Source organism: Melampsora larici-populina (assembly GCF_000204055.1).
Source record: "Melampsora larici-populina 98AG31 unplaced genomic scaffold MELLAscaffold_11, whole genome shotgun sequence".
In the NCBI taxonomy this organism is placed as follows: domain Eukaryota; kingdom Fungi; phylum Basidiomycota; class Pucciniomycetes; order Pucciniales; family Melampsoraceae; genus Melampsora; species Melampsora laricis-populina.
In genome coordinates this window covers 854,367-918,518 of record NW_006768775.1, presented here as the reverse complement: position 1 = coordinate 918,518, position 64,152 = coordinate 854,367, and the positions used below count along the sequence as shown (strand labels likewise).

The window sequence follows — 64,152 nt, the reverse complement described above, 5'->3', positions numbered from 1 at the left end:
ACTATTAACTAATCTCAATAGTTAAAGATTTCTTACTTTTAGTTTTTTCGCACCACCCACCCTCCCGAATAACTGGTAACACATTCAATTGTAGTAAAATACTTTGGTATTTGCTGAGGTCAAGAGGAAAGAAAAGGGCGATCAGGTGAGAACATCTCTCTAGCAAAGCCTAGAGAGACTCACCTGTCACCCTTTATCTGAAACTAACTTTTCGTGAGAGACTCTCCCTAGGAAAGCTCCACGAGAGGTTTTATGCCCGTACTCTTTGAAACAGCAATTACCTTGATAGCTAATAGCTGTAAGGTATACACTATGCAAGAAAGTAACTAAAGAAGAAATCACTCTAAACGAAATGGATACCAGTGTAGATGGTGTAAGAATGTATATCTCAAACAACCGACCACCTACTTCGCTCCATGGGGTCATCGTGATGGAAACAAATATCAACCTCACTGCAAGGAGCGACACAAAGCTATTGCAGCTGGCATTGAACTGCCTCCCACCTACACTGAGCGGCTTGAGGCAACTAAGAAGGAAGAGTCACAGGCAACCCTAGACTCTTTTGTCAACGTACCTGTCTTCACAGTGGAATTATTAAACATGATCCTTGTCTTATGGATCATACGCCACGCTCTCCCTTGGACACGCTTTGAAGACGTAGCTCTTCGTGCTGCCTTCAATACATCAAATTGCAGTGCTGTGGTCCAATCAAAAACGTGGGCTGCCAAACAATCTGTTCAGCTTTTTTCGGAACTGCACAACCAGGCTATTGGTGCACTACAAGTAAGTTTCTTCCTGTCTATATCACTATTGATTCATTCTGCTTTCCTTCTAAAGTTGTGTTATATTCATTTCCTTATAGAAAAACGACGGTTGATTCAGCCTGGTTCATGACGTGTGGACAACAAAGGGCAACCGATACGCCTTTGTTGGAGCCACTGCAAATTACATTGACGACAATTGGGAATACCAATCAACACATCTGACTTTGAAGATGGTCGGTTGGCGACACTTTGGGGTCCTGCTAGCTCAACCAATTGGTAGGTTCTTGATCAAACATGGGCTTCATAATAAGATAAGTTTCTCTTTTTATTTCTTCTCTTTTCTGTTCTTTTCACTTATGTATATCTTGTTTTGTTATACTTACATGGTTGCCCAGACTACAGACAGTGGAGGCAACAATTGGCCCATGGTAGCCGAGCTTGAGAGAATGTTCTCAGAAGCTGATGATCCGGCGGCCTGGGATTCCTCTTCTCATCACATCTGATGCTACGCCCATAAGCTCAACCTCACAGTTGGGCATGGGTTGAAGGCTTTGGTTCAAACCGTAGGACACATCAAGCCCTCCACTCCACATGGCATTGCACTCCCCATACCTGGTCTAGAAGTTAACAATGGCAAGGATCCGATTGAGTGTAATTCGGATTTGGATGACAAGAGCGAGGTGGGTCCTTCAGATGAGGCCAACGGGGTGGATGACAAAGATGACAAGCAAGATGAAGACTTGGTACGAGAAGCTACAGGAGATGTAGCTTGTGAGGAGGAAGACATAGTTGCAGTGGCACTGAAAAAGGCAAGTTACAAATTTAATTATCTAATGATTCCTCATTTCTTACAAGTGGATCCATTTATCAAATAACTATACAGGTGGATTCAGTTTCTGGTCTCATTGCTAGTAGTGCAGCACATAGAAATGACTTCAAGACTCGTGCTACCCGTTGTGGTGATCAATTTATGGGATCAATTAAAAAATTCACAATTACCAGTTTACCAGTTTATTAGCAGGATTCAGCAGGAAAGAAAATTCGAAATGGAGGTTTTTGATCAATTGAAGCTCTTGTAGGCTTATGTATTGGTCATTAGGTCAAAATTACATCATTTTATTTCACATTATATATTAAGATCATTATAGTTTACTTACAAATTTATTACAAAAAGAAAGAAAGAAAAACATAAGAAAAATTCGAAATTATAGGTATAAAGGTTGGAAAATGGTTTTTAGGTTAGTAAAAATAAAGTTATGGGTATTATGAGGTTAGAATATGAAAGAACAACATTATATGATACTATGACAATTTTAATCTTCAAGGTTGATAAGTAGAAACAGAAGTTATTAAGGAAATGGGAAAAAGTCGAAATTGGTAAACAAGGGTTTACAGGTAGTTTTACATATGTAACAGTAGTATTAGTAATGAATAAAGTTGCCAAGGGTGTTTTTAGGGATTTTCACGGTTGGAGATTACTGTTTAATGTTACAGAAGGCAAGAAAGGCTTAGTAAAAGGTGTGAAAAGTGAAGAAAATGGGTGAAATTCGTGGAAAATGGAGGTTTTCAGCTAATTACATATGTCAAATGACGTCAGAATAGGTTGGTAGATGGCTCATTCAACGCAGAAGAGTGGATTACATAATGTACAAACTTTAAAACATTAGTAACGGAGGTGTGTGTAAAAAGTTATAAGGCAAATAAAGAATTGGTGTGAATCTCGAATTTACAGTCACAAGTCATATGTAACACTAAAAACCTTAACTTCACAACTCAATATCTTACTCATCACTCATCAGAAGTAGGTCATGTAGGTGTCAGAAATGATCAGTAACACGCGGACTACAAGATGCACTTTAGTAATCAAAAATTGGAGCACATCTGAAAAAATTCGTAATCTCAAAAATTGGTTTTCAGCTAGTTTACAAGGAAAAAATCACCTGTATTCATCATAAGAAGTGCTGTACATCATATTATTGCGTCATTGATCACTTTTAGCTGTGAAAATTACATCATTTATTAGTAACAAAACCATTACATTGCGTCATCATAGGGTTTTTAGGGAATTTTGGGCGGATTTGATTGGTTTTGAGGCTGTTGACCATTGTAAAAGTTCTAGTACATTGTTATATATACTTTGAGAGGGTTTTGGGACTGTTGTTCCCCTTTTTTTTCTTTATCATTTACGCCATTATTATTTTGTTTATCATCATAAACTTATTTTAATAGTACCTGTTCACTTAAATACGCCCTTTATTACAGTTATAAAGAGAAATTTACTTTAGTTTTATAGTCATAAAGACTTATTGGGAATAATATCAATCAGATATTGCTTATTTTTTTTCAGTTATCAATTGGGAATAACACTATAGCAGTGTTGATAGTAATACAAAGTGTGCTTTTGAAGTTAAAATTATGTGTGAAGTTATATTTCTCTGGTGCCTTATCAGTACTCAATACAACAGAGCTCTTTCTGATTGTGTTGTTTTAGAAGAGCAGTCCTTAGACAACTTCTACTAGTCATTTTATTAGTAGATTATCCTCTTCCAGCTCTGTATAACCCTTGTTGGGTTATAAGTTCTACACCGTATGGGGTACAATGGACAGATGCTCAAGCGACCATGTAAGACTCGTTGGAATAGTCATTACGAGAGTTGTAAGTTGGGTGGGAGGCTCAGGAGGTTGGCTTTTTTGATCTTTTTATCTCAAGTCATCGGCTCAGCATTTCTAATATTTTCCTATAGGTAATCAACTCCATGATCACGGCGGATCGCAAGGCGTGTTTCTTCAAAGGTGTTACAATATCACCCTCCAAATGGCATGCTGTTGAGTTAGTCAATAAAGTGTTAAAGGTGAGTGCTTCTATTATATTTCAAATCATTTTATTCAAACTTTCATGTACTAATCAATTGGTTTTCTTCAGACGTTTGTGGATGCAACAGCTAGAGTCAAGGGAAACAGTCCCACTTGTTGCATCCTGCTGGCTGAATACAAGAGATTCATTAACAACCTCAAAGGTCATCAAGCGGACTGTTCAACTTTTCCAAGTATCGACCATGCCATTGATGTCATGATCAAATGGCTCAACAAGTACAAGGATGAGGCTGCTGAATGTGATGCAATTATCCTTGCCACAGTCCTCAACCCCCGTTTCCAAGGGAAATTTTTTGTACATTATCCTGTACAAGATTACACAGCACGACAGTTGATCGAGGGTGCATATCAAGACCTTTTGGATGATTCTGTAGTTCCAGACTCAACTGCTTCACCGACTTATGACGATGATGCTGAGGAACCTGATGCGTTTGACGTCTTTGGTCAAGCTAATACCCACTCGATCCAATCTTCAACCGAGCTGGACAACTACTTGCTAGGTTCACATCCAATTAAGGAAGATCAGACTCCGCTTGGGTGGTGGAAGGTATGTATTTGGCTCTTTTCCCCTTTTTTCTAAAGATTTAGACTGACCTATTCCTACCTTTCTTGACAGGAACATCATCACCAATACCCTACTCTTGCTAAACTAGCAAGAGATTATCTTTCAATCTCGGCGACGTCTTGCGCCTGTGAGTGTATCTTCTCGGCGGCCGCTGATATCTGTACACCGTCACGCGGTAGCATGCTCCCTAAGACCATGGAACGGTTGGTTGGGTGTCAAGCATGGTTGAAGGAGGGAATATTACCTCAAGGAGTGTTTGCAGAAGCTGCGAAATCCCTGCAAAACTATATCGACAGAATGGCAAAGAAAAAGAAAAAGTAGTCTTCTATTTCAATTATTAAAGTGATTCATCTATGCTTCCCTTATCATTTATGCAAGTTATTTCCCCCTATCGAGTATGCAAAGAATTTGAGTGAGTTACAAGCTTTGTGTGAATTTGCCTCCCCCTTTCCGCTATATTTTGCTATATATCGTGCCATGTCAAAGGCCAATATAGCGCGAAATATAGCGGTATTATAGCGGTCTCTGCGCTGCAAAATTGTGAGATAATTTTTTGTCCAAAAAAAAGCGACTTGATGTGCAGTCATATCAGAGCCTGCGCACCAATATGAAAGAATGTCATGATTTGGAGCTTTTTGAAGCAATTCCGGTATTGATCAGACAAAGGCCAAAAGAAGGGAAAATTGGCGGATAAGTGATGTGTCACAGCCAACAAAGATGCCTCGGATTGAAAAATCCGAGGTATCATCGGACTCAAATCCTCGGACAAAATCTTTCCGAGGTTTTGATCCGAGGTATTATTTTGCATCAAAAAATACCTCGGATCAAATCCTCGGACAAGACCTGTCCGAGGGTTTCCATCCAATGATGCCTCAGATTTTTCAATCCGAGGCATCTATGTTGGCGGTGTGTATGATGGTGTGGTGTTGATCGAGTCCATGTAAAAGTGGGAAGAGATGTGAGAAGGGTTGGTTGGTTATGCACATTCATATGGGAAGATGCTTCTGGGGCCCAGAAACTCCAAAAACCAAGAGACATCTTGGAAGTGTCCAAGAAGTTCCTAGATGCCACTTCTTGACACTTCTCAGACCTGTTTCTTGAGTTTTGAATACCATTAATGCCTATGGTATGGAGTAGGGTTGTGTAGTGGTAGAGTGAGCTTGTAGAGGGAATTAGAGCTGTAGAGGCTTTTAACATCAAAGACTATATCTAAGGGAATTGGATTGAGATTTAAGGTAGTGTATTTTTATTTTGCATTGCACAAAGTGTCATTAGAGCCGTGAGGCTATCAGACACGGCATCTTTCCCAGAACCGGTAAAACCCCTCTGGCTGTGTCAGGGAAAAGGTTGCAGTTGGCTGTTTCATCTAGTGTACATGTTTACAGTGATAAAGATGTGGATGTGCTAAAGGATGGGGGTGTTAAAGATGGTAAAATGTGATTATGTGTCTGATGGGATTTGAACACACACTGCAGGGAAAACGCTGACATGGGCCACGCTCACGCCAATGTGACGTGCACCACGGGTTGGCCCTGATCTGAAGCCAACCAAATTTCACACCCAAGTCTGATGTACGCCACCAATTTGTTGAAGCCAACCATGAAGTCAACCATATGAAAGCTATGTACATCCCCCGATTTGAAATTCTATCACTCACATCAATACAAAAACCTAACTTAACTAAGTCCCTCTTGGATGAGCGAGTAATCAAGAGAGGGACTTATGGCTTGTACACAAATTTTGACATGTGAGCCAAAAATCTTTGGCTGGTGACTTTTTCAAACCCCCATATCTCCGTCCCCTACAAATAAATATCCTCTGGACCAAAGAGAAGTCCTGTACACCTGCTTGACCTACACACCTGAATGTGTCTCACTCCTTATCTGGCCAATTTATTGCAGATTAATGAGAGGGTAGAGACTGGAAAAATCACTACAATACCTGAGAAAGCTGTTCAACGTGTCAAAACCTCACACCAGGCAAGCTGGATTGTTACACAAAAATCAATTTTTCAAGTCTGATTTTCAGCACTTTCTGAAACCCAAGTAATAAATTTAAAAGACCCAATATGTGTAGGTTGAGCAGGAGCACAAGGCCTTTCTTAGCTCCAGAGGATATCTATTTGCAGGGGACAGAGCTATTCAGGGTCGAAAAAGTCCCCAGCCAAAAAATTTTGGCTCACACACCAAATTTCATATATAAGCCATAAGTCCCTCTCTTGACTACTCGCTCATCCAAGAGGGACTTAGTTAAGTTAGTACAAAAACCACAATCCACCACTGGCACCATCATATGAGGTTCTGAAACAATAAGTTATCTTAAAGTGACTCAAATGGAAAGTAAATGAATGAGATAGGTTGAGTTGCAAGTTGAATAAGATCGTGAAGATTGATTGTGTGAGTTGATAGATTTGGAAAGCCATATGAAAGAACTTCAATGAGCCACACTTGATAGCAATGAGTGTCACGATCAGAATTCAAGAAGCTTTGGAATGGTCTGGACAATTTCACAAGGTTTTGAGCTCCAACCACAAAATTATCCGTGGCAGCCCTGGAACCGGCCCCGGTCCGAAATGTTGAGGGATGTGAATAGCTATGTGAGGTGTTGTTTTTGTCATAATCGGCCAAAATTGAGCCTCCCAAGAGCCATAATCACTCCTTAAAGCCATACTTCTGACCCATAAGTATAGCCTAAAGCCATAATTATAACCCATAAGTACAGCCTATAGCCATACTGCTAACCCATACAGTCCACTATAAACCCATGGGTCCAAAATATATGGGAATAAACTTAAAAAACAGTTGTTGAAACAAAAACCACTGGCCACATCAACTTGAAAAGTCTATCTACGGCATCAACCCCCTTCAATAATGCCATGAATTTTCAGCCCTTGCTAACCCCTCCGGGCAAATGAGATGGCTTGGGTCGGCAAATTTCAAGTTTTGTGGGCGTGCGTGTGGTTGGGACTAGGTACAGTGGCTCTAAAGTGCCACTTGAGTCACATTGTCAAAAATGACAAAAATGCCCTTCCAGACCCCAAGAAGAGGTCCGCTGATCTAGTGCCGACCCTGGCCAACCCCGTTTGGCCACATCATCTCATTCTCCATCACGTTATCATCACCGATCTTTCATCACCAACTTCAGCGGAGGAAAGAAAAAAGAGTTAGACTTGTTCAAGTATGATGACTCTGATGAGCTCTAAAATTGAGACATTAATGAAGCCCTTACAACTTACATCATTTGAGTGATGCATTTTATTTGACAATTTTATCGCAGGGATCCTTCTTTTCTGTGTTCTTTCTCTTTAGAACTGCTGGTCTTCCTAGAAATTGAAGGCACTTCATCTCTTTCAGCTCATACATGTAGCGTACCCTTACTGGAATTCACCAATTGAGATACATTTTGCTGGATGCCCGGCTAGAGATTGAAAATTCACTGCATTTTTGTCAATGTCCAACTTATTGAAACAAGGTGTCCAGATCCTTGAAGGATTAGTTCTTCTTTCATTTTCATTGCTCAATCCTTATGAAACACCGCCAAGAAATTCACGTCGGAATGCCCCTTCCGATGTCACATCGTGGACGGTGTTCCGAAGCAGGGTCGGGGCCAAATTGTGCGATAGAATTGTTGTGCGATGTGTAATCACATCTTCACTGTCCGATGGGATCCGCAGTCCAATTGAGGATCGCTTTGGCACAACCGATGAAACTGAGCGCCGATCCCAAACCGCATTGGTGGCCGCCGACTGAACCTCAGTCTGATCAGGTCCGATGGCTACTCGTATAGCGCTCATCCGACTAAAACAAATGTGCGATACAATCATCGCATCGCATCCCCTCTGAGCAACTAAATGTCGGGCCTTTTGTCCCGATTCAATCATTTTTTCGATTTCATGTCGGTGTTTGAATCGCGATTCAATCCCCTGAATGCCCGATTCAATCTCGCTGGCGAGGCAACTTTGGTTGCATCTTAGCGACGCATTCCAAAAGCAGCCGATGCAATCGGCGTAGGACCGATTTGGTCTCGAATCGACACAAAAATTGCAGAAAAATTTTCTGTCTTGCTTATTTCTTTGACACGAAAAACAAAAAGTGTGGGCTTTTCTGTACAAGGCCCATTTGAACTTGGTCTTGAGCTCTTTGAACTTCGAATCTGAGCTCTTCGAACTTCGAACTTCGAATCTCAAGCTCGAGTGTCAGAGGTCTGGGCTTCGAGCCTCAAGAGACCTTAACATATAAAGCTTCGAAGTTCGAACTTGACTTTGAAGTTCGAACTTGCCCTTGGAGACTCAGCACATAGCCACTCTTGGGATTAAGTGCTTCCATGTAGTCAGGGTGATGTGGAGAGTTTTTCACACCACTCAGCATGTTCCAAATCTTACGCTTAAAACTGGATATGGCTGCGTCCACAACACATTACCGGAGTCATTGTCTTCTTGGTGGGTAACTCTTTGTCCGTACGGCACAGACTTAACCTTGTACATACTCCAGAAAAATACGGCCCTATCCAGCCTCCAGATAACCCACATGATACAATAGAAAGAGCAACTCCCAGCGTCGCCCAGAAATACACAAGAAATAACAGGCATAGATACATACATCCAGTTTGAAAGTTTGACATCATAGTATCTCCGGAAACCCATCAATAACTCCCAGCGTCGCCCAGAGATACACAAGAGATAACAGGCATAGATACATACATCCAGTTTGAAAGTTTGACATCATAGTATCTCCGGAAACCCATCAATAAAGAAACCATTTCATATCTTGACATACACAACGAATAAGAGATCGTGAAGGATAGGTGAGAAGGTGTTGAAACATCATAGAAAGCATAGGCTAGACCGCTTCGAATCGATCTGCACATGGGACAAATGACCGTTTCGAACCTTTACGCATGAACTCGGAAAATCGACCTACTTCCTAAACCGATGAAGCCCAGGGAAGTGTAAACATGAGGTATTTGGTTAGTTTTGTCGACATTTCCTTTTTACAAGCTGGTCTGGATTACTGACATTGAATATCTTCTGATTCTCTCAAAGACCATGAAATGGGCCATATTTACGTAGCACTTGTGTTCTGAATACACGGATCAACTTGGCTTTGAGAATATTGCGGGGTACGCGGTGACTCGGTACGAAGTGGTGGATTAGTTCTTGAAGGGCACCCTTCGTCACTGATCGAGCTTGAAGTTTAACGTTGGGTGAGAGGATTTCAATCAATTCCGTCGGTACGCTAAAGATTTTCTTCCAGAACAGAGGGTCTTCGTGGGGCGTGGACGGACGGACTGCTCGGCGGTTTGATGGTTATGAGAAGGTACAGCCATTCTACATGCTCGGATAGGAGCTGAGCGTCTACGTATAGGTCTTGAAGGTGAAGTAATATTCCCTGTGATTGATATGTTTCCAGAAATGATCATGGCTAGTAAGATGAAGATGAGATAGCTAGATTAAGGATGAATTCGACTATTAGAGAAATATTCTTCGAAGCGATGACTAGGTGAGAATGTGGACGAGTGATGTCAAAGATAACCGGTATATATTTGAGGTGAGTAGATAATTTGTTTTGATAGGTGAGATCGAATATCGTGAATGGGTGAGTGCCAGCTCCTAAGTTGAGATCATAGCAATTTATAACCGTGTCACCCATCTGGTTTTCGAATCTCTTTGTTTTGCAAAGGTAGCAAAAGAAGACTCACCTTGAGCCCTTTGTCCCCAAAGATATTCGTAAGATGCTCTCTGCTTAACGCCACATGTTAGTATTGCCATTGATAACGTACCCGAGAACGCGTCATTGACCAAAACACGCGTAGTATGCCATTCATTCAAGCCACGTGCTGAATCCGGCCTGCTAACACCTCAGAGTAAGCCCCATTGACAACTACACCCCGCTCAGCACACCTGGCTCAGCACTCAGTCACAGAACACAGGACTCCCGTTAATTTTGGATGGAAGCTCATCATTACGTTTGTGTTCAGGTCAGCTTCCTTTGAACACTCAACAGTCACCTCCTAGACACTCACGTCCTGGGTTCGAATCAAACGCTTTCGACTGAGGTAGTGATCCGATCAACATTACACTTTTGAACCAAACGCTTGCGACTGAGGAATTGATCAGATTAACATTACGACCTTCACATCCTTGAAGTAGTATCTATATAACCCTGACCTCTAAGACACTTCCTTTTCCAGTCCATCTCTTCACGGGACGGGTATCTTGAGTTAAATTGTATAATTGAGACATGCATGAGTTTTCATCCAATTACATGACTGGATATTTTGACTTGTGCAGGGCTGCAAGTTGATGAACACAAAAAGTGACTGGAAGAGCCCACATCAGAATTCAGAAAAACACCAAAAGAAATGAGGAGCAGATCGCATGATACTTTTGTATGAGGGGAGCGATCAGGGGTAACACAAACAACGAGAGTTCTTCAAAAAAAGCAAGTACACCCCCTGGGTCCATAGACACATTTGAAGGCTTATCAGACCTACGACTGGACATCCTCAAGAAATACATGTATCACAAAACAATTCTTTAGCTCCAAAAAATATGAAAGGGTTGCTCTTGAGACCATAATGAAAGAGTATGTAGCATGAGCATTTCAGGGTAAACATGAGTGCGTATCCTATTCAAGCGATTCAATATATTTCATAAGGACTCTAGATGAGACTTAATATGCATGAGCATATTCATCCCACCATGCCCGGATGAACCAGAAGAAATGTACCGAGGATACCACCAAGAGTGCCCCAAACTTCCAATCAAAGTGGAAAGGTTTCTCATGACAGATATTCGTTGCCGGGGCGGCAGGATCTAAAATAAGGAAGTCGCACATCAACGGTTCTGCCTCTTGCGAGCTTTGAGAATTGATCAACGCATGGAGCTGGTTGGCCACACCTGGGTTTGGAGCCGAGATACTTTCCAATTGGGTATGATGAGGACCAGCAAAGGCAGTTGACATGTCCCCGATTAAGTTTTTCGATCTAGAATTTCCGGGCACATTGCTGGAATTTCGATTTGTTTCTCGAGTAAAGGAAGAGGCTTTCGGAGAGGAATGATGAGGTTCTTGAAGGGTAAACTTTTCCGGATTGATGCTCATTCCAGAGAATTTATCCTGTACAGGATTGCATGCAGAGGTGCTCCGAACACTGTTTCGTCGAAAACTTGGCTCGCCGCTGACGCCCTGGTTGGTAGATACTGCTCCCTCATGTGTGCCTTCTCTTTGTCGAATTCGTGGAGTCTTTCCTGTGCGAAGAGAGGGTGAAGGAGATCGCTCGGTTGAAGAAGTACGAGTTTGAGTGACATTGGATGAACCGGGCAAATCGGTTGTTGTCGAACATTTCTTCCTCTTGAATTCGATTTGACTCAGATCGGTCACTACAAGCAATCGGAATCATCAGTCTTGATGAGGATACGAAGTAAATTTTTACAAGAACTTACATTTATAGACCGGGCACCCAGGGGCACAAAACGCATGTTGCCTGGTGGTGAGAGTATGGTTGCGAACACCGGTCAGGTTCAAACCATTGCAATCTTGGCAAGGTTTGCCTTTGCTACTGGGATCATAACACGTAGGAAGATGGGGACACTCGTAAGCTACATTGGTTCCCCCTTTACGAGTCGACATGAGTCTGGTAAGAATTGATGTTGATACGGTTTGAGACTGATAGGCCAGTAATTCAAGTGAGGATTGAAGTGTCGTTGGATTGATCGAACTTCGAGGTTGAGGATGACCAGTTATCTGGGTTGAGATGGTGGTTGTACGAGTTAAAGCGACATCACCCAACTTTTGTTGCTTGAAAAAACCTAAAAGGGACTTGAGCTTTTGGGTTTTATGCGGGCTATAGACAACAACCCCCTTTGTTGTTGATCAACGTAATTTGGTTGGACTATAGTTCTGTATGATTCTATCAATACATAATCCCAATCTTGAATACATTATCCTTCCTGCAGATATATTGTATATCAACAGAGAAGGCGGGATTTGAGAGTGGCAGGAGATTAGTGCTTGGGCATGGCCACAACCTTTACAAACGATCAACTGATATGACTGGTAATGTTGCACAAAGTTAAAATCCTCCCTTCTAGCTTCTGAGTTCTGCGTCGCGATGATCTTAGGGTCCAAAGCAGACAAGGGAAGTTTTTTAGAGTGAGACAAATTACAGATATCCAGATGAAAGTCTCAAGGTAGCTAAGAATCTCTGATGAAAAAGAGGTATCGCAATCACAATCAAGGGATTGGGTTAGAAAGTATAAGTTGTCCAAAAAAATTGGCGATAAAGAAGCATCAGGAAGTATCAAGGTGATTTTGAGACCACACGTCCGCCACATTTATACATACGCCCATGTCCGTCGCATGAGTCCACTGAGGTCCACTGTCCCATCCCACATCCGATACGATTCAAGTACTCGGTGAGATCTGTGGACATGATACATATGTATGTGTTTACGTATTCATCATTTCACATACAGCGATGAATTAGTAGGACTTGGCGTGTAACGGCGCTGTGAGGCGCGTTACGATGATTTAGAAGTTGAAGCGTCACGTCACGACCGCGTGGAGCTTTACGCACTCAGTGAGCAGTACATGTGTCACTGTTCACAGCCCACACGCGTGTTGAGCTTTGAAGTGGCGACAGTCAAGCTGAAGTGGGATTGGACGGACCTTCATATTCCACATGCGAGTAGGTAAGTAGGAAGAGTTTTGCCCATTTATGTCTTTCCCCAAGGATCCTAAAAAGCCTAGCTATGATTCTCGACGATAGGTCTCAAATCTATCTTATTTGACCCAGCTTGACATTTGAACTTCAAATGGTGAGTTCGAACTTCAAAGCCTATCATATTCAACTCCGCTTACCTTTCGAACTTCAGATGGTGAGTTCGAACTTCAAAGCTTATGATATTTCAAGAAATTAGAATGGTGGAATGCTAGCTCGGAGGCACTTCTGTCCGCGAAAGAAGAAGATGGTCCGAAATACCACCACGGTGCTTGCTAAACCTCGTGCGAGGGTTCGAGGTTCACTTGACCCTCCCATCACACAGTCAAAGGGACCTTCCGGTCTACCCTGCGACTGCCATAATCCCGATTGTTTGGAGAACTTTCCTCACCTTTTCGTCTGTACCTAACTTGTCTTACCTTGGATGCCATCAGACTCAATTGGCAAGAACTTGTAGATCTCTTAATGATTCCGCAATTACCTGGATATATCTCATCTTCATTCTTCCGAAGTTTCTTATATTCTAATGTGAAGTTTTGCAAACATGTCTTATGTATTTTCATAAGTCCTTCTCCTCAATACGAGTGGGTAGGAGGAGGTACAGCGGGAGGGACGGCAAGTAATTTATGTCTCTTTCCCTATAACGTGTTCAATGCACAACCCTTCTTATGTAGTCACCCATTAGACCCTTTAGTGTAGATCTCAGCCAGATATATGGGTAGTAAATTCGAAGTAGACAGCTGAAAAAAAAAGAACAGTTAGGATGATCAACCCACCAAATGATCAAATGATGTCCAAAGTTCCAAAAACTTGGGTCGAATGACCTTCAGACGGGCATATAAGACGAGCCATTGGCCGTATTTTTCCTTCTTTCCAAAATATCTTACCATCCTCATCATGTCTTACGGATCCTACGTCCACTCCAGTGTCTTCTTACCCGAATATATCCTTGAAAGTGTTATTGATGGGCATAGTAATACTCCCAGGATTGATCCCGAAAGCTTCTTAAGTAAAGCTACGCCTAAAAAACTCTTAGAAGTCATCCTTGCATTTTTCCCTCATTTTAAATTCACTCAAAACGCTCAAGAAGATCACGAGCTTCTACGTATGATCTTTGTCGAAATGGTCGCCCCGCGCCTTAGAAACCTACAACTCCCTTCTCCAACCAACATCAAGTACATCAAGGCTCCACTCATCAGAGAAACCTTTGGGCCTCGCCAAGATCCCAGATGCGTGGACTCGGCAGCTGACCTCGACCTCGACCACGAGAGGAAACGTCTGTTCGATATTTATTGTCTTCCTCACCTCAAGAACAGCCAATATCGTCAGGCAGTCGAAGGTTTAGACAAATTTATCAAAACTTACAAGTTCTTAACTCAACATGAGCTCGATTCAGTCCACTTTGCTCAAGAAGAAGCTCAAGAGAGCCTTGACGATCATCTTAGCTATCTTACCGAAATTCATAAGAAGGTCGAGAGGCTCCACCTTCAATTGCGCGACGGTACATTTGGCGTTCCCTCCTACTCAAACCAAGACAAAGTGTTCTACGATCGCCTCCAGATCGATCTCACTACCTTGCGAAATCGTCAGATCTTATTTACAACGAGCTTACAAGATCTCGGATTGATTTCAGCTTTGGCCGAACATCATAAGTAAGTTATACATTGATAATAAAATTCCATACATATGCTGATTCTGACTACCATCTTTTAGGGACTTGCTCGCCCAAAATCAACTCAGCGATTCTTCAAGCAATTCTGAAGCGCAAGACACCGAAAAAGACCATCATTCAACCACCCCTCGAGATACTTGACATGACTCGAATCAATCAAAGTAAGTCTGCTGACTACATATCAAGCCAATCTGACCGTGATATTCATTTCAACCACACTGACTCCCTCCTTTCTATGAAATCTTTGTACGCACATCATAGATTCGGCCACCCATGTCTTACACATGCTGAACAGCTCTCGATTGTTTCCTAAATCTTCTCGTTTCTGCTGCAGGCGTTAATGAATGCGTAGTATCATGTAGTTCTTATTCCTTTATGATGCTTGAGCACCCAGCAAAACAGTTGTTTATGGGGGTTTCCTTTGTGAGGATGTGATGAGCGTGCTCATTCTCATTAAAATGTTCTTTTGTCTTGTTTCTAATCATTTTCTCATTTGCTCATTTGAATGGATCAACAATTTGCTCACAGCTGAGCTATGCATGTATTCATCACTTCGCATAGAGTGCTGGATGTGTAGGACTTGGTGTGTGAGGCGTGTGACAATGACTGAGAGCATCACGCCACGAGCGTGTTGAGCGTTAATACGCACCTTTACGCACTCAGTGAGCTTGTGTATAATTGACATTTGGACATGTCCGTTCACGCATCCGCGTGGAGCTTTGAGCTGGGAGCTCTGGAAGTCAACATCCGTAGTATGACTGTCGATAATCAAGCTGAAGTGGAATTCGATGGACCTTCATATTTCCCTAGTCAAGTACGAAGAGTTTTCCTCATGTATGTGCTTCTGTAGAGTCATATAAGCATCCTAAAAGGATGGCTAAGTCCCAGATTCATCCTATTAGACTCAGATTGGCTTTCGAACTTCAAATGGCGAGTTCGAACTTCCAAGCTTATCACATTCAACTCAGCTTACCTTTCGAGCTTCAGATGGTGAGCTCGAACTTCAAAGCTTATCATATTTGACTCAGCTTGACTTTCGAACTTCAAATGACCTTCGAACTAAGAAGTCAGAGCTCACGGCTTGAAAAATCTCAACGTTCAAAGAGGAGGCGAAATCTATGGTTCAGTATTGCAGCTTGTATATTCGTGCCATCTAATGAAGGATGCCTTCCGACAAATAAAATCTCTCAAAGATACAAGAGCACAATTCTCAAGCAGAGGTAACAACAGTACTCTCATTGCTGTTTGTTTTCAGCCACAAAATCGGACCATATGTATGCCTCACTGGTCAGTAAGGACCCTACCTAGTGAGATCTGCTCAGATGATGGACCTGGTGAGATGCTCGTGACATGACTGCGTATGGCATCCAGCAGTATCAGACTCTGCATGTCAACTTCATGGGAGTTCTTGGAGCTTTTCATGCGATCGACTATCGAACCCTGAATAGTAATTACCCCCAATGATTTATGATCAGTGTCGGAAGTGTAAAACGATACCAGTGGGTACTCACGAGCCACGAATTGATGTTATCTTGATAGAGCTTTAAAAGAGGCCTTTTGTCATCCAAATACGTTGAGATCTCATGTGTGTGATTCAGAATTCCCGTGATTGATTGTAGAAGTTCGTTCGAGGCCCTACCGCCGGTGGACCCAAACACCTTAGTGATATGGCTGAATTTAGAGCTCTCTATCATTCTCCTTTCCAACATATGAAGTTGGTATCTTGCATCCTCATTGGCTTTGTTTGTGAGCTGGATGGTATCAAGTATAGTCGCAATTGACCTTGTAAGGAGCGTTAAGAAATCGCGATGACGGTCAAGGACCCTTTTTGCGGTGTGCATGTCCCGAGCAGCTTCCTCTCGATTGAACCATAAGACAAACTGTATAGCATGATTTCAGTGATTGGCAGTCTGCTGTATCATTGGTTGGTCACCTTACTCACCTCTCGCATGAAGATATCAAGCTCCATTTGACCTTTCCCATTGAGCTGGCGCATCATATTGGAGACCAAATCTATATTATCGGAAACTTTTACCAGTAGCTTCACGGCAGCTGAAGACTCCGAATAGTCCATGGAAGTCTTCAAGACACCCAATTGCTCTCTTAGAGAAAGTACGTCGATGGGTTTCGATGTAACATCATCACTGAGAGACTTCATTGATTGGATGAATGTGATCGGGGTGTGTTGAATCTTGCGAAGTTCTCCCAATGCACGACCTGACTTTATTTGATCTGTCGCCTCTTGTAGCTGGTCAACGTTTATAGCTGATGAGCTTCTAGGAAACCGCGAGATATCATATTTGCACGAGTGAGCAATATTCAATGATAACAAAAAGAAGTGTGGGACAATTTACCCCTGAAATAAATACCAAGCCAGGATTAGCACTATAGAAGATAGTGCTATATACCGTATCTGAAAACTGTGACGCTGATTACGCTCGGCGTTGTGGTCCGGTAGAGAAGTCGATTCGGGCGCGTTCAGGTTTTCATCATTCAGTTTTGCATCGGGGGATATTTCCATGCTGGACGCCAGCCAGTTGGGGTTCAGATTCGGTGAAGATGTATCATAACTAGATGTCATAGCCATGGCAGTTCAATTTACGATGAGGAGGGTTATTGTGAAGAAATAGATGGATCTTTCTATGTAGGAGTTCTATGCACTTTGAATCTGCAGAAGCTAGGGGGAGCCCTCTAATAAATACGGTGGGTTAGGCTACATCATCAGGCTATGTCTTTGCTCAAGGAGGTCCGCCATTATACGCAGTCTTCAAGCAATAGCCACTGAGCCTCATACTCGTGGCTATTGTGTCATGAGCCGTTTGCACGAATCAAACATGATGAGCGGATGTCACATCTCGAAGAGGATCAACCAGCAGCAACTCCAGAAATGTCTGAGCCTTAACTGAAACTCAGCTGCGTAGGTTTGTTGAGGACGCGAAATTCACATTCTATTTACTTCTCACTCAGACACACTCGTTTAGACGTCAACTTGAACTGCTTCAGCGCGTATCTTGTCTACTTGATTACGTCAAGGTACGAACGTAAACCTGAGTTCCCGAAAATTCTCAAACTTTCATGATAGACCCCTTTGATCTTGAATGCATCGCTCCAACGTATACCCCCTTTGATGTAGAGAAATTTTGACCGACAAAGGACACGCGGAATAATACTCGACTATTCGAGGCAGGAAGACTCAGAATTGTGGTCTGTTGTTCAGCGTTGTAATCTCAACTTTTCGACTCGTAGCTCAGATCAAGCCTTCAAACCACAAAATATCTTACACGTGCATGTTTTGTGAGGCCAGGACTCCGTGCTGATATTGAGCTGATCGAGACTCAGAATCGTGGTCTGTTGTTCAGCGTTGTAATCTCAACTTTTCGATTTGTCAAGCCTTCAAACCCTTTGGACACAAAATATCTTACGCGTGCGTGTTTTGTGAGGCCAGGACTCCGTGCTGATATTGAGCTGATCGACATATTGCTCACATACTCCAAATTTCCCTCTACGCCTTCAGGTCAATGAATCCATTAGCCATGTCAAGACACCTTCTTGGATGGGTTGCATTGGCTTTGTTAGTGGTAACGATTCCAGCTATCCCCAAAACTCTTCACCAGTACCTCATCGGGAGTTTCAGTATTCGCGTTCCGACAGCCTCGTACTGGTACTGTACCTATATTGGTGGGCCTTATTTCTGTGGACCCAAAGGCCATAGTCATTCAAGAAAGGTGGCTTCACTATCAAATACTGTCACATCGACTGCACGGTCCGCTGGTGATATCTTCGAGTCGATTCTTGACCTTGGAAATCCTAATCATGTCCGCCTTTACCAAGATGAAATACTAGAGCTCGCTCAGGCCATCGCTGCATCAGACATACTAGAGAAGAAAGACTACCTTGCCGAATGTATTCAAAACCTTGGTGAGACGACCAGAGATGTGAGGGACAAGGTGAATCTGTTGAATAGTGCAAGTATCTCATTTTTGCGAAAGGTCTTTCAGAAGGTGAGAGCATCTGTTCTTCTTGAAGAATTGATACGATTCGACGGCAGACCAGCCAAGAACTGATATCCAATTTGTGAAACCCAAGCTCGAAGTGATCCGACTAGTACTGACTTCCATCGCCGATGGGGAAGATAAGTACTCAACTACATCAGCATATGACAGGTTTGGTGATCTGGTCCAAACAATATCGGAAGGTTTTCTGGCCTGCAAGCTCAGATAGATGATGCCATCCCCCTGGCCAAGAGAGGCTCGGATTTCGCTGCGAGTGTCGGTGCTCAATTTGCAGAGGAAAACATGCAGCTACAAAAGTTCAAGGCTGGCATTCCAATTTGGAAACGTTTAATGAACTTCGGAAGTTGGGATAGTCAATCGCTTAATAGGAATATCGCGATGACCTCGGCAAGCGCATCGACATTAAGGTCTATTGCGACGAAGCTCGAAGACCTCCGTGCAACTCTTGTAACCTTTGAGGGCAATGCGAAACATTTTCGAGTAAGTGTATCTATATATTGACTAAAGGCTAGATAAATTGCTAATGATATTAAATTTTCAGGCTGAAATTATTGGCAATCATGTGGCGTGTCGTGAGCTAGCAATCGAAGACGAGTTTTGCGCAATGAGCCAGGTCATTGCTCGCTTCAACCAGCTTTCCGAGGCAGCTGCTATCAAGTCTAAAACTCCTCTCCTGATCTTGCCTACCCCAACCCTTGAAGGTGTACACCGATTTACTACTTAGTTCAGAAAATCCGTAACTTATAGCTCTCGGAATACACATCAAATTCCAGTTCAGAATCACAGCTCATTTAACTTCCTCTTATACCTGTTGTCTAAATTGTCATCTCTTTGTATGAGATCTTTCATTCTTCATTTTCAAATGTTTTTCAATAAGCCATGTTTATACAGGCCCCCATTCTTCTGTTCTCAAGGTGAACGGACTCTAAGCTAGGGCAGTGGCCACATGTTGAGATGAAAAGTGTCAGAGATCCCTCACTCTATACTTGTCCTATCACGTAGCATGGACCCGCTGTGCTACGGTGCGTGCTACGGGAAGCATAGGTGTGCCAGCGTCAATGTCAATGATTCAGTTAGCAAATCAAATTTGATAGACTCGAACATCCCACTCCCATGTTTTCTTCATCTACAACAGTAAGCAGGTGACAGTAAGATAAAAGTGGATCACTTTGAAATCTTATTCAACAAAATAATCAACACCGGACTGGCCTATCATGACCACATTATTGCATAGCATATGAAAAACGCTAGCCTGTGCCCCACATCATTCACCCATCATTTGACTCTCTAAGCGCATAGACCCACGTACAATCAATCAACTCTATACAAACATAGACCAACACACACAATCAATACCAAGTCCGGCGACATAAGCATATGAAACTCATGGGTACAGTCCTGATCTGTTCTCATTGTAAGACTCGTCAAGCATTAATCTTTAAATCGTATCGGCGACGACTCTCTGGATCAAGTAACACTGTAGCAGCCGCCGTTATCTGAAATAAAGGGAATATTATGAGATTCAAGATATGATGCATGTAAGGTTGTATTCTAGCTTACCTGTTGTGCTACGCCAGTATGTCCACCCTTATCTGGATGAAAATACAACATGCAAGACTTCCAGTGACTCTTGATCTTGGCAGGCATAGCCATCGGGGTCAGAGCAAGCCACTGGTTAAAGGAGTCAAGATTTTAATTAGCTCTTTTTTGGCGGATAATCATATCCGCGTCCAAACTCACTTCGTACAGAGTTGGTTCCCTTCGTTTCTGGGCTCGATGTCTGCAAAACGTGGTGTCACACTTTTCTTTGTTACTGGTTTGCCTATAAAGCTGTGCCATCCAAAGATAATTTTGATAGATGATTGATATAGAAACGGCTTTCAGCATTCCATATTCGCTTTAAAATCTCTTCTCCCTGATGCAGTTGGCCAACATGCAAATACACCTCGGCAAGAAGTAGATGGATTTTGACGATCCTTTCTTTCAATTTTGAATCATATGGTTTGTTTTCTTTTGTGATGCGACTTATCTCCCCCTCCAAAAGCAAGATGGCATCTTGTGATTGCTCTCGAGACAGAAAATCTTGAGCATACATATATACTAGATCCAAAATATCATTGATGGTGAATTCGTCTTGACAGCTTTCTGGTGTAAACTTCTGGTGAAAGTGAAAAGCATTGTTCTTGTCAGTCATCTGTTTCAGTGAGATTTTTTCATAGCAGGTATTGACGCACGTATTTATCAGTAGTAGAAGAATTTTGTAACCTATCCTCAATCTCGAAGTACAAATGGGATAGTTCCAGATACTTTGGATGTGTCGCAGGTATGGCTCGACTTGATTCTGGGTTCCAGGCTTGTTGAAGGATATCGGAGGCCGCTTGCGGATGATTTAACTTCAAGTAACACCGGGTTAGATTGAAACAAGACAGAATCCACCCTGAATGAGGACCTCTGTTGGTCAGACCGTTTTTGCTTTCACATTTTATCATGTTGGCGGAGTACAAATCCAGGAGTTGCAGATATAATGCTACAGCGTCTGCGTATCTTCCTGTTGAGTCGGCTAATCCAGCGTTATTCATGAGGTGATCGATAAATTGTTGATCATCCAACCTTGAATCAGGTGGTGTTCGATGAGACTTGTTAATAGAAGTGTTGAAGAGATAGGAGACTTAGTCATCTCAAGGAAGTCCAGATTTCAATTATATGATGAACCCACCATAGTCCCCACTTTGCGGCATTTGATTGAGTGAAAATCCTGCGCTGACACATCGCTTGATTTGACTTCTAGTACGCCCCCATATGATCTCTTGTGGCGGGATGAAGCGACTGCCTCTTTTGATTCAATTTGTAGTACATGATTGCAGGATGTCTCCCTACCGGAAGAAACACTCATTTCGAAGAAATTGGGCGTGATATAGATTGTTGACAATCAAAACAGTGAAGCGTCAGTGTATGCGAGGTTGATGGCTGGCTAATCTTGCGATGGATGGGGATAGTTCGAACTTTGTGAACCAAGTGCGTTCGATTGAGTTCAGCCCAGGCCACCTTTATGGAGGTATTGAGTCCATCGGCTCAACAACTCAGACTCGGTTCAGATTTGAATTTGAACTTCCGGGTTTGAAGGCTTGATCTGAGCCACGAGTCGAAAAGTTGAGATTACAACACTGAACAACAGACCACGATTCTGAGTCTTCCTGCCTCGAATAGTCGAGTATTATTTGAGTCCATCAGCTCAACAACGAGTCAGAAACCGTTCAGATATGTGAACGTTCATCCTTGATTCTTGAGTCCAACACTCCACTGCGCAGCTCAGGTCAGGTACTTAGGTCAGCAGGAACTTCGGAAAAAGATTACTCAAAGAATCAGTCTCATCTCCCAACTTGCGCTATTGTACGTACTGTCTTTCGGCTGAGATGAGTTCGCACAAAGGCGCCTATGTTGGATGTGCTTGCGTATTCCACGTTTGGCATTTGAAGTGCAAGACATTTCATCATCAGCTATCCAGGCTCAGTCCGGGGAATGGGACTCATGAACGTAGTGCATCTGTGATGTCAGTTGTCAGTATAAATATCTATGAACTCGATGGTTAAATGAATCACTCTCAACTCACGGCTTGCACTCGATTCATTCTGATATCTATTTTCTCTCTTCATTGAAGCAGTGGTTGACAAAAACAAATCTTCACAAGCTATAAGCCTTTGACCTCATACAAAGCCCACAATTTTTTTCGATACAAGACATCACCCATGATGCCAAATCTTGAGGTCTGCCAGTCAAGCGAGGGTGTACCACTCAGCTTCGGTCGTAGCGCTGGACTACGAGCTAGAAAAGCTATCACTGAACTTTCACGACATGCCCCTGCAATGCATATTTGGTTATTGATATTCCTTGCAATGAGTTCGTGCATGTTTAAACTCGTTCTATATCTTGAAGGCTGATTCAACCTCTCATATAGCTACATGCGGACGAATACACCTTCTTGATCGACGTTTGAAAAAAGCCGAAGGTGACCTCCAGTACATGCGAGTACATCTGAACTGCCAAACTTGCACCGGCGACTCGGCTTCCGTGGCGGAACTTCGAATCCCTAACCTCGATGTTCGAGGAGCAGTGGCAGTAGCAACAGGTCACGTTCGTGTGTACACAGAAATAGATGACATTGAAACCAGCATGAACATTGTTGGTAAAGAAATACAAACAATCACGCAGGAAAATGAATTACGAACCGAGGACAACAATCAGCTGGGTAGAATTACAGAGGATTGCTCTTCGTCGGGCAATCTGGACATGGAAACGAGCTACATGGCACGTGAGGCATTCAAGCAATGCATCAAGGATCGGGATGGGCAAAGAGACTTTGCTTTTCTAAAAACTGGAGGATATGTGATTCAATCCTTGACTTCACCCTCCTTTGTTCCCTCTACAACTTGGAGACGGCGTCTCTCTTGGTGGATAGCATTACGTGGATCCAACTTACAGGCGAGTTTACCAGAAATTGCACTGAAAGGTGATGGTTCAGCCGGAAACTGTTGGCCTTTGGAAGGACCAGTCGGACAGCTAGGGATAGGCCTCAGTCGAACCATTGACATCACGTCCTTGTCAATTGAACACATTGGAGCGCAATTAGCGCAAAATGACATCACCGCGGCACCTAGAGATTTCGAACTTTGGGGACTCGATGACAATCACAATCAATCAGCGGACGGGACTCTTTTGTTCAGAGGAGTATACAGAATCTCTAGCCCCAGCTCACCCTTACAGACTTTTGAAATACCAAGAACACATCCTTTGGTTTACAGTAAAGTACTTTTCAAAATCACCTCAAACTATGGGCACTCTGGATTTACGTGCATTTATCGGGTGAGGATACACGGGAGGCCAATTGTTGGAAAGGATATATAAGTCTTCCTTGTACAAACTTGATTAATTTTCATTCATGTCTTCTTTCTCTCGTACTCGTTTTGGAATCTTGATGTCGGCTGTGACTTCTAGAACACATAAATTTTTCTATGATAATTAGAGTTTAGTACAAAAGAACCTGTTTTTCATACTTGAAGAACTTGAAAGTACTCATTCAGAATCTGAGTCCTCATAACGTGACGGTGAAGTCATGGCGATTTTCAATAGGTATCGTTAACAAAAATCAATCATGAGAGGTTCTTCCCACTCAGCAATTTCAAGTGAGTAAAATAGCCAAAGAAAATGATAAAATTGGATGACTTCAAGATATACTTGAGGCTATTTTGTTTCGGGAGATCTTCAGCCACCGGTGTCGTAATATCTTTTACACTTGAAGGTTCACGTTTCACTTGTTCTGTTTCTGCCTATCACAGTCTCTCAATAGGGTCATACATGTATTCTATCATTTTTACATGCTGAGAAAATCATTCTGCAATCGTAAATCTAAGCATCTCAAGATTTTCTCTTCATTGTCATTCAGATATGGATCTCAGAGGGAATTTTGAAGACTGTGTGTCGGAGGAGATAAACACACTTAATGTGGGCTCTAAATGAGCCTTCATGAGTTATGGTAGTCACTTCGAACCACCTTCTAACGCCCATCCTTGAAACGATTGGATTTAGCGCTGTAGAATTGCGGTCAAACGCAGCATATTGCCCGGTGCGGGCGGTGATACAGGCGTGAGTCAAAGCTATTCTTGATCCTCTTCAACTGACTTGGGTTTCAATCTACAATTAACCGAGGTATCGAAGTGATCTTTCAAATCGAAATTTCGAATATCGAAAGATTTAGATTTGAACTCGAAGCTTGAAGCTCAAAGCTCCTTGAACTTGAACTTGAAGTTTGAATCCTCAAAGAAGGGCTAACTGTACAGACACTTTGAAATTCAACATCAAACTTTTATATCTTACATCCATCTTCAAAATCCAGGAACTTGATTTCGAGACGGAACAAAGATAGAAATATACGGGCCACCAAGTTTTTTTGTCAAAGCAAGTAAATAGATTTGTCAAAGCAAGTAAATAGAAAGAAAAATACAATTTGTAATGTTGTAAGCAACCTTTTTCGTCAAAGCAAGTAAATAGAAAGAAAAACAGAATTTATTTTTTTCTAAGCACGATTTTTTGTCAAAGCAAGTAAATAGAAAAAACAACATTAATTTATAATTTTTGTAAAGGCTTGACAGCCTCATTCACTGTTTCCTTATATCCTTTCCACTTATCTTGTATTGCTCTACGCATAGCGATGAAATTATTAAAGTTATGACCGGCTGGGATCAAAGCAGCAATTTCCAACATTTTGCTTGCCATGAATCTCTCCATATCTTTTGCTGCCTTCTTCATCTGCTCCGCCACCACGTTACCATCAAAATTGTTGGGCTCGACTACACCCCAGTCTACAGAGCTATCATCTGAATGAATATCATTGCCCCGATCTGTCTGAGCGTTTTCGGACCGCTGGTTTCCACCACGTGAAAATTTGGGTGCAAGAGAAAACTGGCGGTCTGATTCATTTCCAGCAGCTCCTACTACCTTGTTCAATCTCGTATGATCATCTCCCGCTTGTCCTTGTTTTCCAGTGGGTATCTCATCATCATGTGGATATTGGACTTGTTCGTCGGTTCGTCCCTCGCTTTCCAATGGTGAAGAAAGTCGAAATAAAGGAACTTTTGAAGTGTCTTCCAAAACCGGGGGTGGAGAACTTTCAAGAATCGCAGGGCTTTGACGGGTGTGCGGAGGCTGAAAAGAAGAATTTTTAATCGAGGCTAAGTTTGAGGGTGTAGGAGTCACATGGTGAAAGGCTGCCAGGTTCGAAAGACGGGGTGCAGCGACTGGTGAAATAGCACGTCCGATCAAAAGCGAGGGTAGGGATGGAGCAGGAGCCGAGGAGGAGAGTTGAGAGGGCCGAGGATAGGAAGTTCGAGGAGCAGAATGAGCAGTAGGGGATGAAGGGTCGTCGTCCTCCAAACTTGGGGGCTTTCGAATCTTGACTCTGATTTTTCGTTTGGGTCGATCCTCTTCTTCTTCAGATCTAGCGGAATCCGGGGTAGGTCTCTTGTTCGATGGGTCCGGGATCTCCTCAACAGGCATCGTAATGAAGCCCAAGGGGCGGAAGGGTGGTGCCTCAGAGCTTCGTCGCCATCCCATCACACGTTGAAGATATCGGTCGGCCCTTATATCATCCTGTATGATCCTTGACCCTGATTTCCTAGCCAAAGGTATCTCCACACCGAAATTTTGCAGTGGACTGGGATCGAGAGGATCGACATCTATGAAGAGACACTTGTCAGTTCGAACACGCATCTCCAAGCAGATGCGATGGAGCAAGCATCACCTACCTTGTGTCCTTGTTGACCAATCATCAACCCTAGCTTCGTCTTCCGAACCCAACAGGGAGATTTCGTCGGGGAGGTCAGTGCTCGATGCTTTAGTCTTGGTGTCGAATTTCGAGTCAGGGAAGAGGCTTCCGTTTCGCAGCCACTTGAAGTGCACAGTTTCCACTCCATTGACGTCACAAGGTATCTTCGAAACCCTGCACCACTCGCACTTGACGGATTTCGTGCCACTAGTCACACAGATACGACCAGTGTTGGCGCATCTTGAACAAGGATTGGCAAACTTGTATACCTTCGAGTACTTGTGTTTCCCGATCAAAGCCTCGTCCGGCTCGGTCTCGCAACGAACCGATCGAGGGAATTTAAATCTGATGTCTATAATAGTACCTGGTATGTGAGATTCCTCATCGGGAGTAAGGACTTGCGAATGTTTCTAAGTGAAAAGTGAGAGAAATTGTCGGACAAGGGGTTTAGAAACACAAAAAGTGTGATGAATTCCGAAGTTCGAAGTTCAAACGAGGAATTTGGAAAGGAAAGATATGTGAGGACTGTTTGAACGAACCGGTCGAGGGGATCCAGATTTTTCTATGAGAGTACCCGGGACGTGGGATTCCTCGTCTGGAGTAAGGCCTTTTGAATGTTCCATTTAAGATGATGAACTGAGACAGATGTTCGGACAACGGATTTAGAAAGGAAAAAACGGTGATAAAGTTAGGAGTTCGAAGTTCGAACAAGGAATTCAGAAAGGAGAAAGATGTGAGGACTGTTTGATGTGTATGTGGAATTTTGAAAGGAAGATAGGGAGAGGGGATTATGAAGTTTGGATTGAGCAATTGGTGAGGTGAACAAAGTCCGGGACTCGGCTGGTTTATTCGTCAGGCAAAGGGGTCGAGACTCGAAAGCTTCAACACACAAGGGTTTCGAACCTTGCTGATATCCAAATCTTAAAATCAGGTATTTATTCTACGATTTTCCAAAGTCGACTTTGCGCATCCTCCCTGAGTAATCCAAAATATACAATACTAAGCTTTCAAATGACTCATTACGTATTCATGCTCAGCGTTCTACAAGGTATTTTGATGTTTACGTCAAGCTACACATGTGTTAGCACGCGTGATTGGTGCAAGATCAAAAGGATGTCTTCTTCTTCAAGTGTTTGAGCAAAGAAGAAGAATCTTTTCTATGTGCATTGTTTTTTGACTTGTGTATTGTATTCATGTAGATTGATAAATCGAAGGAACTCTTGATTTTTTCTGTTTTATGAGGATACATCCAAGTATATGATTCGGATTTTGAGTTTACGTTGTCCTTAACATGATAATCGAAGAGGTCCCAATCCATGCAATACATGAGCATGATAAGCTTTCGCAATATTGAACGTGGCGATCGGGCCAGTCATGGAGACCGAGAAAAAATATCACTCCGTACACAAAACCTCATCACTTCGATAAATCAATATTGCTTCGAACACTGTAGTCAGCAGGCTACCCAGATGTACAGCCGATTTCAGAAAGCTTGCAAAATTTTGCCTGCTAAATTTGAGCAAGTTGGCGTGGAATTCTTTCCAAGCTTTGTGCAATCGACTGTAAGTGATGCATGATAAGCACGAGTAAAGCGTATACCTCATGATCAGTCAAACACCAACTTTGACGTGTATGACAGCTCGTAAGACGTTGAGCGTAAAAATCGGCGATCCCTTTTCTACTCAATATTTTTTTAGCTATATTCGAAGAGCTTCACTGATTGGAATTATTTCATCTTTGGATCATATGAGTGGGAAATCAAGTTCAGCCCTAATATGGCAGCATGGCATGATAAATATGTGAGCTTTTGAAAGCTCATTGTCCACACTTCAGCCTTGATTTTACAACTAGGAGCTTCGATATATAAAAAATTATGACATCTAATTCTGAAATTTTTACTCATATATACGAAAGAGACGTTCGAACCCAAAGGGGACATAAGATTGAAAGTGGAAAAAGCCTCAAATCGATATATACGTATACTTATGATGAAACATCATGTACATCATCCATGATAACATCCTCATCTATCAACAGCTCTCTAAAGATATTATCGATGTGTTCAAACGTTCTCTGCATCGCATTACACACATACAAACGTTTGGTCCCCATTGGTATATCTTCGCCGATTCCAGGCACTTTGCCTGGTGTTTTCCAGTCAGCAATTGTCATATTCAACATCATTTATTATAGGAATGAATGACCAACCATACAGCATGTCTCTCACATGCCTATGTAGAGCTTTGAGCTCTAAGACCGTCTTGAATCTATACGATTCGCTGTGAATCCTTGCACGCTTGGTAATGGTCAGATCTGGAGTATTAATAGTTGTTCGTTAGTAGAAGAAGTTGTTCGTTGGTAGAAATTCGATGAATAATTGTGAGATTGACCTTCAAAGCCATCCATCTTTTCACGAGGGCGCTTGAGTGTTCTCAGTGGTGAAGAAGAAGGATCATTTGACTCTCTCTCGATATGGGTCCCAGAGGATAGTGAACCGGGCACTGTGTTGGAAGTGCTACAATTGCTAGAAGTCGACGTATGATTTTCTAGTGGTTCTTCATTACTTTCGGAATCTGCTTGAGGGGTGCCATCATGATCGTTCACGGAAGGCTGCTTGTCCATTGAGATTGGCATGTCGCTTGCCATTGGAACAACGGGTCTTGATGTTCTGCTTGAATCTTTGATAAATAGAGGAGTAGACCCAAACGTGAGTCATCGAGACATATCTATTAATTTGAGATGTAGATGAACTTACAATCAGGTCGACGAAGTCTCTTGAAAAATTTGTCGCCAAACTTTCGAATCCTGTGAACAAGTCGTGGCATACGGTGTCGCTTCACATTACGCACACCCAAACGTTCAATCCCCATTGGTATATCTTTACCGATTCTAGGCACTTTTCCTGGTGTTTTTCAGTCAGCAATCGTCATATTCAATATCATCAATATTAATGAATGACTAACCATACAACATGTCCCTCACCAGACTATGGAGATCTTTGAGCTCCAAGACCTTTTTGAATCTATACGAATCGCTGTGAATCCTTCCTCCCTTGGTAATGATCAAATCTGGAGTATTGATAGTTGTTTGTTAGTAGAAATTTGATGAATAAGTGTGAGCCTTGCCTTCAAAGCTATTCGATTTGTCATGAGGGTGCTTGAGTGGTCTCAGTGGTGATAGAGAAGAACCATTTGACTTACTCTCCATATGGGTTCCCGAGGATAATGGAGCGAGAATCACTTCGTTACTTTCGGAATCTGCTTGAGAGGTGCCATCATGATTGTTCACGGAAGGCTGCTTGTCCATTGAGATTGGCATGTCGCTTGCCATTGGAACAACGGGTCTTGATGTTCTGCTTGAATCTTTGATAAATAAGAAGTAGACCCAATCGTGAGTGATCGAGACATATCTATTTGAGGTGTAGATGAACTTACAATCCGGTCGACGAAGTCTCTTGAACAATTTGTCGCCAAACTTTCGAATCTTGTGAACAAGTCTTGGCATACCGCGTAGCTTCCTCTAAACCGGTCTATGCTTCAGAAGTGAGGGTACTTAGAAAAAAGGAACAAAGTGAAATACCAGATGCAAGTAGGGATATATTTTATCAAGATAGTCTTGAAGAGATGGACTGGAGATCGAAGTGTCTTGAAGGTCAGGATTATATATATATATCTGTTGTATGACTATGAAGATCGTATGGAGTGGAAAAGGAAGTGTCTTATAGGTCGGGGTTATATAGATATCTGTTTTACAAATATGAAGATCGTAATGTTGATCGGATCACTTCCTCAGTCGAAAGCGTTTGCTTCAAACCCAGGACGTGTAATGTTGATCGGATCACTTCCTCAGTCGAAAGCGTGTGATTCAAACCCAGGATGTGAGTGTCTAGGAGGTGACTGTTGAGTGCTCAAAGGAAGTTGACCTGAACACAAACGTAATGATGAGCTTCCATCCAAACTTATCGGGAGTCCTGTGTTCTGTGACTGAGTGCTGAGCCTGGTGTGCTGAGCGGGGTTTAGTTGTCAATGGGACTTACTCTGAGGTGTTAGCAGGCCGGATTCAGCACGTGGCTTGAATGAATGGCATACTACGCGTGTTTTGGTCAATGACGCGTTCTCGGGTACGTTATCAATGGCAATACTAACATGCGGCGTTAAGCAGAGAGTATCTTACGAATATCTTTGGGGACAAAGGGCTCAAGGTGAGTCTTCTTTTGCTACCTTTGCAAAACAAAGAGATTCGAAAAACAGATGGGTGAAACGGTTATAAATTGCTATGATCTCAACTTAGGAGCCGGCACTCACCCATTCACGATATTCGATCTCACCTATCAAAACAAATTATCTACTCACCTCAAATATATACCGGTTATCTTTGACATCACTCGTCCACATTCTCACCTAGTCATCGCTTCGAAGAATACTTCTCTAATAGTCGAATTCATCCTTAATCTAGCTATCTCATCTTCATCTTACTAGCCATGATCATTTCTGGAAACATATCAATCACAGGGAATATTACTTCACCTTCAAGACCTATACGTAGACGCTCAGCTCCTATCCGAGCATGTAGAATGGCTGTACCTTCTCATAACCATCCAAACCGCCGAGCAGTCCGTCCGTCCACGCCCCACGAAGACCCTCTGTTCTGGAAGAAAATCTTTAGCGTACCGACGGAATTGATTGAAATCCTCTCACCCAACGTTAAACTTCAAGCTCGATCAGTGACGAAGGGTGCCCTTCGAGAACTAATCCACCACTTCGTACCGAGTCACCGCGTACCCCGCAATATTCTCAAAGCCAAGTTGATCCGTGTATTCAGAACACAAGTGCTACGTAAATATGGCCCATTTCATGGTCTTTGAGAGAATCAGAAGATCTTCAATGTCAGTAATCCAGACCAGCTTGTAAAAACGAAATGTCGACAAAACTAACCAAATACCTCATGTTTACACTTCCCTGGGCTTCATCGGTTTAGAAAGTAGGTCGATTTTCCGAGTTCATGCGTAAAGGTTCGAAACGGTCATTTGTCCGATGTGCAGATCGATTCGAAGCGGTCTAGCCTATGCTTTCTATGATGTTTCGACACCTTCTCAACTATCCTTCACGAAGTTTTGACAGTCATACCTATTCTTTTATTCCTTATGTATGTCAAGATATGAAATGGTTTATTTATTGATGGGCTTCCGGAGATACTATGATGTAAAACTTTCAAATTGGATGTATGTATCTATGCCTGTTATTCCCTGTGTATTTCTGGGTGACGCTACCCATAGGTGGTACAACCCGTCAGTGCCATACGCCGTACGTACAGAGAGTTACTCGCCGAGAAGACAATGGCACCGGTAATACGTGTTTTTCCAGGTTTAAGGGTAAGATTGAACTGATGTTTGATGAAATTGTCACACTACGTACCTTTGTGAGATTTTGGCAGCTGAGCTCTATGAACATTGGAAATTGGTTGTGACAACTTTTCAACTTGATCTCATGCCATAGGTGCATGAAGAGTCATACTTGAGAATTCGAACTTTGAACGTCAACATCAAGTTCAACGAGCTTCGAGCTTCGAGCTTCGAGCGCAGTCTTAAAAAGAACAAGGTACTATTGATGATATCCGAGTAAGATAGAAATCATATACCATTCCATTGGATGATGTATGTTTTGAGTCAAGTTACCCGTCATTCTCTCTGCCACTGTTGAAGAAGAAAATGTTCGTCATCTTGTCATATAAGCAACTCAACATACACAATATTATTGAAATACCTGTTCGAAAAGAAACCTGTGCATATAGCACTACGCGTCACGTACGTACAATACGACAATACCACGTCACTGCGTTACACTGCCGTGCCCTAAGGGCTACACAATGGCTTGACCCTCATGACCAATGGAAAACTTCGCGCGTAGCCACCCTTAGCCACCCTTGGAACTTTCAGCAGGGTCCTTAAGAAACTGAGCGACCGCTGCGCCTCAGTTGCCAGAGGCCCTGAGTTCATCAGCTTGTCAATGAACGCTTGTAAGAGAACCTTATTGCCGAAAAGCGTTATCAAAGGAAATAACAATGGGGGTTCCGAGTAGTATACGACTGAGCAGAAAGTAATGTATATATCCTCAAATCCATATATATGATTCCATACGTGGACATCAAAACAAAATAGACTGCATCCTATCGACTCTTCAAATAAATTGAAACCAACGTATAGTATATAATCGATACCAGGCACCCAAGTAAATAATTGTCTACCACTTCAAGATTCTTAGATGTACAGAGTTTGACCCCAAATACTTTCGGTTTGAACAACTCCTAATAGGCAGCCGAGATGAAGTCCAACCTCACCAGAATCTTGATACTCTGCACTATTCGCGTAATCATTTTACTAGATGCCGTGCTCATGAAGAGTTGCCAAATAATAATCCATGCACTTCAGTATTCACGCGCACAGGCACGGACGTTCTGGGAACAACAGCTGGCGCCACTACCAACTACCGCGAAACATCAGCTATGTGCGGCAACACAACATCATCTTTTGGAGTATCATGGCTTGAAAGCCATGGAAGGTTTCTGCGATACTCTATCCTTGATCGCCACTTCGACAACCCTCATCATCTTTTGTGCACTTTTGAGCCATTTTTGGTTGCTGCCGACTTTGAGAATGTTGTCATCAGAAGCTCGAGCTTTCAGGCAAGCCTTCAAGGATTAGCATGTTGATTGTCTTGCAGAAGTATCTTTGGAAGGTGAGACTATCCTTTACCTGCATATTTTGTAATTTCATCCTTACTGATTGCGCGTTCAAGTTCTCCCACCTCGGGTCATTAGATCGCATGTTACATCTTGCAACTATTCCTAAAGGATCACTCGCAGAATGGAAATCATGTATACTACGAAGCATAAAGAGCTGAAACAGTTTGTAGAAAAACCCTGACTGTTTCAACAAGCTTCTACGGTGGGAGGAGGAAAATAAAATAAAAAATGTTGATAGTCTTTTCGTTGATGATGGGAGTCTCGTATTTTGGATGAAATTGAAAATGAATAACAAAATTAACCTAAAAACCAAGCGTAACAAACACAAGATGAAGATAAGATGTCTCCCAAACGATTTATTTGACAGATCTATGAGTTAGAATGAAACCAGGTATCCACGCAAGGCCCTTCTCGCTGTTTCTCTATCTGCTCCTATTTCGATTTTGGTTTTCTCCTATAAAAGTTCCTCTACGACAAGTTACTATACAAAAATTCGGCCTGACGGATGGATATATCAAAGGATGTTGGGGTGCCGATAATCATCCTCTGTTGTCAATAAGTAAATGAATAGAGCCGCAAAAGCCAATATTGAACCCATGCGCAGTGAGATACAGAACTGGTGGGATGGACAAGCGTGTTTTCCTGACAAATCCACTCATTTTCCGTCAATATAAAGTCACAAAGGATGTAGACTTGTGTACAAATATCTCACCTTCAGCTAATCTCATTGATTTTTCATCTGTCATCTCACCTTTAGCTAATCTCGTTAGTTTTTCATATTTCACTTCCTCGTGTAAAAGACGGTCTTCAAAATGATCATTGACATCAGTTCTTACCATCACCAATCAGCGGGTGAAAACCAATCACCTTTTTCGTTTTTATTCTGACATTCGACATTCATTGTGAGATTTGAAAGTATCATTTCAGTCTTGTGTTGCTCTTGCAAGACCTCTTCATACTTGATGTCAACTTGTTCCTGAGCCTCTACCCAATATATCATGAGATTAAAAATACGGCATTTACGTCTCCAGCTGATGTCATTCTGAATAGACTTGCCTCTTGCAGCTTGTAATACCTCTTCCACTTTCGCCTTGAACTCCAGAAGCCGCAGGTCAGTGGCATTTTCCGATTGAATTTGGTGTTGATGGAATTCTAAGCGGCCATTATTCTGTGAGCTCTTGTTGCATGCCTTAGTAAAGTGACGAAATTTGGGAATACCTTTGGTTTTCTGTGACAGTTTATTAAGCTGCTCTTTGGTAGACCAACACTGCTGTCGAACTGCTTCCTGTAACTGTTCTCCAAGATTTTTAGATTCCTCTAAAGATGTGCGATAGGCACTGATCTCAATCTGATGCTTCTCTGAGAACGGAAGAGATAGGGACAAGATAAGTATACATAGGCACAGGGATATATTTGTAAGATACTGGCCTTGTACTCTTGCTGATGCCTTTGTAAGTTGCATGTTTTTTTCCCACAAGTGCTCACATTTTTCCTCGAGCTCACTTTTAAGTTCATCGAAATTTTTTAGTACCCTCGTCAGCAGTCTCTGAGTTTGCCTATGGCGTACATCCAGGTCTTCGTGTTTTGTAGCACAATCTTGAAGCTGTTCTGTTAGCCATGTTCTATGGTCGTGAAGCTCATGGAATAAGCGATTGACACGAGCATCACGTTCTTTGCCTTCGACCTGTAAACACTTGACGTTCATGTGCAGTCGATGGGAGTCCTCAAAATCCTGGCGGTCGTGTGCTGAACTTGATACGCTTCGTGCACCATGCCCGTATTGTGGGGCTAAGGGTCTGCGAAAGAGAGCATAACCCTGATGATCACCCTTCATGTCCATGTCGGGGTGTGTTCTACTTTCGTGGTACTTGTCGGATAAGCAATTGAGGTGAGAGTCACATTTTTTCTCTTCATTCAAACACTCGGAGTCACTGTATAGCTAATGGACCTCGTCAACATTCCCGTAGTCGCGTGTATGACCCGATGTGCTACGCTAAAAACTTCCATGGTGTGGTACTAAAAGTATGGGAAAGGGAGGAAAAAGTTGATCATCGCTCACCACATCCATGTTGAGGTCCTAAGGTTTTTCAAGAGGAAGCAGAAGTCAGACGATCGCTATTCTGCATCAAACACAAAGGGTTATACTGCACGCGTGTGCTCTGGCTCCCGGTTTCGGGCTCGAGTTCACATCTGACTCAAACACTACGTACGTAGTACGGGAACCGGAGGAACAAAGGGATGTCTTGAGCGGATATCTTGCCGCCCTGGACAGGCGGGGTTTTGTTTACCGCCCTTTCCACTTGGCGTCAAGATGATGTTGTCCAACAATTTCTCCCTTCGCAAAGCTGAAAACCATATTCACCTCTCTATACTATCAAAACCAATCAAACCATTTCGAAAATATTTATTATCTACTACCTGACACAAAACGTACAAACAGTGCAGTCAACACAAAGCCTTCAATTTAGCTACTGCTGATGTCTTCGAAGTGGGCATTCTTTGACTTACAGGATGGATTCGAATGAATGCTTTCTGGGCACCCCGTAGTTTTTTCTGAAGTTGCAGAAAGGATGTGTTAATACCAAAAGGTTCATACTTTCAGGCTTATTTGGTGGAGGTTGTTGTAGACACAAGCCATTCGAACCATAACCAAATAGAAGAACTCGAAATGAATTATAGAGAAAGATACACCCAGTGATATTTAGTTTCTGGTGAGAAGAACAACGTTATCTCGCTGTTGAAGTGACGAGTAAAGAACCACAGGGTCTGCGTGCGTCTACATGTTGACTAGTCTTAACTTATGCTTTGTAGATGTGTATTTGTCTTGATAGTTTCTTTAAGAACTCCTTTCAGGGTGTCCCAATCAAATCAAGTCTATACCTACTCAGACATTCTGGTGTGATCAGGTGTTTGGGGGGTGCGCGCTCTGACATTTGGATATGACAAGGCGCTTTTGGTAACAACATGAACATCCTTCGGTTCTTCGGTCATTTGGCATTCAGCTCCAGCTCCACATATCGTCTCAATTTCAATGGAGCATTTTCTTGGCACGCCTAGGGCAATTTCAAATGGGATATGATATAAATAGATGGGACGAATAAGATAGAGAGAAATTCCATACTTTCGAAGTTATATAGATTATGATAGTACCCTTCTGCAACTATGATCTTCGTTGGTATTTTGGCGATCTCCGCATCTATGGTTTGTGAAACTTCAGTTATTTTTAATGAGAACAGCTCTTCACAGATAACAGAGAGAAAGAAGAATGAGAAACTTTGATTGCAGAGACATGAAGTAGACTATTCAAATGATGAATCAGAGCTCAAGTTTGACCGGGGAATATGAACAGAACTTTCAGGCTGTCAGGATGGTCATCATGAAAGGGACACAAACAAATTGCCTAAGATACATTCCTTCATTTCAAGACTATCCAAATCTTTCTTGTCAAGGGCGCGTAGCCACACATCATTGTAGCAATCTTTGGGCAGGCCTGCCGGCCATCGTGACTTGCCACCTTCAGGTCGGTGGTTTGAAAGCATACGCTTCGCCGGTTTCCGTCCAGCTCGCTTTGGACATTCGCCTTGCCTCATCTTTTGATATGCTTTATCGATGTTCTCCACAAGTGATGTAGCGAGAGAGCTCCTCCATACAGGAGTATGCCTCACTCGGTCTTCATTCAACACATCGTCGTCAGATTCGTCTGATGAACACAGTCGCTCGTCCTCAAAGAGGCCACTGAATCTTGAAAATGGTGAGCTATCAGTAAGCTCGCAAACCTCCCGCCTTCGCCTCGCAAGCTGAAAAAGAACGTAGGAAAAATCAGTTCCGACTTATAACTTATACAGCTAATCTTTCAGAACGCACCCGTAAACATCTTTGTTGCTGGCGGTCTCGTTTTTGGACCATCTGAAGTGCATCTATTTGATTATTGTACTTTCTCATATGCTTCACACGGTATTCAATATGTGCTTTCATCAATTTCATGATGCGTTGTGGGTCATGATCCACAATGTGATACTCTTGACCCGCATACGCCTTGTTAAATGTATCCGTGCAGAATGCAAGAACACGCCTATTCCAGTCTTCTCCTTGTGCATCTCCCTGATCAGTGCTCAAGCCAACGTAAGGAAGGCCGTACTGCTGAAGTCTACGTCGGCAATATGGAAGCATACCCTTTGCGATAAGTTCCATTTCTTCATCTTTCCAAGTTGGTTGAAGCTGGTCAGGTCTGATGAGGTTTCGGGCCGCCTCGCCAAGCGGTGCCGTCTCGTAATCCACAGCCAGCTTTGGTAATTTTTCGAGTTCTTCTCTTGTTGGCGATCTTGGAAAGTCTGCTTTACGCCGATCCACCCCAGCCATAAGTCGAAAATGCTTCTGGACCTGACTTGCCTGCACCAAACAAAGCATCAGTTTCATACTCTCGACATCAGCTGTGGACTCATTGAACAACTTACTGTTTGTTCATCAGCCTCTTTGGCTTGCGAAGACATCGAAAGTCTTTCCTTCCGAAGAGTCGGGCCCTTGGGCTTCTGTGGTGTTATGCTAGATTTCCTCCACTTCTGTGTTCGCTTTGGGACAGATGTTATCCGGGGTTGGTTGTTCCTGGTGTGGCTAGTCTCACCCTCGAGGTGTGAAGGAGTTCGTGAAGGCGATGTATGATTTTCTGAGTTGTGCATGGCCACTGACGCTGGAAAGGAAGACTGCGAATCTTGACCCCTTGGATTCGCAAAGCTACTTCTAATGGCACCGTCGTAATTCGAGGAAGTTTGTGAAAACGATGGATGATTCGCCGGGTTGGCCACAGGCACTGAGCCTTGCGAGGAGGATTGCGAATGTTGTTCAATCGGATTCGTCAAGCTACTTCTAGTGGCACCCTCGAGATCCGAAGCAGTTTGCGAATTCGATGTACGTTGGTCCATCAGCACTGAGACTTGCACATGAGATCGCGATACGCCTTGCAAAACATCCACAAATTGGTGGTCCCCAGGAGGATTGAGTCTTTCGATCTGCTTTTCACGAAAGAGAGCTCTCAACGTTAATCAATCCTTTTCATTCAATGTCATGTACATCTACAAAATTTACTTACATCGGCATCAATCGAATCTGCTGCTCTCGCCTCCCACTGGAGATCTCCTCCACTTACTTGATGAATCAGTAAATGACGACCGTCGTTCGCAGGTTCACTATGGGGCGATTCTCGTTCTCCAAATTCTACCTCTGAAGGCTTCTGAGGAGTGCCAGAATGTGCACGGTTGGGATGTGAAAGCCCGGCAGAGATATTGTCTATAGCTTTGGCTTGATCGGAGATCTGCCTCCGATTCTCCTCGTCGCGAAGTTTCAGATCTTCGGAAACCTGTCGGCGTGGTCGTGACCTGTCGGCGTGGTCGTGACTTTAGACGTAGGTCAATCGTGCAAGGAACATAATGAAGGCTATAAATCACGTACATCAGAAGTTTTCTCTTGTACTGCTTTTCTTTCAATTGTGATGGCTATCTGTTTCTCGACATGATCATCTATCGTTTTCCTGAAGGCCGAAAATCTGCTATTGAATTCTTCTTCAAGGTCTAACTTGGGTTCTTCAGACTCTGTTATCATGCTTTGATCGCCCAGCCCTTCTGCCAACTTTTGATGGTGAATTTTCACTTTGAATCAATAACGTTTCATCCAGAAGCGAAGGAGACACGATCATACACATACTTTGGTTTGGCTGCTTTCTTCTACCATTGCCTTAATCAATGTTAGCATCTTCTCTTGAAATCTTCCGAACTTTTCAGCATCCAGAGCTTCACGCTGGGCCTCGGCTTCTACCGAGAAAAGGGAAGATTCGACAGCGGACACTCTGCGTTCAAGAAGATCCTCCGGCTTAAAGATGATCAAACATGACATAGTCAGGGGGCTAGCTCATAGAAATCCGGAAGATATCAGCGAAACATTTGACAAGAAAGTAGGCCTCACTTTTTCAATCTCCATATCATCACCTGTATCCTTGAGTAGTGATATCTGCGGAACCTCCTCCAGAAGTTCAACCTTTTGGGAGCATAGTTCAATCGTATTCCTCTGCGTTTCCACTGTACTTTCAAGTGCCTGCACCATTGATTTCAAATCCTGGATTTCCGAAGCCAGCGGGTCTACCTGATTTTTCATCATAGTCACATCGTGTGATGCATTTTGGATTAATAGTTCTCGATGTAAATTGTTAATTTCGTTGCGGACAAGTCCAGCCATTTTCTTTTGATCTTCATCTCTTGCGCCGGCCATCAGATTTGCCTGAGCGGTTAACAAAGTGTCGACATGTTTGAAAATTTGCTTGATGATCGCCTGTTCCTGAGCAATCAATTTCTGTAAGATTAGAAACAAGCAAGGATTTCAGTGATAGGAATTCTGGGAAATATAGGTGAGATAAAAAGTTAGCAGCAAGGGAGAAATCTGAAGTATAATAACCTCATTGAACGTGTGTAAAACTGAATTTGTACTGTTGTCTACGGTGGCAAGCTCATTGCATACAGGCACTTGAACCGGGCCCAAAAGTTTTGACTTGACTTCTTCTTCTTCCAGACGGTCAAGCTTAGCATCAACCCCTTGCAATCTTTCTTCTATGCCCTTGATTGTGGAAGTGAGCTTTGGTATTGTGGTACAGTCTTGTTCTCCGTGATCAATTCTCTACTTGCGTTGAAAGTTACACATGAAGGAGATTGGTCAGAATGATTGTTAAGAATATAAAATTGTATGAATGCCTCGAACCTGTTTTATGACTTCAATTGCTTCTTTACAGCTTTCAATATCATTGTACCACAAATCATGTTGGCCAGCGACAATGTCACCTCCCTCTTTCGGCGCCTGCTGAGTCTTTCTCGTCAGTTATTTCTATATTGCACCATCTGATTTAAAGAATGTCAGACTGACCATGGAACCGGAAGACTTTTTCAGTTTATTCCTTATATATTCCATTTGTGTGAGTATCATCCCCATCATCATCTTGAAAGAGCTACTGGTTAGTCAAATAATCCCAGTCGGCAACATTCATTTGAGACATACCTCGTTATCATGGACTTTTTGTCCTAGGACCGAGACATGCGTGTTTTGGTCCATAGACGTTCGAAGGTTCGAAGATGTTCTAAAAAAATTGGTGATGAGGCGGTCTCGATCAAACCACTTGAGTACACGTGAAGCTTTTGAGATGAGAACCACGTTTGCTGGGCGAAGTTCGAGGATGGGTAAATTATTTGGTTCGAAAACTATGAGTAAAGGTGTAGCTTATGAGATGGTAGCTTGAAGGGTAGGAAGTCGTTTTACTCTATGGTTGTAGATTGTAGCAACATGCACCGATGCAGGACACGATCTTTATATAGAGCGAGCTCATTGCGTCATCATGACATTACGAGGTTCGAACTCATTGCTCAATTCGTAGCTGAGGCGCTGTTTGGCTGGCTTGCACCGGATTACGTAGCACTGTCTCCTGAGTGATGGACAATAGCCATCATTGAGTGAAAGGGCTCTACCAAGAAAGAAAATCGAAGAAAAAAGGGAACATGAAAGTGAGAGGCTCCAGTCTATCGAGGCGTAGTTACACTTACTCATGTCGCACTACGTAGGTTCAAGTTTGGACATAGGAAGGATTGTCAATGGTAATACGCGAAGTTTCGATTACAGAGAACTGAGTACGCGGGTTCCGCTCGCTTTTTGCAGCTGAGCGCGTCACCTTAATCTGAAAAAATGGTGGCGTAGCGGAAAACTCCAAAAAACCCATGATGAATGTATATACTCACAAATACCCGTGACGTATAGCATAGGTGCGTAGAAAGATACTGACATTCTTGGCCCCCGCTGGCGTGTTCTGATCATCAGGTATAGGATTGAGTATTGATAAGCGCAAGATTACAGGGTGATGGAGTATTGCTGATTCTTGTTTAGCCCTCGGCTTCCACAGCGTTCCTATGAAAGGAACTCTGCTTACTCATGACGCGGAGCTGATTAAAACACGAAGTCCCCAATTGAAAGACGCTTGGAAGGACTGAGTAAGTACCTAAATCATAGGTGACAATTTGACAAAGGCTGTTCAGATGATGGTCAAATAGAACTTCACCGAAATAAACGCTGACATAAAAAAACATGACACCGGTTTTCCTTAGTTTGGATTACTCAGGACTATTCTGGAGGTCGTACAGGTCAGAGCTACCTGTGAAGGCTTCAGGAAAATTCCAAAACCTGCTGAAGCCGGTTTCTGTCGTGTAGACAAGTCTGCGTCTTCCCTTGAAGTAGGTCCAAACCGATTTGAGGCTAACATCCCGCGCGTGTCACTCCGAGTTCAGATATCAGCCTTAGAAATCAGATTTCATTCAGAATTTCATAACACCATATCATTGCATAAACAGTGTTTTTTTGCTTGAGGAAAAGCTGTACTGGGGGAGTTAGGTCTTCGCATCTAACGATTATTCTTTGTTGAAGTCTCCATAGAAGACGTACTCCTCAGACTTCCACTCAAAGGTGTGAAGGCTCCCTATTACAAAGAGATCTCTAAAGTATGTCTTTGCTTACCATCCTGCGTGTATTCTCTGTATATTCCGTGCAGTATCATCAACACATTTAAACCTGCTAAGGTCGGTGGAAGGTCAAAAGAATTCGCCGTCAAGTATATCAGATTTATAGAATGATTAGTGTAAGAATGAGTATTGCGAGTATGAAGGGAAACTTGAGAGTAAAGTGAACAGAGAAATTCAGATACACTAGACGAGGAGCTTTCATGGAGGGATAAGTTTGCTTGAGGAGCAAAAACAAGGGCAGCAGAAAGGGCAAGTAAAGATTGCTTATGTTTTGGCGCTGTATTTTGATGATTTTGCATTCCAACTATATACATCTTAGCAGGCCTTAGTAGGTACTTTCAGCGAGTGGACTTCAATAACAATGTTCATCTCTGATTACCAATCCTTCAATACTGTGCAATCTCAAAAGTTATCATCGTCGACTGGAAACATAGCCATGCCATATGCTCGAGAGCTCTCGAGCGTATCTTTAGCTTTAGGATCCAAAATGGATACCTTGAGATCCTCTGCGATTAGTCTTAAAGAAACCTCGGGTATCATAACTGTGCGAACCCAGCTATCAGGGCTGAGAGGCGCGGCTTTTATGGATTGAAGTTGGTCTGGGGCTTGATGACGCAGGAAATGCCAATGAAGAGTTCGATAGATAATTTCTAACCCTCTGCCTCCATAGCTGTAATTCAATATCAGCTACCAAAAGATGAGAAAAAGATTTGATGAGGGAAATACTTACTATCCTGGTTGTTCAAGATGAAAAGTGAGATCTCCATGCCAAACACTATCCATTCGACGTGCACCACGTGCACCATGTTTCTGTAAGATGTGTAGCGCACCGTTCAAGTAAGTGCTTTCAATATGACGATTGATGATCAGTTTCAGATCAGGAATGTATTTCTCTACACAACCAAATGGTTAGTGAGACATTGAAAAAACCACATATATGAAGGCCATGTCTTGGTCATATTTGAAGATTGAATCACTTACTCGGATAGATCATCGAAATGGATCGATAGAGGCCACCCATTCTCGATCCCGATGGGAACATATTCGGCCTCTGCATCGTGCATTGCACAGAATGCTATGGTATCAGATATCTGATGGGATACAAACACATGTTGATTAGGCAAAAATTGGTCTTATGTAAAGTGCTGAAGGGGAATGAGGGCAGCCAATCCAAAGTCAAACTTACCGAAAGAGAGACCCTGCGTGATCGTTCGAGAAGAATTTCAAGGAGGCTTCGAAGTTTTTCTGAAAGCTGTGATGGAAGAGGGTCATGGCAGAAGGGGCATATAGGTGCCTCATTATCATTCCCGTCTTGCGAATTGGAGTCATGATCAAGCTCCTCGCGTATTTGTTGAAGGGTTAGACTGAATTCTGAGCTGGAATCATCGTTCTGTGTATTTTCATCTTGATCAAGTCGAAGCTCTTCCAAAGTTGGATGGTGCGGTCGAGATACAAGTGGACACTTGTTTTTAGTGTGCCCAGCTTCTTTACACTTACTACACTTGCGTGGAGCTTTTGCTTTTGCATGAGCTTTTGGTTTTGCGTGATCCTTTTGTTTTCGGGGAGCTTTTGGTTTGGGATGAGCTACGTACTCATTCGAAGGATCTCGAAGTGTAGATCTGTCTCTTGACCTGTCCTTGTTGGAACCTGTTGTGCGACCATGTGTTTCGATCTTAGTTTCGGGCGAGACAACCTGTTCAAGATCATATGTACCACTCTGAACTTTGGTGAGTTCGTCATATGCTCTTTGTAATGCATTTTCGGGAAGATTACAAAGGGCTTGCGTTTGTAAGTCACCTTCCAAAGCTTCCAATGATTCTGGAATTGGGTCAGCATCGAGTCGCCACTGATGGTGAAAGGCTTCAATCGGAACTTTCTGAGCAAGTTGATCTTTAACTTCTAGTTTGGAAGCTTTGAAATAGGATAATAAGTCCCGTGTAAAACTTTTAAGGTAACTTTTGATATAGTGATGGGAACCCTCGACTCGTGAAGTTGATTGGTTTCCAAAGTGGAGGAAAGTGTTTGTGAATAGCTTCACATACTTTTTGACTATTGGAAACCAGTGTGACTCGAGATACTGGAGGATTGTGGATGGATGCTGCTTTGCAATTTTGACAAGTTTGGTCTTATCAGCATGGAATTCATCCTCAGTGCGAGAAGCAACGAATGCATGCTAGTGACCGTAAAATTAAATTCTTTTGAGACTTACCTTGTTATCATGGACTTTTTGTTTTAGGACCGAGACATGCGTGTTTTGGTCCATAGACGTTCGAAGGTTCGAAGGTATGTTCTAAAAAAAATTGGTGATGAGGCGGTCTAGATCGAACCACTTGAGTACACGTAAAGCTTTTGAGATGAGAACCACGTTTGCTGGGCGAAGTTCGAGGATGGGTAAATTATTTGGTTCGAAAACTATGAGTAAAGGTGTAGCTTATGAGATGGTAGCTTGAAGGGTAGGAAGTCGTTTTACTCTATGGTGGTAGATTGTAGCAACATGCACCGATGCAGGACACGATCTTTATATAGAGCGAGCTCATTGCATCATCATGACATTACGAGGTTCGAACTCATTGCATCATCATGACATTACGAGGTTCGAACTCATTGCTCAATTCGTAGCTGAGGCGCTGTTTGGCTGGCTTGCACCGGATTACGTAGCACTGTCTCCTGAGTGATGGACAATAGCCATCATTGAGTGAAAGGGCTCTACCAAGAAAGAAAATCGAGGAAAAAAGGGAACATGAAAGTGAGAGGCTCCAGTCTATTGAAGCGTAGTTGAACATACACTGCCATAGCCATGTGGTCCGTAGTGACCTCATGTAGTGCTACATAGGTTCAAGTTAGTTTCCCTTACAGAGTACTGAGTATGTGGGTTTGGCTCGCGTTTTGCTGAGCGCATCACCCAAATCTGAAAAATGGTGGCGTAGCGTAAAAACCTGGGAAAACCCACGATGAATGTATATACTAACAGATGCCCGTGAGGTTTAGCATAGGTGTGTAACAAGATACTGATATGCTAGGTTAGGCCCCACTAGCGTGTTCTGATCATCAGGTTGAGTATTGATAAGGACAAGATTACAGGATGATGAAGGTTCACTGATTCGTGTTTAGCACTCAGCTTCCACAGCGTTCCTATGAAAGTAACTCCACTTACTCATGATGTGGAGCTGATTAAAACATGCAGTCTCCAATTGAGCGACTATTGGAAGGACTGAGTCTCTAAATCATGGGTAACAAAGGCTGTTCAGATTATGGTTAAATAGAACTTCATGTAAATAGAGCATATGTGTTGCCTACAATTTAGATAGATAATTCCTCTTCACTTAGTCCGGAAGGTGTCTTATACAACTCCATCTTAGCAGAACTCTTATACCACTTGATACGCACCACTGTTCATACCATAGAAAAATGAACGATCAACATGCAATTCCTCATCACTTCAAATGCGATGGCTGCACCAAAAAGAATAGAAGAAGCAAGGCAGGTGTCTCAAGGAGACCAGCAGATATCGAAGAACCCCATACCAACCAGAATTCTAGACTCAGAATATCTGAAAGGCGGTCAGTGAATATAAAGGGTACGAGTTGACTACCTTTAACTTATGAAAAATGTCCCTCTGACTCAAGTACAAACCATCACATCAGGAATTCTATGCTGGCGCTTTTTTTTCTCCATAATAACCTATCTCAACCTCGCAGCGATAATAGGAATATGGCTTGCTGCTTGACATCCAAGTGGAGGCTTTGCGGAATTTTTGAAGGACTGGACGCCCGACTTTCTACCGAGTGTATGGAGCAATATGTGTTTTACGTGTCGGGGAAGTCTGACAACCTGGCTCAAGATTTCAGCACCCGAGTCATTTTGTTTGGAGGTATTGCACAAGTTTTTGATGATAGTCTTTGTTGTCCTTGAATAGATATAAGATAGATATCTCAGATTTCCTACGCTGTTCCCTGGGATGCTTTTAAGTTACACGAATTGATGTAGTGAAATTTCAGAAGGTTATCATATAATAACCTTCATAGTTAGATATCTGTCACTCCCAATTAGCCAATTAAGACAGGTGTCATGTTTCCATCGAACTTCCAGGCTGGATTTTTTAATAAGTGAGCCGTAGAGTAGTATAACGCAAGATAATCTGAAGACAGTATGATAATTTGGTAGGGTTTCAGGGTCTTAGGCAATGAACACAAAAAGTGACTGAAAGAGCTCATATCAGAATTCAGAAACACACAAAAAGAAATGAGGAAACAACGAGAGTCCGCCTTATCAGACCTACGACTGGACATCCTCCAGAACTACATGTATCAAAAAGCAATTCTTTAGCTAAAAAACAGCTTACAAGGGTTGCTCTCAAGAACTTCATAAAAGAATTTGTAGCTTGAGCATTTCAGGGTAAACATGAGTCCATATCGAAGTCAAGAGATTCAATATATTTCATAAGGACTCTAGATGAGGCTTAATCTGCATGAGTATATTCATCCCACCATGCCCGGATGAACCAGAAAATATGTATCGAGGATACCACCAAAAGTGCCCCAAACTTCCAATCCCAGCGGAAAGGTTTCTCATAACAGATATTCTTGGCCTGGGCAGCAGGATCTAAAATAAGAGAATCAGACATCAACGGTTCTACCTCTTTCGAGATTCGAGAATTGATCAACGCATGGAGCTGGTTGGCCACACCTGGGTTTGGAGCCGAGCTACTTTCCAATTGGGTATGATGAGGACCAGCAAAGGCAGTTGACATGTCCCCGATTAAGTTTTTCGATCTAGAATTTCCGGGCACATTGCTGGAATTTCGATTTGTTTCTCGAGTGAAGGAAGAGGCTTTCGGAGAGGAATGATGAGGTTCTTGAAGGGTAAACTTTTCCGGATTGATGCTCATTCCAGAGAATTTATCCTGTACAGGATTGCATGCAGAGGTGCTCCAAACACCGCTTCGTCGAAGACTTGGCTCGCCGCTGCCGCCCTGGTTGGTAGATACTGCTCCCTCATATGTCCGTTCTCTTTGTCGCATTCGTAAAGTGTTTCCTGCACGAACAGAGGGTGAAGGAGACCGTTCGGTTGAAGAAGTACGACTTCGAGTAACATTGCGTGAACCAGGCAAATCGGTTGGTGTCGAACATTTCTTAGAAGTATGAATTGGAGTGACATTGGATGAACCGGGCAAATTAGTTGCTGTGGAACATTTCTTAAAAGTACGAGTTTGAGTGACATTGGATGAACCGGGCAAATCGGTTGTTGTCGAACATTTCTTCCTCTTGAATTCGATTTGACTCAGATCTGTCACTGCAAGCGATCGGAATCATCAGTCTTGATGATGATGCGAAGTAAATTTTTACAAGAACTTACATTTGTAGACCGGGCACCCAGGGGCACAAAACGCATGTTGCCTGGTGGTGAGAGTATGGTTGCGAACACCGGTCAGGTTCAAACCATTGCAATCTTGGCAAGGTTTGCCTTTGCTACTGGGATCATAACACGTAGGAAGATGGGGACACTCGTAAGCTACATTGGTTCCCCCTTTACGAGTCGACATGAGTCTGGTAAGAATTGATGTTGATACGGTTTGAGACTGATAGGCCAGTAATTCGAGTGAGGATTGAAGTGTCGTTGGATTGATCGAACTTCGAGGTTGAGGATGACCAGTTATCTGGGTTGAGATGGTGGTTGTACGAGTTAAAGCGACATCACCCAACTTTTGTTGCTTGAAAAAACCTAAAAGGGACTTGAGCTTTTGGGTTTTATGCGGGCTATAGACAACAACCCCCTTTGTTGTTGATCAACGTAATTTGGTTGGACTATAGTTCTGTATGATTCATTTCGGGGTATTGATACATTATCCAAATCTTGGATACATTATCCTTCTCTTCTGCTGGCCCTCATGAAGGAGAGTGGATTGCAGATATGTTGTATATCATCAGCTAGATCAGGATAGCATTTGAATTGCTCGGTATCTGGGCAAAATACGTAGTTACAGAGAAGCTCAGATCAGGAAGATTTGACGAAGCATCTTCACCTCTTTCATGCAAAACTGTAATTGAGAGTATATGGTTCAGAAGGTGACAGACAAGCGGCGTATTCACATGAGGCCAAAGAAATGGATTTAGAATAAGGTCATAACCCCAAAGGTGAACACTATTGAAAAGACAAGAATTCAAAAAATCTAGATGTTAAAATCAACTTAAGAAAATCCATTCGGGAGAATTGAAACACCGATCAGTGCAAAGATTTTCAAAGACAAAAACAACCAAAGTCTTCCCAAGAACAAACAATCAAATCTCAGATAATCCAAAGGCTAAAAGTCATCTTGCCAAATTCGATACTTGATTGCAAGTGCTTTCATCTTTTTGTGAGCTTGTTCTTTATAGCCGGTTAAAACAGAAGCCTGATAAGTATTCCAGTCTTCTTCAGACATCGTGGATCGCAAGGCTTTGACTTTATCAAGTCGATTCACCAAGGCCTGAGAAATTTGACAAGAGCAACCGAATCGAGTAATTTCGGCGGTTTCTACAGAGATTTCCTTATGATCAACATCGTAAGTCTTGGAGGCGCTTGTTCGATGATGAATTTGAGAGTTCCATAGCATTTCAATGATTCCATCAGATGCATCTAAATTCACATCGATGTTGTAGTCATCAAGAATGAATCTGGCTCCAAGAGTATTACCTCTGGGAGCGGTGAGACCCCGTTGGTAAAGCTCGCCTGTTGCTCGGTCAACTAAGCTAAACAAACCAAATGCATATTTCGAAGAGTCTCTATCCTTATGTTTCTTGTTGACAAATTCATCACAGGTCACGACAATATTGGATCTGAAGACTTTGGAGTTTGGCGATACGTAAAAGGATTCATTCGCCCAAGATGGGGCATTCGACTGAGCCGCGAGAGTCGCATTAGATTCGAAAGCGAACAAAGATAGGGAGCTGAATCTTTCCGCAAAGAATGATTCGATGGCGGGAAGGTTCCCTTGTCGTTTCAAGTCGGCTTCCATTTTGTGCAGGTCACTCGCCGTGTCTGCATTCCATGTATAGTGACCTATATTATTGAACATATGCTAAGTTTCGAAGGCCTTGAAGTGACAAACAGATAAAAACAATCTCACGAACCTCCTTTGACCTCGTGATCATACCCTGGACGGAAGCCTGCAGCGTACATTCGGCCAAACTTTCGACCATTTCTCCTCCCTCGATAAGTAGCAGCATTCCCTTTTACTTCATTCCGAGCTTTGGCATGCTGATAGATTGTGCTTATGGAATGATTGTAAGATTCGAAAAGAGAATCATCCATTTCGGTTGGCTCCACAAATCGTACCACCAGTAAAAGCTCCAAGGTATCCACATCGAGACAGACAACCGTACCATGAGATAGACTCAGACGAGGCTTCCCGAAACGACGTCCTTTTTTCAAGAAAAGGAATTTTGAATCTTTGGGTAATCCATAGTGTTTCGTCAGTTCTGCTTTCTTCGCAGCACGAGCATTCGGTAAGGCAGGCTTGGGCCTTTCGAGATGCTTCTTGATTGAACGGAGAAGGCGGGATTTGAGAGTGGCAGGAGATTTATGCTTATGCTTGGGCATGGCCACAACCTTTACAAATGATTAACTGATATGACTGATAATGTTGCACAAAGTTAAAATCCTCCCTTCTAGCTTCTGAGTTCTGCGTCGCAATGATCTTAGGGTCCGAAGCAGACAAGGGAGGTTTTTTAGAATGAGACAACACTAAGAGTATAGATATCCAGATGAAAGTCTCAAGGTAGCGAAGAATCTTTGATGAAAAAAAAGGGAAAGTATAACAAGCGCAAAATCAAGCGATTGGGTTAGATGCTAGAAAGTATAAGTTGTCCAAAAAAAATTGGCGAAGCATCAGGAAGTATAGCTTTAAGCGTGATTTTGAGACCACGTGTCAGCCACATATTCATACATACGCCCATGTCCACGGTGCCATGTCCGTCGCATCAGTCCACGGCGTGTAAAGGAAAGGCGCTGTGAGGCGTGTTACGAAGATATAGAAGTTGAAGCCTCACGTCACGACCGCGTTGAGCTTTGCGCACTCAGTGAGCTGGTGTAATGTACACGTGTCACTACGCGTATTGAGCTTCAAAGCGGGAACTCGCCATTCGTAGTGCAACTGTCACAAGTCAAGCTGAAGTGGAATTGAATGAACCTTCATATTCCTCATACGAGTAGCCATTCTGCGGAACCATATAAGCATCCCAAAAGGATGGCTGCTTTCTTGATGATAAGACTTAAATGCATCCTATGCGACTCAGCTTGCCTTCCGAGATTCAAAGCTTATCATATCCAACTCAGCTCACCTTTCGAACTTCAGATGGCAAGTTCGAACTTCAAAGCTTATCATATTCAACTCAGCTTACCTTTCGAACTTCAAATGGCGAGTTTGAACTTCGAACTCACAGGTCAGAGCTTATCGTGTAAAAAATCTCAATGTTCAAAGCTGGATATGGAGGCCAAATTTAAGGTTAAATATTGCAGCTTGTATACTCGTGCCATCTAATGAAGGATGCCTTCCAACAAAAAAACCCCTCAAAGATACATAACAGTTGAACAAGGCCATATGATACATACGTGGTACTCGAAAAGCAAAATTCAACTAGAAGTAAACAGAGTACTCTCATCACTCTTCGATTCCCCCCAAAAATTTGAACCTTATCTTACTGATAGAAATGATAAAATTGAGTGACTTCAAGCATACTTGAGGTTTGGGATAATGATTTTGTTTTTGGGGGATCTCCAGTTGATACCGAAAGTAAGATAGTACCTACAGAGTTAAAAAGGTGTCATTCAGATTCCTTAAATATCCCCCGGTGCGATGAGGCAGTGAAGCATTTGAAATCGAAGCTTGAAGCTTGAAGCTCAAAGCTCATCGAACTCGAACTTGATGTTGATGTTAGTTCGAATTCTCAAAGAAGCGCAAACTGTACATACAAGTCTAAATTCAACATCAAACTTATATATCTTACATCCATCATTCCATGGATGGAATGCTCTCCTGTCATTCATTTGGGCAGATCTGCACCAATCCGTGTCATCGCTCAAGGGTATAAAATTGTATCCTTTGGACACATTACATCCAGGAACTTGATTTCGAGACTTCGAAAGGAACAAAGATAGAAATATACGGACCGCCAAAGTTTTTTGTCGAAGCAAGTAAATAGAAGGAAAAATACAATTTTTGATTTTTGTAAGCAACATTTTTCGTCAAAGCAAGTAAATAGAAAGAAAGATAGAATTTATTATTTTTGAAAGCAATATTTTTTGTCAAAGCAAGTACATAAATAGAAAGAAAAATACAATTTGTATTGTAAGCAATATTTTTCGTCGAAGCAAGTAAATAGAAAGAAAAATAGAATTTATTATTTTTGTAAGCGATATTTTTTGTCAAAGCAAGTAAATAGAAAGAAAAACATTAATTTATAATTTTTGTAAAGGCTTGACAGCCTCATTTACTGTTTCCTTATATCCTTTCCACTTATCTTGTATCGATTTACGCATAGCAATGAAATTATTAAAGTTATGACCGGCTGGTATCAAAGCAGCAATTTCCAACATTTTGCTGGCCATGAATTTCTCCATATCTTTTGCTCCCTTCTTCATCTGCTCCGCCACCATGTTACCATCAAAATTGTTGGGCTCGACTACACCCCAGTCTACAGAGCTATCATCTGAATCCATCTCATCGCCCCGATCTTTCTGAGCATTTTCGGGCTGCTGGTTTCCGCCGTGTAAAAATTCGGGTGCAAGAGAAAATTGGCGCTCTAATTCATTTCCAGAAGCTCCTACTGCCTTGTTCAATCTCGTATGATCATTTGCGGCTTGTCCATGTTTTCCAGTGGATCTCACAGCTTCATCTGGATTGACTTGTCCATCGCTTCTTCTCTGATCATCACCTGGATATTGGAGTTGTTCGTTGGTTCGTCTCTCGCTTTCCAATGTTGAAGAAAGTTGAGATAAAGGATTTTTTGGAGTGTTTGGCGAAGCAGGGGGTGGAGAACTTTCAAGAATTACAGGGCTTTGACGGGAGTGCGGAGGCTGAGAAGAAGCATTTTTATTCGACCCTAGGTTCGAGGGTGTAGGAGTAGCATGTGAAGCGCGGCGACTTGCGAGGTTCGAAAGAGGGGGCGCAGCAACTGGTGAAATAGCACGTCCGATCAAAGGTGGAGGGAGGGATCGAGCCGGAGCCGAGGAGAGTTGAGAGGGCTGTGGATGGGAACTTCGAGGCATCGAATGAGCAATAGGGGATGAGGGCTCGTCGTCCTCCACCCTTGGGGGGTTTCGAAGCTTGACTCTGATTTTTCGTGTGGGTCGATCCTCTCCTTCGTCAGATCTAGCGGAATCCTGGTTAGGTCTCTTGTTCGATGGGTCCAGGCTCTCCTCAACAGGCATCGTGTTGAAGCCCAAGGGGCGGAAGGGTGGTGCCTCAGAGCTTCGTCGCCATCCCATTACACGTTCAAGATATTGGTCGGCCCTTATGTCATCCTGGATGATCCTTGACCCCGATTTCCTAGCCAAAGGTATCTCCACACCGAAATTTTGCAGTGGACTAGGATCGAGAGGATTGACATCTATGAAGAAACAGTTGTCAGTTCGAACACGCATCTCCAAGCAGATGCAATGGAGCAAGCATCACCTACCTTGTGTCCTTGTTGACCAATCATCAACCCTAGCTTCGTCTTCCGGATCCAACAGGGAGATTTCGTCAGGGAGATCAGTGCTCGATGCTTTAGTCTTGGTGTCGAATCTCGAATCAGGAAAGAGGGCTCCATTTCGCAGCCAGTGGAATTGGACAGTTTCCACTCCATTGACATCACAAGGTATCTTCGAAACCCTGCACCACTCGCACTTGACGGATTTTGTGCCACTAGTCACACAGGTACGACCAGTATTGGCGCATCTTGAACAAGGATTGGCAAACTCGTACACCTTCGAGTACTTGTGTTTCCCGATCAAAGCCTCGTCCGGCTCGGTCTCGCAACGAACCGATCGAGGGGATTTAGATTTGATTTCTATAATAGTACCCGGGATGTGAGATTCCTCATCTGGAGTAAGGGATTTTGAATCTTCCATCTAAGTGAAAAGTGAGGGAGTCGGACTAGGGATTTAGGAACGAAACGAAAAAAGTACGATGAATGTTGAAGTTCGAAGTTCGAACAAGGGATTTGGGAACGAAAAAGATGTGAGGAAGTACTCTTTGATTTCGATGGGGAATCTTGGAAAGAAAATCGAGAGAGGGGACTATGAAGTTTGGATTGGATTGAGGAATTGGGAACAAAGACGACGAAGACTCGGCTTTATACGTGTGGCAAAGGTGTCAAAAGCTAAGCTTTAACACATAAGCATTTTGAACCTTGCTCATCTTAAATCAAATATGTATTCTACGAAATTCCGAAGTCGACTCTGCGCATCCTCCCTGAGTAATCCAAAATATGCAGTAGACCATAAGCTTTCAGGTGACTCAGTGCGTATTCACAGTGCGTATTCACGCTCAGCGCACCCTTCAAGGTTTTTTGATCTCTACGTCAAGCTACACATGTCAGAGTTCGCAAACGCGTAATTGGTTCGAGACCAAAAGTTTGAACATGGAACACACATGACAAACCTTTGTTATAGTACAGAGGGATTAATAACAAGGGCCACGCTACGCACTTCGCAAAGTTCGTCGTAAAACGTCAAGCGTAAACCAATGGACCAGGCTCACGCTCTACGCATTATTGACCAGTAGTTCAGCTGACATAATCTCACAAAGGCGCGTAATATGCCAAGTTCGATTAAACGCATGTTCGCTCTTGTGCCAAAACCTTGATATCCTGAGTAAAATGACATCTTCCATCGGGCTCATCCTCTACTCTGTGGGTCGGCCTCATCCTCTACTCCGTGAAGACCTCCCTCTTTTCACAAGAAACGTCATTGTATGAAGGATCCTCATTAACGAGTGGTCCTCCCTGTGATCATGTCAAGCAAAAACGCGTGACACGCGAGAGTCCACACTGTATGAAGGTATGTTATGTTTACTGTGTTTCCGGTTTGAAGGTGAGTTTCATTCTTCACCTGCTGGATACGCCAGTACCCTTTGGCTAGCATTGTCTTGTCCGTAATTTACGATGACTTCCCGTCGAAACCGGATCCTCATCCTACTTCGAATATACGATGTCCACGATGATTGAGCATCTGAGTGTTCGATACAAGGCACTTATGATTGTCGCAAGTTGGGGCAGGGTTTCTGACCAATCAATACAGCAGCCTTTGAACTTTTACGTAGTTATAGCTTCATCATTTTCGGTTGTATGTACAAACAAATCGAGTATACCTTAGATGACTTGTGAAGATGATAAAACACATTTTGACTAACAAGCCCTTATAATTTTTTATGTCTTGTCGCCTTTCTCATCAGGGTTTCTTTTTAATTTTAATATTTTCTCATCTCATCGCTGCTTGCAACTTTCCTGTATATTGGAGGCACAGGCGCGGTCACCCAATCGATGTCATTGGACTCGCATTTTCCTGGTTTTCCCGGCCATGTCCGGATGTTTGCTGCTTGCATGGTTTGAAGTCGTTCTTTACCCTTCACCTTTTGCATAATATTATACTCCTATAACCTAGGCTAATGTGTCATCCCCGTGAGATTATGACTTCTTCTCGAAGCTCTCGGAATACTCTCGATCCACTTTTTACCATGGATGAGGCGAATTTTACTCGGAGTATCATCTGGAGTTGAAGGCTTCGCACTCTGGTATGGAGTCTAAGTCGATTACGGTAGATTCGACGATTTTGTCTACTTTACGTACCATATTGAAGGCCGCTATTGATGGAGTGAAGGCTGCTTGCGAAGTTGAGATTGGCAAGACTGACACAGTCCAGAACCTGCTCCATTGCCTGATCTGTCTCAATTCAGCTTGATCCGGTCACTATGGACTGTTGAAAACATTTATCAACAAGGCTCGAGATCATCTCCCTGTCAATAGTTTGTCTATTGCACGAGTCTCTTCAGATTCGGTGTTTTGCTCATCTCTTCGCCCGATTGTGCCTTCCGCCCCCACGTTTGGTTTCAAGGTTTGTTTCACTTGATGCTCTAGCTCGAGACATCTCGATTCGTATTATCTGTACTTGATATCTTAAAATCCCTGAAGTTCAAAGTAGGAAGGATGATCCTACCCAGAACCTTACATCCTGTGGTGTCTAATATGTACGTTCGAAGTAGCATCATTCTATTTCAAACATTCGAACTTACATGTCTAATATGTCAGTTCGAAGTAAGATCATGCTACTTCAAAATTGTAGCGTCTACTAGGCAATTTCAAAGTAGAATGATTGTACTTCGAATCTGTGGTGTCTATGAGAGTCAAGCATTGGAGCGTTTGATACAAAGCACTCATGAGGTGTTGCAAGTAGGAACAGGGTGTCTTACCTAGCAAGACGTGAGGCTTTAAAACTTTACGTAGTTCTTCATTGGTTGGAATCAAGTATCACTTTCGGATGTCTCGTAAAGACAATAAAATTCATTTCAACTAACAAAAGATCAGAAACAAAAGTCTATCAAGTGGCCCATAGATTATGAAAATCAGGAAGTTTGCTCGCAATTAAACTTGCTCAAATTTATAATCAGTGTGGTTGGCTGCTTAATTCCGAAGCATCCTTCTGGGGTATCCCAAGCTGCCCCTTGGGCAACAAGCTCATCTACCCGTACCAGATCCTTTTTTTTGGAGGAGGTGTACACAACAGTCATTCTCGCATTTGGCCAATTATCAAGACCATGCTTGGCTTTCTCAGAAGCTCTCAAATCGGAGAATCGGAGAACTTCGAACCATAGCTGCGCCTTTGGATTGCCTTGCGACCCAGGATTAGTGATAAATATCTCATTGATTCGGCCCCACCGATATGCCATTGGACGGCGCACATCTTTAGACTGATACATAACAATGCTATTCCCCTGGTGATGCTCCCAAGTTGAGTAGGATATGTCTTCATGCTTTACCATTTTTTTTTGATTCACCATCCGTCCTAGTAATATGTGATGGGGCGGAGGAAGCGGTGTTCTGAAAATACGGCTAGCCACAACAACATCCCCGCATCCCAACTCTTTCATACGGCGTGCCAGGTTCTCGTGGGTGTCGTAGTCCAGGGTTTCGGCTTTTTTTTCGTCGTAGTGATAGACAGGATCCGCATGTACAGGGATGCCTGTTCGAGCTTCGTATCCGGAGGTACTGCCTCGTGGTGTACCACTGGGCTCCAAGAACTTCAACATCCTCGTAGCAATTTCTCCTGGAAGAGATTCACATAAGATTTTGACAACTGGCCGCAGGTTCTGCTCTAAGGTAAACTTCCTGAGTCTTGTCAATTCGCGGGAATCTGACGTGCTTTTGTCAGTTCAGACACAATCTCTTATTTAGTCGATATTATGAACTTACTAGGATGATTATTATTCGGTATTTTAGCCAATTTACCATTAAGTCTCTCAAACAACCATGCACTCCAGAAAGGCGCGGGCCCAAACCGTTGGATACATTCAGGAAGATGAAGCGCCATGTGATGATTAGGCAGGACGGGAAGTGAACTATAAAGTTTGGAATACCCATTTCGATAGCTTCGCAGATGGTATCGGAGGGATCCAATGTCGCGCTCATTCAGTTCCAACCTCCGAACAATGTTCAATACACTTATAAGATGGAGCGCATTGCGGACGAAGTTGTGTTCCGTGAAGTCTGTAGCACCCTGATCTTTGTGCAAGACAGAAATTATCGCAGGTATCATCATGACCTGGAAGAGAATCACCCATTCATCTGCCTTCAATTTCCCGCCCTTGCGTGTCCCTACAGTGCTAGGCACGCGTCCAACCCAGGAAGGAAGGTTTATATTTCTTGTGATATCTTGCAATGTAGCTAGGTTCTGAGAATCATCAAAAAATCTCCAACCGAGTTCATCTTCATAAGCATCTTCCAAGTCAGAGAGGTCTTCATCAAATGCGTCATCTTCTAAAAAGCTTTCTGTCTGCTCTTGCTTTGCTTGATAATCCTCGGGTGATGTCATAGAGCAAGTATCGCTTTCTAAGTTCATTTCTTCAAATGCAAACAACAATTTGTCATTGCTCTCTGCTGATAGATACTCTGGAGTTGGAGGGGGAGGTGATGATCCTAATTCCGTGTCTGGGTTTTCTGAAGCTGCGTCAACAGAACAATCCTTCATATACACGTCTGATGCTACAGTCTCCGTCTCCGAGTCTTCATCATCGCTAGCACCCCCGTTCCTTGGATCCTCGGCAGATTGTGGGTCGGACTTCATTCCAAAAGCCCTCGTGCCATGGTTCTTGATGATACCAAGAAAGATGTTGTGCATCGGTTCTACAATTGTGTGGCTAAGAGGATCAAAATACGGAAGTTCCCATAGGACGGAGTACCGCACGCCGTATTCAGCAAAGATTTCCTTCCGGCGTGTTATCGTTTTTGCATCTCTCCAGGCCAAAGCCTGTTCGCGAAGTGTATGTGTGCATCGTCTTCTTTCTTTAGGAATTCGTAATAGATGTATGTCGTCTGTTCCGAGTAGACAAAGTGAGCAAACATGTCGATTTGATGAATGGCCTGCCATCCCCAAAACCTTTCGTATTGCGGGAAGATCACAGATAATGGGACCTAGCATAGCACGGATTACTCTACCATGTGTAGGATACTTGGCGGTAGAAGAAAACTTGACACCCTTCCATAGGACCTTGAGTTCTTGGACTAAGGGTGCCAGAACATGGTTCATTTGCTCTACGTCCGGTTCGGAAGGACCAGGGGTCAGCCCTACCAGAAATATGTTCTCTTGAGATGAACGAATCTCTGGTGGCAGATTCAAACAAACTAAAGCAATAGTTCCAAGAGATATTTGTTTCGACGCAGCCTTGTTTCCATTTGCATTGAACCAATCAACATTCAAAGCAAACACCAGATTTCCGGGAGAGGAGGTAAACCGCTGTCCATCTTCCCCACGAAGCGAGTGCCACATTGAAGCGTCCCGGACATCCTTCATGATCGGACCTTGCGTTTCGAAATAGTCGTCTCTCCATTCCAGCAAATCCTCGATCCCAGGTCGATTCAAAAAACGAGCTAACCAATCAGTAAAGGATACAGTCGAAAAGAGCCGGCATGCTTTTGGGGTTGTCCCATCATGAATACCTGCTTCGTGTAAAAGCTGCTCTGAACATACACGGCTCCTGGGAGTAACTTGAGACGTGCAAAATGTAGGAATCTTATCACCATAGTACATACTGAAGCATTTGGGGCAGCACACTGTTCTGCGAATCTTTGGCTCAATCCGTAGTCCATCAAGAAATGTACTCATAGCCTTTGGTAAAGTGGCCTGCGAAGACTTTTCATCGGTGTTGAAGGTGGAGACTGCACCTATGACATGCAAGCAAAGCGTGGCAGCCTCCACACTGATATTTTTGATAAGGTGTAAACATGTGATCATAAGGAAGTAAGCCAGGTCAGAAGGCTTCCAACGTCGAAACTTGTCGTAGTGTGTTGTACTGTATATGCCTGCTTGTCAAAAATTCAAAAATTCAACGAAATTCACATAAAGATAGAACTCTATTGAATAAAAGATGATGAAACACACTTGAATCTATGATTGGCCCATCCCATGATGGTTGGAAGTGGCTTTCTGTGGCTTTACGATTGAAAGCTGTTGTTTCTAAGTTCGAAGAAGCAAGAGGCAAACTTTCCATTGAGGCCTTTTGGGCATCTTGTGATGGTGATCGTGTATCTATCAACCGCTTGCTCTCAGACTCTCAAGGAATATTAACAATTTAACAAGAGAGAACGTCTACCTACCTGAAATATCCGAGGATAAAGAGAGTTTTTGTGCCGTGCATGTCGCGCGTGTCCCAAAGCTCTTGACATGTTTTTTGTGATTTGCAGGTCTCCAGAGCGTTCCGTATACTTTAGCATTGGTCTGGGGATGTTGGTAGGTGTTTTTTTCACAGTCGGAACAGTGGCAAGGTATCAGAGCTAACGTTTTCATCTTTCAAGACTTTGCTTTCTTGGGTGATTGGCCTTAATGAATTGATAAATGGTGTCAAAGTGAGATGAAGCGAGAAACTGTTGAATATGAAGATGATCGCGTGAGTTGAACCCTATCTTATATGGATTGAAATGCGCATCTGGACTATTCATCCTCAGAAGAACACACTATTCTGAGGATGCATACATGCTGAACATCAAAGGAGAGTATTGGATCTCAGCCTCTCCGCATCACCCTGACTACATGGAAGCACTTAATCGCAAGAGTGGCTACGTGCTGAGTCTTCAAGGGCAAGTTCGAACTTCAAAGTCAAGTTCGAACTTCGAAGCTTTATATGTCAAGGTCTCTTGAGGCTCGAAGCCCAGACCTCTGACACTCGAGCTTAAGATTCGAAGTTCGAAGAGCTCGAAGAGCTCAGATTCGAAGTTCGAAGAGCTCGCAAGACAGAAAATTTTTCTGCAATTTTTGTGTCGATTTGAGACCAAATCGGTCCTACGCCGATTGCATCGGCTGCTTTTGGAATGCGTCGCTAAGATGCAACCGAAGTTGCCTCGCCAGCGAGATTGAATCGGGCATTCAGGGGATTGAATCGCGATTCAAACACCGACATGAAATCGAAAAAATGATTGAATCGGGACAAAAGGCCCGACATTTAGTTGCTCAGAGGGGATGCGATGCGATGATTGTATCACACATTTGTTTTAGTCGGATGAGCGCTATACGAGTAGCCATCGGACCTGATCAGACTGAGGTTCAGTCGGCGGCCACCAATGCGGTTTGGGATCGGCGCTCAGTTTCATCGGTTGTGCCAAAGCGATCCTCAATCGGACTGCGGATCCCATCGGACAGTGAAGATGTGATTACACATCGCACAACAATTCTATCGCCCAATTTGGCCCCGACCCTGCTTTGGAACACCGTCCACGATGTGACATCGGAAGGGGCATTCCGACGTGAATTTCTTGGCGGTGTCTGGACTTGTGATAACAGAGAAATTATCAGGGAATGTTATGAACTCAAAATCTTACCTGTGAAAATTCTACTCGCTGGTGAGCTTGCCCGTGAAGGGGTAGGGCTTGTATTGTCAACGGCTTTGCTTTCCCCCTTCTCTGGGGGGGCCCAGGACACCTCATTGTCTGGCTCTGAGGCTATAGGGATCCTTACAGGATTTTGGCGGTGTCATCAATTAGGCCTTTGATTTTGCCGTCGAGTATAGGTTCCCCGTCTATGTTGTCTTGGTTTCCGGTGCGATTAGATCTCCTCCGTGTTGGCTCCAATGGGAGGCCTGGAGGTTGTCCCAGAGCCACTGATTGTGATCTGGTTATTGTCAGCTGAGCTGCGCGTTGGCTGCTTCCTTCATTGCGTTGTCCATAGCTTGAGAAAAGACTACTGAACCACCTTTGGTCGGGTGGTGATGTGGTGTGAAGGCTTGCTGACGCTGGTGAAACGGTGTTGGAGAGGAAAGAATTTGCACGGGTGGTAAACTCAGTTTTCCAAAAGTGGTAAAACTCTACCCGTGCGTCTTTCAAGGCTCACCTTTTACAGGGCACGCAAGCCTGTCATGGACATGGGAACCACCTGTGTTATGGTGGTTCCGTCTATCAAAACAATGAAGTTCATTCCAATTGAATAGCTAGCTTTGTTTTTTAATATTCTCTCAAAAACTTAAACTAAGTCAGAGCACCAAATCCTACAAAATTGTATCTATGAACAACTTAGGCCCATTCAAATCAAAACCAATCACTCATTTCAACTGACTACCTTTGATATAATGCAGCTTCAATATGATTGTGTAACATATTGATTCTGTCCAAGGAGATAGAAAAGTTTTCTATCACAAGAAATTTCAAAACAGATATCCAGTCATTTAGAAACAATCAAATTCATCTCAATACATATTTCAATGGATCAAGAAAAATTTTAAACTGATGATTAGCAACTTTCTTCACTACAATTTCTGTCATAGAATCAATCTTTGGTTGAATAAACTCAATCCAATCCCTTACCATCTCATTGAAATCACTGAGTAAACCTATTTGCTGATTAAGTTCACAACACCCAATTGTCACCTAACACTATCAACTCACCCTTGATAGAAATAGCATAACTCATATCGGTTGTTCATCATACTGCTCACCTCTTGGCAGATGCTCAATCGAAGCCAATTTCATATCAATACACATCCATTGAATCAAAGTCTGGGTAGGTCTGAGTCCTCAAAATTCTACCTGATTGTTACACAATACAAATCTCAGCAAAAGTGTGCTAATAAAAAGCAAGCTTTAAAGAGATTGTTTGAGAGATCACCTATTGACCGTCTGGAATAATTTTACACCATTTGCTTGGTTTGCTGTTGATGTAGACCAACGTCGAAATCACACCGCATCATATAGCGGAAGCGCTGCGAAAGCGCTGCGGGACTTCCGCTAAAAATAGGGGGTCTTTTCATAGTGGACATCGCACAGCCCTATCTGGAAACCAAAATTTCCTGTAGTGGGTCATGTGCAACGCTCGAGCTTGTATGTAACATGTCCACATGCATAGCGGTACACATAGCGAGCGCTATGACCTGTAATATACTACATATACTACACATGCCCTCCACGCCCGAACCTGTATATGTCCATGCCCTCCGCCCCAGACCATTTACCCCTCGAGTACCCTTATTTTTCAACTTACACCCGATCCACCCTTCAACAAGTCTTCAATCACCTCATTCCACCACCCCACCCTCACCGTTTTTACCTTCAATTCTCCACCATTTGGGCGAAAGTTATCAAGAGTAGCAATGACAAGATTGGGTCTGAGTGTCACTTGGTGTCACTTGTAGGATTACATGTAAGTACCAATCGACGAGTATAAAAGCTGTTTGATCAATTCACTGACCTTTCTCCTCTTGCCACCGATTCCAGTTTCATCGTTGGACCACATTTTCCCATCCAATTAAATTCTATCTATCTCTTTTCCATCCTAATTATCTTCAACTGAACCATACAACTGCATCTCAAATTTTTCCGATTACACTGCTACTGTGTCGTCATGGTCCCATCAACCTCTCAGAGCAAACCAGATCGACTGATTCGATCAAACTCTCGGATCAATCTGGCTCTGCCGTCTACTGCCCCAACCCAGTTGCCTTCAGGGCGATCACTCCGGCCAAGGACACCAGTTAGACCATCTCCTGGCTTCGTCTTTGCTTTGCCCGACGCTCGACAATCTCTTCAGGTGGCATCTCCGACTCCCGGTCCCTCACATTCCAGCTCTCTGTTTGGCCCGATTGATCAGCTCTTTCTTGCTGTCCCTGAAGATGAGGACGATCTATTGGACCTTCAATCGCCTTCAACCGGAAAACGAAAGTGTCAGACCGAAAAAAAGGTGACAAAGAAGAGAAAAAAAGTAAGCTGTTTAATCTTTTACTTTCCTTTGTTCTCAACAATCGCTTTCAATGATTAATTGATAAATATTATAATTTTCCATTTATAGGACGAGACAGTTCCTGACTGCGTAGATATTGATCAAGATTCTGGAGACGAGATCATTCCGAGGAGACCCAGGACTGGTATCAGGGCTTCACACCTGGCTCGGGTTCAAGAACTACTCAAGTACTTTCACCCTCCAATCTATCCTAATGGCCAGGTTAGTCTGTTTTTGTTTTTGTTTTTGTTTTTGTTTTGAGTTTAGATACTAATATATGTTCTTCAGACGTCTGGTGATCCACGGCTTTATAGGTGTCGGTGGTGCCGTGGTCGATTCCTCAAGGGTTTGACTAGCTACTACAACCTGTACGGGCATTGGGATGGAAGCAAAGGTCGACCCGCTTGCCCCAGGCGGTCGGATGCCATAGCGGCCGGTTTGGATCTTCCACCGTCGTGGGAGGAGCTGCAGAGATTGGTGCAGGCAAACAAATCAGGAACTCTTGATCATTTTATTTCTAAGGACAAGTTTAGTGTCGATCTTCTCAACTTGATGTGTGTCATCTGGGTGATTTGTCAAGCATTACCATGGGCTCGATTCCAAGACTGCTCTTTACGAGCAGCTTTCCGATTGGCAAACGTGTCGGCAGCCCTTCGATCGGCAGTATGGGCAGCAAACGCTGCCAAGCGTCTTTACTCGGGATTGCAACAGACGGTTCTGGAAACTATCAAGGTAAATCTTCTTCTTGATCAAACTTTTGCCTATGTTTCTATCTTTTGACTTTATGATTCTTTTTGTTCTTTTCCCTCCTTTTCTTTTCTTTATCTCTTGGTCATCATCTAGAACAATTCAAGCAAGTTCTGCCTGATTCACGATGGCTGGACCACCCGTCGGAGCCGGTATGCCTTTATCGGAATGAATGTAACATTCATTGACGATAAGTGGGAGTTCCAGAAATTCCATCGTAGTCTAAAGCTGGCCGCGTGGAACCACGCCGGTGTCCTACTTGCACAACCAGTGGCCCGATTCCTCATCAAGCATGGTCTACATGATAAGATAAGTTTTTTTTATCTTTTTCCATTATCATCTTCAAACTTAAACCTGATTGGCTTTGTTTATCTACATGTTAGCCCAAACTACCGATTCGGGATCAAACAACCGCACCCTTGCTTATGAATTACAGCGGATGTTTCAAGAGGCTACCCCGAGTGTCGACTGGCCAGCAGGACGTATGCAGATTCGCTGCTATGCTCACAAGCTAGCCCTGCTTGTTAAGCACGGTCTAGCCTTGATCGGTCTTGATCCCGGCCACACCAAGCCAACCACCCAGCCTCTTTTCAACGTTCCCACCCCTTCCATCACTCTTAACGATGAAACTGATGCAATGCAAGTTGAAGAAGACAATGAAACTGAAGATTCGGACGCTAGCGAATCTGGCAATGGCACTCGCGACTGTGAATCTGACAGTGACGGTGACCACAATGACCAAGTATCTCAATTCCCAGACCCTGCTGCCTTACCTAGTTCAAGAAGCCGACCTGACCTAGTGATTCAAGCAATCAAGAAGGTAAGCTCTCTCTTCACACTCTTACCAACTTTCTTCATCTCGATACTGATTTCAATCTCTGCAGATCGATTGAGTAAGCCGACTGATTGCTCGCCGTCCATCTCGACGTCTGGAATTCCGCAACCGTGCTAAGGAGTTGGGTAGGACTTTGCGTTGTCCTATCCTTGGTGAGTCCAGCAAATGGAATGGCTTGCACCAGAGCCGATCAATCATGGTAGATGGAGCCGAGGTAAGACTTCCTTTCTTTGAGCTCAGTCGGTTTGAAGATCACTAAGAAATCACTTTATTTACAGGTTATAAATCAGATGTTAGCAAATGACGAGGAGGGTTATTTTGAGGAATGATCAATCTCAAAAAGCGAATGGCTATGTGCATCTGCTTTGAATGAGGTTATGGAAGTGAGTACTTTGATATCTCTCTCGATCCTTCCACCTTATATTCATTTACTGATCCCTGATGTCTTGACTAGGTTATTGTGTTAGCTACCTCGAGGATCGAGGGCAATCATTCCACAGCAGCTATAATTTTACTCGACTATCACCGTGTCAGGACATCCCTTCAAAAACTCAATTCTTATACTCCATACGCCAGCCTTCAAAAATTGACGTCAAGCATGATCAGTCGCCTTGATTCTTACGAGTCAGAAGCTCTTGAATGTGATGCTATTGTAGTCGCTACCGTCCTGAACCCTCGACTCAGGATGAAGTTCTTTGAACTTCATCATCCATCATATGTCACTCGCATCCAAAGAATTGTCAAACAACATCTGGATTCTTATTCAATTCAATATCAAGCTAGTCATCCGGTCACAACAATCACCACTGTCCAGCAAGATAATACTGTCACTGATGACGAATACAATGTATTTGCTTCTATGGCATCTGGACCTAACGATGATACCAAACAAGAACTTGAAGGTTACATATCAGGAAAATTTCCTCTTACCTGTG

At 43.0% G+C, this 64,152-nt stretch overlaps 10 protein-coding genes across 10 annotated transcripts; 3 read left to right on the top strand and 7 right to left on the bottom strand.

Moving 5' to 3' along the window:
- Positions 1 to 10,874: 10,874 nt before the first annotated feature.
- MELLADRAFT_84674 (uncharacterized protein) lies at positions 10,875 to 11,831 on the bottom strand (the record flags this gene model as incomplete). Its single annotated transcript, XM_007408023.1, has 2 exons — positions 10,875 to 11,581; positions 11,645 to 11,831. The coding sequence occupies 2 exons, from the start codon at positions 11,829 to 11,831 to the stop codon at positions 10,875 to 10,877; spliced, it is 894 nt and encodes a 297-aa protein (XP_007408085.1).
- A 1,987-nt stretch (positions 11,832 to 13,818) lies between these two features.
- On the top strand, positions 13,819 to 14,734 carry MELLADRAFT_84673 (uncharacterized protein; the record flags this gene model as incomplete). The annotated part of the gene is made up of 2 exons (XM_007408186.1): positions 13,819 to 14,573; positions 14,635 to 14,734. 2 exons carry the CDS (start codon positions 13,819 to 13,821, stop codon positions 14,732 to 14,734), a joined length of 855 nt encoding a protein of 284 aa, XP_007408248.1.
- A 2,587-nt stretch (positions 14,735 to 17,321) lies between these two features.
- On the top strand, positions 17,322 to 19,330 carry MELLADRAFT_104892 (uncharacterized protein; the record flags this gene model as incomplete). The annotated part of the gene is made up of 6 exons (XM_007408187.1): positions 17,322 to 17,339; positions 17,840 to 17,939; positions 17,984 to 18,017; positions 18,108 to 18,356; positions 18,789 to 19,086; positions 19,148 to 19,330. The coding sequence occupies 6 exons, from the start codon at positions 17,322 to 17,324 to the stop codon at positions 19,328 to 19,330; spliced, it is 882 nt and encodes a 293-aa protein (XP_007408249.1).
- A 700-nt stretch (positions 19,331 to 20,030) lies between these two features.
- MELLADRAFT_104891 (uncharacterized protein) lies at positions 20,031 to 21,499 on the bottom strand (the record flags this gene model as incomplete). Its single annotated transcript, XM_007408022.1, has 5 exons — positions 20,031 to 20,102; positions 20,167 to 20,277; positions 20,347 to 20,436; positions 20,841 to 21,242; positions 21,323 to 21,499. 5 exons carry the CDS (start codon positions 21,497 to 21,499, stop codon positions 20,031 to 20,033), a joined length of 852 nt encoding a protein of 283 aa, XP_007408084.1.
- Positions 21,500 to 22,352: 853 nt separating this feature from the next.
- MELLADRAFT_84672 (uncharacterized protein) lies at positions 22,353 to 23,508 on the top strand (the record flags this gene model as incomplete). Its single annotated transcript, XM_007408188.1, has 2 exons — positions 22,353 to 22,503; positions 22,562 to 23,508. 2 exons carry the CDS (start codon positions 22,353 to 22,355, stop codon positions 23,506 to 23,508), a joined length of 1,098 nt encoding a protein of 365 aa, XP_007408250.1.
- A 1,218-nt stretch (positions 23,509 to 24,726) lies between these two features.
- MELLADRAFT_84671 (uncharacterized protein) lies at positions 24,727 to 26,547 on the bottom strand (the record flags this gene model as incomplete). The annotated part of the gene is made up of 3 exons (XM_007408021.1): positions 24,727 to 25,835; positions 25,905 to 26,334; positions 26,464 to 26,547. The coding sequence occupies 3 exons, from the start codon at positions 26,545 to 26,547 to the stop codon at positions 24,727 to 24,729; spliced, it is 1,623 nt and encodes a 540-aa protein (XP_007408083.1).
- Positions 26,548 to 36,181: 9,634 nt separating this feature from the next.
- Positions 36,182 to 39,571, bottom strand: MELLADRAFT_84670 (uncharacterized protein; the record flags this gene model as incomplete). The annotated part of the gene is made up of 11 exons (XM_007408020.1): positions 36,182 to 36,250; positions 36,331 to 36,462; positions 36,530 to 37,054; positions 37,120 to 37,674; positions 37,752 to 38,018; positions 38,111 to 38,287; positions 38,363 to 38,527; positions 38,621 to 39,004; positions 39,107 to 39,325; positions 39,407 to 39,505; positions 39,569 to 39,571. The coding sequence occupies 11 exons, from the start codon at positions 39,569 to 39,571 to the stop codon at positions 36,182 to 36,184; spliced, it is 2,595 nt and encodes an 864-aa protein (XP_007408082.1).
- Positions 39,572 to 45,664: 6,093 nt separating this feature from the next.
- On the bottom strand, positions 45,665 to 46,747 carry MELLADRAFT_84669 (uncharacterized protein; the record flags this gene model as incomplete). The annotated part of the gene is made up of 2 exons (XM_007408019.1): positions 45,665 to 46,497; positions 46,561 to 46,747. 2 exons carry the CDS (start codon positions 46,745 to 46,747, stop codon positions 45,665 to 45,667), a joined length of 1,020 nt encoding a protein of 339 aa, XP_007408081.1.
- A 3,893-nt stretch (positions 46,748 to 50,640) lies between these two features.
- Positions 50,641 to 52,293, bottom strand: MELLADRAFT_84668 (uncharacterized protein; the record flags this gene model as incomplete). The annotated part of the gene is made up of 2 exons (XM_007408018.1): positions 50,641 to 51,791; positions 51,861 to 52,293. The coding sequence occupies 2 exons, from the start codon at positions 52,291 to 52,293 to the stop codon at positions 50,641 to 50,643; spliced, it is 1,584 nt and encodes a 527-aa protein (XP_007408080.1).
- A 2,491-nt stretch (positions 52,294 to 54,784) lies between these two features.
- Positions 54,785 to 58,100, bottom strand: MELLADRAFT_104889 (uncharacterized protein; the record flags this gene model as incomplete). Its single annotated transcript, XM_007408017.1, has 5 exons — positions 54,785 to 55,122; positions 55,668 to 56,526; positions 57,406 to 57,737; positions 57,817 to 57,985; positions 58,032 to 58,100. 5 exons carry the CDS (start codon positions 58,098 to 58,100, stop codon positions 54,785 to 54,787), a joined length of 1,767 nt encoding a protein of 588 aa, XP_007408079.1.
- Between the last annotated feature and the right edge of the window lie 6,052 nt (positions 58,101 to 64,152).